Source organism: Ambystoma mexicanum, chromosome 6p (assembly GCF_040938575.1).
Source record: "Ambystoma mexicanum isolate Mex_15411 chromosome 6p, UKY_AmexF1_1, whole genome shotgun sequence".
Lineage (NCBI taxonomy): Eukaryota > Metazoa > Chordata > Amphibia > Caudata > Ambystomatidae > Ambystoma > Ambystoma mexicanum.
In genome coordinates this window covers 708002173-708074261 of record NC_090935.1, presented here as the reverse complement: position 1 = coordinate 708074261, position 72089 = coordinate 708002173, and positions in this window count along the sequence as shown.

The window sequence follows — 72089 nt, the reverse complement described above, 5'->3', positions numbered from 1 at the left end:
ATGCCGTGTGGTACAGCCTTAGTACTTGATGCAGAGTATCTCACTTGTACTGTGCATAGGTCAGATGTCCCGCAGGGACATGAGTGCCCATTCATGCGCCATGTGCATTGCACGCATGCCCCTATGTGTCCTTGACTGGATGATCAATGTAATACAAGTCCTTGGTTACATACATTGCCTGCCATCTCATCAGCCTTCCCATGTCAACTGTGGCTCAGTCCTGTGTTGCACACATGTTTAGGGTCTGACAATCTGTGTGGCTCACAGGCCTCAGCCTGTTCAATGGCCAATGACTCTGTCCAACTGTTGTTGTGTCTTCTTCACACATGGGCGGAATCCAGAGTTTTCATCATGTGTCCTGCTTACTGTCCCAGCATTGAATTACATTAAGCTGTTGATGCCAGTCAACACTGCCTGTCAATACACAGGTGTATGGTCAGCCTTTTGATACCATGCTAGGCATCCCTGCTTTGGTACTGGGGTGGAGGGGTGCTTGGCTTCTCGATATGGTACACATTGGGCCTCATTCCAACCCGGGCGTTAAGGGGTTTACTGCGCCGTAAACGGCGCCGACCCTTAACGCCTGATTACAAGGTCCCTTAGCGCCATGGTGAGTTTAACACCTGCTTTTTGCAGGCGTTAAAATCCATGGCGCTAAGGGACCTTGGAGATAGTTACGCACCGTAATTTACGGTGGCGTAATTATCTCCTTCCCCACTCCCATTATGCCCTATGGGGCAGAAATTGGAATGGGGAAGGGTAAATGGGAAATGGGAATTTACCGCCCCACTCACCTTGGAATGGGGCGGTAAATCCGCCAACCACCATGGTGTAAATGTAGTTTACGCCATGGCGGTAAAGGTACGACCCAGGCGGTAACTTACCGCCTGGGTCGTAATGAGGCCCATGGAATGCACAATGCACGTGCTGTCTGAATTTGACATTGCACTGCCTTCACATTTCCTGGCACACACCATGGAGTCCTTGTACATGTAGGTAGTGAGTGGCGTACACTTTTTCTGCACTGCATAGACCCACTTCCATGGAAACTGCCACCTTTCAACAGGTCTGATCACAGAAGCAATTCAAAGTTGACCCAGCATGCATGGCAGGTTATATGTTGTGTGTCACATGTCTGCCTGATGCATTTGCTGTCGGTGTGTGTGTTGTGTGCTTCAGACATGCATAGTGACCTTTTTTCTCTCTATTTTCAGGTGATGACGCAATGGAGGCGGAGGATGGTGTTGTCATGCCAGACACAGGGTTGTTACCACTACATCAACCCGGCACTAGTGGGGGTCGTGAGGTGGTAGGCCACGAAAACCCCCAAGTGCTACAGTCCATCTTGTCTCTGGCTGCCTATGAGTCCAGCCTTGATGACGACTCTGACGTCCATGTTGAGTTGGATGAGCATCAAGTCCATGTGTCAGGGGTGAGTGATTCTGATGTGGACACTCCTCTGCAACACCTGCACTGAGGGATCAGACAGTCTTGGTTCCTTCGCCCGTGGCGGATCGGGACGCAGGGTCACCCTCCACACCAGTCACTGATGTGCCTGGGACATCACGTCGACGGGGGCATGTAGTCGTGCAGCCCTGGGCGGTGCCAACACAGTGGGGACCCCCGGTCCTTGGGTCCCGCAGGGGTCAAGCCTGGCAATGCGGTCACCGCGCGCAACCGCAGTATACTGAGTGGGAGCAAGACATGACTGCCAATACAGAATGGCTGGGGGCAGCAATGGAGAACATTGCTGAGAGCATGGAGCGTGTGGCCCGATCTGTGCTCCCCCCTGCTAGGCAGGTGCTTCTCCAGCAGCAGGCGGCACGGTCCACGGCCCACTCGCTCAGGCTGGGCATGGCGGCCTCAGACAGGGCACGCCAGGCTGAAATGTCGTCTCTGCGTCAAGCAATTGCTGCTCACGCAGAGGCGCACATGGATGCCCTGAGGGAGGAGTATGCCTCCCTCAGATCCACTCTGGGTGTCCTTATGATGTCCCAGAGGCAGCAGGCAGAGGAGAGGTTTGCACAGCTTGAGCGTACCATCTCGGCTGAGCTACAGGCTTGCCGGGAGGTGCAGCGGTTGTCCAGCCAGGCCTTGCAGGAGCAGCTCCTTGTTACATGTGCTATCTTGCAAGAGGAAGCACGTGTATCACGTGAGGTTCTGCCTGCAGACCTACGTCACATCGCCACACAGAACCAGGCTCACCCATCCGGCAGACTTGCTGCTGACGAGGGGCAAGCTGCGGCTAGGCGTGGCCCGGCTACTGTGCCACGTCCTACTTTCCAGGATGAGCCAGACTCGGACGACCATCTATCTCCCACATAGGTCGGGCTTTGCAGGCGTTGAGCCCATGGAGGTTTTTTTTTGGCTCAGCATCATCGCATGTGGATGTTGAGCAGCACCCTGTACCTCCCCCCTCCTGGGTGCCTCCCCTCCCCCCGGGTCGTATGTGGCCATTTTTGATTTTTCTTTTAGTTTATTTAGTTAAGTTTCTGTTTGATAGTTAGTTTAATTAGGTAATGTAGGTTTTCCATAGTTAGTGTAATTAGTTAATAGTTAATATAGTTTAAAATTGCTTGTCTATTGTGCTTTCATGTGACGGTGCGGTGCTTTGTGGCTTTTGAAGGCATCCACTGTCTGTTCCAGCTGGGCCCCTCAGGCTTGTCTTGTGTATGTGTTTGCTGCTTGGGGTCCTTGACTCACATATGCCACTCCTGCCTCCCTTATCCATGGGCTCGCAAGGATGGTTCGGTGTCACAAACATTTACACAAGGGCTTTGGACTGTCATATCTGTGGCATGTCTGGTGCTGTGTGACTTGTGTTTACACCCCTAGTGGGGATGATTTTGGTGTTATTGTCCACTGTTCAGCTTTTGCTAGATGGGGTGTTTCATGATTAATGTGTACATTAATTGCTATGCATTGTGTAGTATGTTTCTTATCTTTACTGTACACATGCTTGTTGCAATTCATACTGTAGATAGTGCTCCACACTTTGGATGTGAAAGACGGACTGATGGTGTGATTTATGATGTGACTCTCTGACATGGTCAAGTAATGGGATGCCTGAAGAGACACACACAGATGACTTTGAAGCATTAATCATGTGTTTCATGCACTTTCTGCAGGGGGATGAGCCTCCAGAGCACCTTTGCCAGCAGGCATGGCCCATTGGATGTCTGAATTCTGGACACATTTGTTGGTGCCCACATGCACATGTGTGCACAAGCAGAGGCACAGGGATTGCAGACCTACATCCTAGAACTGCTGACGTGTTCCAAGGAACTCCAGGCAAGGTCAGCAGCACAGGGGGGCGACAACACAGCAAAGCTTGCACCAGGCGAGTTGCACATGCAGGCTTAGTCACAGCACTGAGGGTGAGCTTGGACGAATATTGGTGTTGAAGCACACAATGCAGCTCAGATGTGTTGGTGGACTGATGGCTGTTGATTGTAAGGTTGGCTGGGACACCTGCAGGGGCAGTGGCACATACCCTTGGGTACACCAAGGTCCATTGAGGCACTTGTATCAACCATGTAGCCTTCCGAGACATGGAAAGGGGCAGCTCACAGGGACATACAGCAAGGGACATACTCGGGTGCAGTGCATTTCATTTCCATGTACATTTTGATACATGCACTGCCAACTTTGTTTCGTCATGGTGGTACGCAAAACTTGCTCTGAAATGGCTTGCTATATGGGTCTGTCTGCTTACCCAGGGAAAATTGCATGTTGTGTGAATTGTGACACATTGGTGTTCCATTTGCCACGCACCCACCGGCGGGTGATTTACTGCATTGACTGTGTATGACCCGTCACAGGGGTAATGTTATATATGGGTACGAAGCATCTACACCAGATAGTCTGTTTGTAGAGTAGTTTGTTGCTATGGGGCATGTTTGGTGGTGTGTTTTTGTGTCATTGGCACGTACAAGTTGTTGACTGTGGCTCTCTTTGCAGCATTGCAGTGCTCCTGTAAGCAGACCTGAGAGTGCGCAAGCAGGAGGCCAGCACTCAAAACCAGAGCTAAGTGTCTTGTTGTTTTTCTTTCAAACTGCTCTGCATAGGCTTGCTGGGGGGTGCACTAATGCATGGATGTATGTGTGATTCAATTTGGTATGTTTTTTCCCCCCAATCACCGGGAATCCTATGCAATTTTGAACCCTGTACCCTCTACCCGGTGTTTCTGCTTCCCGTACCTATCCAAGCAACGTTCCCTAACCCTCTTTCCCCGCTGGGGTTGCGGATGCCTGTGTAAGCCCCGAACTTGCAGGCGCCAAAACCCTAGAGGGGGTGGTTGGTTCATACCACTCCTAAGCCTGGACTACAGAAGGCCATGACAATGATGTCCAAGTTTGTTTAGATTGTGTATGTGTTCATGCAGGTAGTACATTTTCGTGCATTCCCTACTTTCATGTGTCATTCCTCCTCCCCTCGCCTGCCACTCATTCCAGTTATCCAGTGTGCCAACACCTGTCCCGACTGCATATCCCTGAACCTCCTTCCCCACCAGGGTCTCAGGGGCCTGTGTGAGTTTGACCTTGCAGGCACCCGGGACATGGTGGGGTGGTTGTTTCGTGACACTCCCGCACCTGTACACGGGACCTGTGACAATACACATCCGTTCATGATTCATCATCCTATGGTATGTAACACACATGGTTCACATCCTGTTGTGACATTGTTTTACTGTGCTACCTTGGTTGTTGCATCATTGTGGTAGTACTTGGCCTTTGTGAGGTACTGCTATGTCAAGTCATCTACTGGAGGGTGTTCGGGTTCGTTTTTATGCCTTGGATTTTGTGATTTTGGAAATGAGTGTGGATTCTGAGGGTGCAGGCACCTTTTTACACACAAGGTGGGAGATGGTGACGAAGGGTAAAGGTGATCCTGTGGCCAGGTGGAATTGAGGGTTGAAGGCTCCATGACCCAGGTGCAGTTGTTCAGTGGGTCATGGTCATTTGTGAGGGAGGGGAGGGTTGTTGTTGATAGTTGCCTTGCCCTGCAGTGTGATGGGAAATCTGACATTGTAATGGTGGTATCCTATGTACATTTTGTGTTCTGCTGATCAATGCCTGTTCATGTGTTGTGTTTACCTTTCAGGTGCGAGGGGATAGTTGTGGTTTGACATGCTGGGGTGTACACATGGTGAATGTTCACATGTGATGCGTAGAGAACACTGATGGTCACTTGAGTGCACATGCATATGTTGAGTGCATGTCCTTGCAGACCCACACACTTGCACTCTGATGCACTACATGTACTCCCACACTTGCATATCCCCCTGTACACTGTTTGCCTTCTGGTGGCCACTGTGTCCCTGCAGCACATGTTCTGTGACCAATTATGGATCCTGTACATGCCTAATTTGCTTTTTGATGTGGTCTGTCGCTTAGATGTGATGCTCAGGGTGTACATCACACACAAAGGCTGTTCACTGTGCTGTGCGCTGAGCAGTGTGTTGCAGGAGTAGGACACAGCACACAGAAGCTGCAGTGTTGATTTTGCAATGCACAATGTGCATGTAGACAGGCATTCATTGTTATGTTACGTCTACAACTCTTGTAATGCATTTGGAAATGACTTATTTTGGGTGGGAGGTTGTTGGTCTGTCATTTCATCTGATTCCTGGTCAGGCATCATTGTCTGATGCCACTGTAAATTTTGGACATGGCAATGTGTACCTTATTGTTGCTGTGTTGGTGTATGGGTATTGCTTGCCATGTCATGTTGTGGTTTGGGAGGGTTTGAGTGACATAACAGTGATGGCCATGGCCTGTTTTGCAGGTGTGTGTGATGCACACCTTGCATGTCAGGGTCATCCGCTTCTCAGAGCAACTAGCTGGGGGTAGATCTCTCTCCGCGGCAGGGCCCTCCCTCTGGAACAGCCTTCCTGCCTCACTTGAACTTGAGGGGAACCATCTCCGGTTCGGGAAGTACCTCAAGACCTTCCTCTTTGCTTCTGCCTTCTCTCTGCCTCTCCCTTGCGGAATTCTTCACTGGAACTGCGCTGGATCTGCAACTGGGCCACTCTCACTGACCTCAGTCCCTGGCCCAGCCACTCTCTACTTGCACTGGCTCCCTGGCAACCCCTGCACTGCGGTACTGTCTCTCTATCCCTACAGCCCCCCTTCCCAGCACTTGTCTGCACTTACCTTTGCAGTTGCCACCAGCTGACCTGTGTATTTGTTTTTTGGTCTACTTCCCCTGTACTGCACTCCCCCTCCCCTTCCCCTTGCACTTTTCCCTTTCCCCTACCCCTGCACTTGCACAATCAGAATGACACCTGGCCTAGTTGTACCGTTGTCTGTCTTCCCTTGTTCCCCCCTCCCTGCCTCATCGCACCTTGAAATACTTGTGTATAGGCCATATCATGCCATATGTCATATGTGTGCCTTTTGGTCACACAGGATAGCTTGTGTTTAAGTAGCTAGGGATGCAGACGATGTGGCACTTCCATGGCAACTATCTCAGGGTGGTAGGGTTGTGACAGTTGACTGTCTCTTTGTCATCATCGATTGTCACCTGGTATGTGCCAGGCCTGTGTGCACTCCGCAGTGGTGGGAGTTTAGGTGAAAAATGTGGCCACAAGCTGGGTCCAGGCTTCCTCGCCACGTGCCCTGTCCCCTCCCATGGGCAGCGCCTGTGCCTGTGGTTGGGGATGTGGGGGCACCACCATGTCCACCGGGACGCCCTGCCGTGTTGCAACATTGTGCAGGACACATGCTGCCACAATGATCCTGCACACTACTGGTGGTGCATAGAGTAGTTGCCCGCCAGAGCGGTCAAGGGAGCGGAAACGTGACTTGAGCACTCCGAATGTGCGCTCCACTATGGCCCTGGTTGCAATATGGGCGGCGTTGTATCTTACCTAGGGTGGTGTGGCGGGGTTCCGGATTGGCGTCATCATGTGGTTGCTCAGAGGGTAGGCACTGTCCCCTGGGGAGGTGATAATAGTTGACATTATTAGGGTTTGGGTATTTGTCTGTGTGTGACTTGCATGCATGTGCAAGGGCATTTGTACTCACCTAGGAGCCATGTGTCGCCATGCTGCCCAGCTTCCAGGACCCGGCTCAGGGCGGACATTCTGTATATGAAACTGTCATGGGTGGAGCCAGGGTAGTTTGCATAGACAGAGGTGATGATTCCCTTTGCATCGCATACCGCCTGTACATTGATGGAATGCCAGTGCTTGCGGTTTCGGTAGATGTGCTCAGTGGCCCTAGGTAGATGTAGGGCCACATGGGTGCAATCTATGGCACCAAGCACTTTGGGGAAGTGTGCCACCCTGAAAAAATCCAGGACAACGGCCTGCCTTTCTGCGGGTGTTCTGGGCATGTATATGTGCCTGCGGACTGAGGGGCGCGCTGTCATGATTGCCAGTACCTGGTGTAGGCAGCGTGACTGAGTGGCCTGTGAGACCCCCCCCACTATGGCAGTAGTCCGCTGAAATGACCCAGTGGCCAAAAAAATGCAGGAAACTGAGCACCTTCTCCAAGGGGCTCAATGCTTGGGAGCAAAGGGTGGGGGATGTAAGGTCATCTTCCCACTCCCTGACCAGGTCTAGGATGATGTGGGGTGGAAACCTATACCTGCCATAGACCTGGTCGTCAGGCATCCCAAAAAGGCTTGTCCGTGGTGTGAAAATGCATGCCCTGGCTATTCTCCTCCTCCTGCGGTGTCCCACGATCAGTGCTGCGACAAATGGGGCATTCATCATAGCTGTATATACGTGTTTGTTGTTTGTGCGCACTTTTGTACTGTGCGCTTCGACGCTTCCGCCTGCCTTCTTGTGGAGGACGCGTTGACGCCTGTGTGCGTCTTTTGCCGTGCGCGGGTTTCCCGTATTCGGATCCATGAATACGGGTTGTTCGCGTGCATGTGGGCGTTCCGTGTTGTTCCCTGCAGTACTTCCCCAGTTACTCCTTCTTTTTCACGCGTTGTTCCCCATTCCGCGTGTTATGCCCACTGTTCCGCCCACTTTGGTTGTGTGCGCCGCACTATGTGCGCTTTTGCTGTGCGCGTAGCGCACGCCGTGTATGCCTGCGTACGCCATGGCTGGATTTGGCGCACAGACAGCGGGGAAACACACGCAGCGTCTTCCTTGAATCGCACGCGTGCGTGTGCGCTGCGTTTCTCACGCTTGCGCTCCCTTGCGCCTGCTTGCGCATGGATTTTCGGCGCACATTTGTTCCATGAATCGGCCCCTGAGTGTAGAACTTTAGCACATCAGGTGTACTGTTTTGATGTTATCAAGGAACACTGCATTTCCTTCATCGGTTAGGTCTACTCGGTCATGCCTATAGAAATTGGCCATGTAGAACTGTATGTTGTTGTTTGGTCATGGTCTGTCATGAATGCTGTAACTGCTTTATTAACATTACTTTGGGATTTCTCAATTTTACCATTAAATCTGGTGGTCCATCTCCATTTTTGCCCATGAGTTATATTGGAAAAGATGAAGATGTTGTGAGGAAATAGTTTCATTAGTTTTTCGATGTCTTGTTTCTTCATTAAAATAAGGGACACTCCTCTTATATTTCCCAAGCCATTGCCTCCACAATGAATGAGTGTAACGTCCGGGTGCCCTGTATTTTTATTTTTATTTATTTATTTGTAGAACGCAGCCTTGCCCTGAGGCTCTGGGCGCGTGTTACAAGAAAGTGGTTACAGGCTGGCATAACATGTTACAACAGTGGAGTAGTCACACCACGACAATACACTAAGGCTTAAAGCATAACTTAAAGAACAGCATGGTACAGGATACACATAATTACTCTAAGAGCTTATACAGGGAGTTGCAGCTGGATTAAGAGTGCTAATGTAGTTCAAGTTCAGTGCCTATGACGAAAGTGAAGTGGGCTCATCAAGCTTGTGAAGCCAGAGTTTGGTGTTGGTTTTGAAGGAGAGGAACATAGGTTCTGCTCTAAGTGTGGAAGGGATGGTGTTCCAGAGATCAGCTGCAAGAACTGGGAAGCTTGAACCTCCAGCAGACTGAAGCTTATATCAAGGAATAGTGAGAGTGTTGACATAGGCTGATCTCAGCGGTCTGTTTGTGTGCTGCGAAAAACGGCCAGTCAGATATGCTGGGGCCAGGTTGTTCTGAGCTTTGTAAGTTAAGGCTAAGGTTTTAAGCGATATTCGTTGCTTGTTGGGGAGCGAATGAAGGCTGTGTCTGATGTCGAAGATATGAGATCTTCTAGGGATGTTGAGAGCCACTCTAATGGCGTTGTTTTGTGAGATTTGTAACTTGCCAATGTTTTTTTGACTGGTCCCTAGGTAGAGAGCGTTGCATTAGTCGATTTTTGCCATGATCATTGTTCTTGCTAAAATGATGCAGTTCACAGTGTTCAGGAAGGGTCTACAGGCTGTGATAAGTTTGCAGGTGTAGGCCGAGGCAGACGCTACGGCATTGCCTTGTCTAGTTAGGGATAGGGTTACGTTGAGCTAGATGCCTAGAGTTTTTGCGGTGATCGACGCTTTAATGATGTTACCGTCTATGGTGAATGATTTGTATGCTGGATCAAGTTTTGCTAATTTAGAGTGTGAACCGAGGACGAGTAGCTCCATTTTCTCATCACTATGGCAGAGCCCATGATGTGCCATCCTAGCCTGCATGATTAAGTAGACATCATTAAGTGTCTTAGCATCAAGAGAAAAGTCGCTAGAGATGGGGATGAGTATATGGGTGTTGTCAGCGTAGTTGGTGTATGAGACACCCAGATAGTCTAGTATGTGAAAGAGTGGCTTGGTAAAATTGTATAATGTGGGTGAAACGCAAAATCCTTGATGGACTCAGCAAGGGACGGGGGCAGGATCTGCAGAGGCTAGAGGAAAGAAAACACTCATAGTTCTGTTTGCTAAGAAGGAGCTAATCCAAGATGACGCTGAGTCCGAAAAATGCACAGCAATTTTGAGATGGTGGCAGAGGATATGGTCCACCAAGTTGAAAGCCGCTGAGAGATCGAGCAGAAGGAGGAGTGCCAGCTTGCCCTTATCTTTCAGGTAATCAATTTGGGTTTTTAAATCTACCAAGGCAGTTTTGGTGCCTTGTCTGGGTCGGAAACCAGATTGACTTAGACCCAGTAATTGGTTTGATTCAAGATATGCCTGAATTTGTAAGTATGCAGCGCGGTCCAAGATTTTTGGGAGGTCTGGTACTGTGGTAATAGGCCTATAGCTGGCTGGTTGCTCGGGTCAAGGGAAGGTTTTTTGATTAATGGGATGTCCTTTAGGTTATCTGGGACAATGCCTAATCTGAAGGAGACATTTATGAAAGTAGTGATAAAAGGTGCAAGGTCATATGCAGCTTCCTTGATGATAGGTGCAGGGCAGGTATCGCCTTGACAATTAGAGGGTTTAAGCTTTTTGATAATATTTTCTACTTCCTCAATGGATAGCGGGGAGAATCTGAATGGTTTTATAGGATGAGAAGGGGCTGGAAGGTTAAGCGATGGGTGCAAGGTAGAATCAGTAAAATTATACTTTTTAGCATTTATTTTCGCTTGCAGTAAGGCGATTTTGTCCAAAAGTGCCTTTTGAATATTCGTACAACAGGCAGTGTCTGGAGAGCAAGCCACCAGAGGGGCTACGGGGGATTCTAATTCCTTGAGGATCTTGAAGAGTTCCTTCGTGTTTGATTGGGCCTGTGTGACACGTTTGTTGTAAACATCTTTTTTTGGCATCAAAGATAGCAGCTTTATAAGTGGACGAGGCCAGAGTTAGGTTGCATTTGTTGACCAAGGAGGGTATTTTTCCACAGGGATTCAGCCTTTCTTTTGTCTTTGCATAAGTCTCTAAGATGGGGGGTGAACCAAGAGTTCAGATGAGAACGAGGTTTCTGTTTATGCAATTTTAGAGGTGCAATAGTGTTAAGGGCTTTGAGCATAGACTGGTTGTATATGTCCACTAAGACTGTGGGGTCAGAGTTGGTGGTCCGATGAATATTAAGTAGAGGAAGGAGGATGGAAAGGAGTTTCTCGGTTGAGATGTCCTTCTTATTGCAGGTTTGAATGGCAGGGGCTACATTGGGTTTGCAGGTTTGTGGACTGGAGTTAATTGCAAAGGTTATTTTGTAGTGGTCTGACCAAAGGCAAGGTGTCACAGAGATCACGTTGAGCTTGCAGTTTAGGTCAGCAACCCAATCAAGAGTGCGGCCTTTCATATGAGTGGGCTCATGGATATGTTGAGAGAAGCCAAAGTCAGTTAGAGTGTTTAAGAGGTCGGTGACTTTGGGATCATTCACATCTTGTTGGCCTAAATTGAAGTCACTAAGTAGAAGGATTTGCGAGTTGGGCTTAGTGTTAGAGGCAAGGATGGATGATATATCCTCGATAAATGAGGTGATGGGGCCACGAGGCCTATATAGGAGATATGCAGTGATGGTTTGGTTGTGGGAGATAGGTAATTTGAAGGATAGGAGTTCAGAAGATGGAATCTGGATGTTGGGCATCACCCTAAATTCGAGTGAGCTTTTGAAGATGACTGCTATTCCTCAACCCTTAGATTGATCGGTGTCTCTGTCTTGTCTAATGATAGAATAGTTATCTGGAACTGCAAGGGAAAGTGACGGTCCAGAAGCACTATGCAACCAGGTTTTGGTGATGGCCAGGAAGTCTAGGTTATCAGTGGTAATCATGTCTACAATATCAAGGGCTTGGGCTGAGAGGGAGCGGGCATTAATCAGGGCGCCAATGAGCTTCTTATTATTCGCTTTACTATGACGTGTGGTCAATGGTGGTGGTAGGTTAGGAATCATGACCAGTCCTGTGGTTAGGCTGTGCGAAGGAATGTGGTTGTTGGCAGGTCGTGGGAGTTTAGAGTTGGAGTACTGGCCATGGTGGCATGTTCCAGGGTGGAGTCTGGATGGCAGTTTCTGATTTCTGACATGTGGGGTGCATGGTTGACTCCGGTGAGTTCATGTGAGTGCAGTCTGGTTTCAAGGCAATTGGACGAGAGCATGCCAAGGGCAAGTGATGTTGCTGGCATGAGGTGGGGTATGTGTAAGAGTCGAGTGGAGTCTCAAACCTAGTCTCAGATTGCGAGCGTGGGTAGCAAATGGGTGGGTCAATGGTATGGTTGTGCTCTCTGTGCTAGGAGACTGATTGGAAGATGCACAACAACATCTTTAGCCAAGTCTCAAATTTCTGTTGTGAGTGGTGCAAGGGTGATTTGGTGTGGGTTTAGAGGCAAAGTGTCGGATCCATAGGGCTGGGTCGTTCAGATAAGGGTTAGGTGCATCCATGCTGGATACAATTAGTGCATAGTGTAGAAGAGAGGGAAATGTGACAGGTGTGGGCACGGGGTGCAGCTGAGCGCTGGTGGGGCTTAGCAGCAAAATCAGGAACAGGAAGGAAGATAGGATGCAAGATCTGAGGTACAGTGATTGCCAAGAAGTGAGCTGCAACCAGACTTCTGTACTGTACTGTACTTCTCACACGTAACAATTTTGCAAGAATTTGAAACTACTGCATTCCTCGCATTCCAACCCATTTAATTGTGAACTTTGTCAAACCTAGGTCCATGGTAATATTTAGTTTCTCACAAAAAGCCAGCAACCAAAACAGCCAACTATCTCCAATAAGCCACACAGTTGTCATTGCTGCCATGATGATATCTGCAGTGTTTATCTGTTTCCAGGAAAATTATTCCTACTTTGAATTTCAAGTAGTATTTATGAGTGGAGTATGTATGATGTGTGTGTGTGTTGTAGTTTCTAATTGGTTGATGGCGCTGTTGTTATTATTCGCTGCAGTGCTATTCACTGGAAGACATCCACAGCACCCCTCTGTAGCCATGGCTGTATTAGGACAAATGACACGTCGTGTGTTTGTGGACATGTAGTAGCCGCGGCTCAGATAGGCATGCACACAATCCCTCTGTAGCCATGGCTATATTAGGACAATTGACATGTCGTATGTTGTAGCCAGAGCTATTTTTGTGGTCATGTCTATAAACATACATTTTGAGTGATATAATCATATGTTCCTGTGGATGATACAGTACAGATTTTTCTTTGTCTAAATTATTTTATGTACTTAGTTTTTCACTTATTTCATTTGAAGGTTTGAAGGCCAATTTATTTTGATTTTGGGTTTGCAGAAAAATGTTTGTGTAACCGCGGGTACAAACCAAAATCTTTAGCCACGTCGAATAGCTGCAGCTGTGAAAGAGCGTAGGTGGGAGAAAATAGATTTCTGTCAGTTTCATCGTTTGCTATTGGTTGTTGTTACTTTTGCATTTGTGTAGGGTGTAGTGATAGCTTGTGCTGAAAATGTGTCAGCCATGTTAGTAGTTTTATTGGTATATAGTCCTCTTTTTTGGTATTCATTTTGAAAAGTATAAAAGCCACCATTTTCTGCAGTTTGTCCTTTTGATTTTTGAACTCTCACTGTGCATATGGCAGGAGTGTGGCTGATGTGGAAGTAAGTGTTGATCACCATTTACATATTTGAAGGTGTATTTGCAGTGTTGTGTGTGTTAGTTGTAGAGTGCACTGCTATCAGATGGTGTTCTTTAATGTTTTTTCATTTGCTGTGTTTGAGTGGCAAGTATTTTTTAATGTGGAGATGTAGCTTTTGTATTGGTTATTAAGGTTGAAGAATGTTTGATTTTACTTCTTGTACTTTTAATGTATTTTGAGGTATGCAGTACTTGTGGGTGTTTGGAGTGTTTTGTGAGGTAGTTCTATTGATGGTGTTGTGCAAGTTTATTTTTGTAATGCTTATTTTTGAATTTTCTTATAGCTGCATTGTTATGATCCTCCCAGAGGATTTGCAATAGATGCTGTACATTTGGCTCCTGTGAAAGTTGAACTTATATTCAAAAGACTGTGGTACTGTGGATGGAAAGCTTTCTTAGTGACCTATCTAGTATTTGTATTTGTAATGAGTGGAATATCTTTCCTTAACCGTGGCATCTTCCTTAACTACCCATTTGCAGTATCTTTTACACATGACTTTCATCATGTTTAGATTAAGTTTTGGTAAAACAGGTGTCAGTATAGTGGATACCACCGCCAATGTAGAGGGTGCATTTCCAGGTGTTGGTGATGTTCCGGTGGATGGAGGTGCTGCCACTGCTGCTGATCTTCGTCTATAGAATTATTGGGACCCATGTATTTTTTCTTTTATGATGTTCATGTGCTTTATGATACTCATCATCGACATCATTCCACTGGATCCGCATTAGATGGTTAATCATTATTGATGTCCCTAGACTTTGAGACAGGATATAGGAAAGTCCACGGTGTAGAGTTTTGTTGTAGAAGGCGCACAGTACCTCCTCTGCCTTTTTTCTCAAGCAGTGTTCCTTTACTTTAAAGAAGCGCCAAATGTCTGCATTTTCTTTCATACCAGTTTGCTTCTTCCTACGAGGTGATAGATTGTCGACCGAAATTATGACGTTGTTACTACTTGAGACTTGAATGGCTTTGTCATCTGATTGAAAATATTTGTGTTCGTTGCATAGACATTTTAAAATACTTAGAAAAACTTGTTCTCCAAGTTTACTTAACATTTCCATCCCTTTTCCTGCATGCAACTAGTATAGAATTCTTTGTTTGTTTTCACCCAGTTTACATTTAACAGTTTGTTTTTTGAAGGGGTATTTTCTTATAGTTCTTTATATTGTTGTATGTTTTATATTGTTGTATGTTTTTTTTTTGTTTAATTCACCTATGTTTTTTTTTCCTATGACCCAATGAGTAGTATGTTGAAAGCAAACAGTGTCCTATAGTTGAATCTTTCATGTAGTGTATTTCATGCACTGCATATAAAATATGAGGGTCATAAAAACATGTGCATAAAATTGTGTTTATAAAAGTATGTGTGTCATTGAACTGATTCTGTTTTCTTTTTTTTCAGATAAGAGCATACATTGTTTTTAAACATAAATAGTATTAACTGGAATATTTTTTTAACATGTATTCAGTGTAATATTCGTAAAGGTTTTGTAAGAGTGACAATACTTTTTAATCACTAATAATGCACATAGATGTATATACTTCAAAAGGGTAAATAAATATTGAAACATACTTTGTTGAAAACAAAACAGGTTTATTAAACAAAACGGGTTTTTTAAGGGGGGATGTGGTTCTGGGTTATCTTTTTCTTTGAGTTGGAACATATGATACATCTTCTTCTTTAGCCCAATTATCTGGATTTCTACTCTCCATTATTTGGTTTACATTTTGAATGTCCCTTTTCATTGAGTCTATTTGTTGTTGAATGTTAAGTAAGAGTTATTTTAGTTTTGTCAATGAATCCATGATTATTTTTGTGGGTACTGTTTGTGTTGATTCTTGCTTGATTCCTCTTGATACTTGAATGACTTCTTCATCTGTTTGAAAATGTTTGCAATATTTTTAAACAATTGACGATATAATACACTTTAAAAATATTTGTGTTGGTTGCATATACATTTAAAAGTAGTTAGATCAACTACATCTGTTTGGTGACTGATGTTTGTTCAATAACATATTGTTCATTCTCTAATGTTACATACAAATAAAGAATGTACTCCCAGTATCCTGAATATGATGCATTTTATTCTGCTTCCTTTTCTTGAGTATATGCTTTTTTTATTTCCCCCTCTATTGGATCGTTTTCCTCAAGCCATTCCATGTCATTTTCCATTGTACTGTGATAGAGAAACATACTCTTTGTCATCTCAGGTATTAGAATTAGCAATGACGGAAGATTACATGAGGAGAGAAGGTGGAATTTCTTATTTTTACCCTCTGTTTATTTGTGTGTCTGTGTGGTGGGTGGTTGCCGATAGGATATCTAGTACCTCAGATGCTGATGAATGTTGAACCTATCAGAGTATGTATTTTTTTTGTGGTGTTTATATATGCCAATAAAGTTGTAGATTATATTGTATTATTATATTAAGAGTTTTTCTACATAGTACATTTTCATTGTTTAAGGATAAGGTGTACCCTCAGGAGATAGTGCTGTTTTGGGGGTATATGTATTATTTTATTTGATATTTGAAAATGGAGCCAATTTCAGAAGGAGAGGAATCTGTTTCTTCAGAAGACTGTGGACATATTTTTGAGAATAGGGTTCATAGTGATGTTAAGGACATATGTGATGAGTTGTTAAATCATTGGCTCACAAGGTTTTTTGGTTTTACAATATTGTTTTAGATGGAGTATTTGAAACGAGAGGTATATGCTGTTATTGTGGAGACATTTTTCTGTTAGGGATCACAGGTTTTTTCACTTTGGGAAAAGGAAATTAATTAATCATCTAAAACAGAGCATAGAGAAGTTATTCGAAATGATTTGCATCCTCTTAGAGGTGAAGAATATTTTTCTGATTGAAAATATATTTCTTTGTGATATGTTGCTAAAAGAACCCAAAGGCTCTTTTAAGAGCCAACTAGATACCTTTTTAAAGTATTTTGGAAAAAGAAAATACCCATTGACATCTTTTTTTAAATAATAGCTGTGGCTATGACAGCAGCCAATGAAACATTGTATCCTGTCAGGCGTTTTATAGGTGCAGGTACCAACCGGATGTGTTATAGCCGTGTCTATGAGCATGCCAATGGGACATTGTGCATTTTTGACTTGTGTAGCCACATCTATGACTCGCACTGTAGCTGTGGGTATAGCAATTCTAATTACTGTGCATTGATCAGTTTGTTGCATTGATTTTACAGCACGCAATTGCAGATGTGTTTATGATTCTATGTCCTTATGTGTACCTTTGTGTTGTTGCAATTTATACACTCACTTTGGAAATATGTCTTGTTGAATGTCTCATAATGTTACAGTTAGCCATGACTACTGACTGTTTACTTTACTTGTGGCTACGAATTCGCCAATCATACGCTGTACTTTGCGGTGGGCTTTGTTAGCCGTGGGCATGAACCCATTTGTTGTACCCGTGGCTATATCTGTTTGTATTCTGGTGCAGAGATCATATTATATTATGGATGTTGTTGCACAGATTTGTACATGTGTTTCTGTTTTGATGTTCTTACCTGAAGGGCAGGGTGACTTTATTCTCAATTCTTTGTAATATACGTTTTTCAGTACATCTGATAAAATGTACATGTAGCCGCACCTATAGGCAGGTTTTCGTTGTGTAGCCGGGGTTATAGCTGCAGCTATGTAATTGGGAAAAATTAGAAAAAGATAAAAGATGTTTTTAATGTAATGTGTATATAGTGTTTAAAGTATTCTTTGGAGAATTGTGTTGGGGATTAGTTATTGATATAGCTAGTAATAAAAATGTGTTTGCCATTGTTTGCTCTCTACAGTCCTCTTTTTATGGTATTGAATTGTGAAAGTTATGCAAGTGCCATTTTTCTAAAGTTTTGCCAGTGTGATCCCAGAGCGAAGAGTGTGCACATGTTCTGTGTTTCTTTATATTGAAGTTCTATTCATTATTTGCAGTAGCTAAAGGTGAGTTTTGATATTCAGTTTTTATATATATTTATGTACAGTTTGAATTATTGTATTTGTAAGCTAAGTGAAGTATGTTCAGGTGTTTTATTTGGCCAAGTTTATAAGCATTGATTGGAAAGTAGGGTTTTATATATTTTACTTCAGTGTTTTTGGGAGAGTGATGAAGTAGTATAACATGTTATGCTATGCTTATCTTTGACAGAAAATTCATTTGCAAATAAAGGTTGTATTTCTGTGACATTCGAAGATATGAAATGAATGAGGGTTCACAAAGAAATCGTTGTGTGAACCAAGCAGTATAACTGTACCCTTCACAAATATTGCGAAGGGTATGCTTGTGCGTGTGCTTTCTAGTTGGATATTAAGCTGTATTTGTGTGCCTCTATATTGGTGATTTTATACTGTGTTACAATTGTGTAAGTGTATATGGTTTGATACTACATTAAGAATTGTTATGTTATGTACGAAATGGGTAGTGTTCTGTGAAAGATGAGCTCAGTTTTTATTTAGATTTATTATTGCAAACTGTATGGTCCCAAGGTCAGATATATTACAACATGGCAGACCTAATGGTCAGTTAATGAGATTCTACTTTTTGTAAATTATCTATGGTATAAGAGCTGTTTAGTTGTATTATACATTAGTATAGCAGTTACAGTTGAGTTGTAGATGGAGTACCTTTCTGCAATGGCCTCTATGCATCTCTCAAACTTGAGCCGGACCACTCAAAAGTTTGGAAGCAACTCAAAACATTCCTTTTCTCTTGTGCCTTCTCTTTGTCCTTCCCTGTTGATGTAACTAACTTATATTTATGCTGTAGCAACTGATTGTTTAGCTATTATTACCCTCTCACTGGGTAATTTAAAAGTTTGCACAGCAACTAACCAACCATGTAAGTCATCTGTGTGTTTCTTCTCTGCTACAGCATGTTTCTGCTATGTTGTCTGTGCCCCTTTCAAACTTGAGCCAGACCACTTGAAATTTTGGATGCAGATGAAAACATTAATTTTCTCTTGTGCTTTGTCTTTGTCCTTCTAATTTCGGCTGTGGACTTGGCCATGCCAAAGACTGGGGTCAGTGGCCAGCACCAAAGGTCATAGCTATGCACATGGTTAAAGCCATGTCTAGTAGCCTGTCACTGTTTTAAAATATACAGATGGGCAACATTGGAAGCTGTAGTCAGTCGCCATGGCTAATGGCCATTGCTAGTGCCCATTGATATGTCAGAAAATAAAGTCAGCACAGCCAAAGGTTGTGGCCACTGGCTACTATTGAGTTGAAAACCATGCTTAGTGGCTGGTTAGTGTATATAATATACAGTGGGGACAGTCGAAGGCCATAGCTAGTGGCTGGTTGGTGTTGTGTAATACACAGTAGGCACAGTCGAAGGCCATCGCTTATTGCATTTTATTATTTTTAACTTTACAGTGGACATGGCCATTTATATGTTAGATTATATAGTGGGTACAGTCAATGATTGTGGCCACTAGCCAGTAATGTGCTAGATTCCATGGCTAGTGCCCGTTCTGTGTATATAATATACAGTGGACACTGTTGAAAGCTGCATCCACTGGTGATGGCCAAAATCTATGATTTGTAGCTTGTTAGTGTTTTAAAATATTCAGTGCATATGGGTGAAAGTTGTGACCACTGTCCATAACTGAAGGCCATGACTAGTATCCACCCATGTGTTAAAATATAGTTGGCCATGCACACTGACCATGGTTGAAGGCCATGCTTACTGTCCGTTACTGTTGTAATAACATGAGTGATGTCATCAGTGATGTCATCTGTGATGTCATCATCGTGGTCATAGTCTGTGCAAGAGGGGGAGCAAAGTTAATGTGGCTTTAGCTGAATTTCCAGGGTTTTATTGCATTAAGTTCTCACCTTAATGTCCCTACAACTAAAGTGTTTTCCATTGAATATATATATATTCAGTGAAAAAGAGTTGTTAAAGGGACGTTATGGTTAAGTTGCGCTACTAAAAACCTATGAAATTCAGTGAAAAAACTTTGTTAAAGGGACGTTATGGTTCCAAGTAAAACCGAAAAACCCTTGAAATTCACCAGTTATGGTAAGCTAAGCAACCATAACTCGGGCCGCCACCGTGCACTGCTAAGACTAACACCCAAGACATCAAAGATGACATCACAAAAGTTTTTTCACTGAATTTCATAGGTTTTTAGTGGGGCAACTTAACCATAACGTCCCTTTAACAAAGATTTTTTCACTGAATTTCATAGGTTTTTAGTAGCGCAACTTAACCATAACGTCCCTTTAACAAAGTTCTTTCACTGAATTTCATAGTTTTTTAGTAGCACAACTTAACAATAATGACTTTGACTTTATGTACATGTCATATGGAACTGACTAGATCTCTTCTTATGAACTTGATGTCCGCAAACTTATTTAATGTTCGCGGACATGTTCGGAGAACAGTACCACCACCTAAAAACTCTGGGGAGGTATGTGTAATAGTTATATCATAACATAGGAACATTTAACAAATTCACAAAGCAGCACACATACAAAGTATATGTAGTAATACTTAAAAAATGTTACCCATATATGTAACACACTAACCATTCATGTAAATACAATATGTTTTAAAAAGGAATATACCAAAAGAAGATAAAGTGCTTCCACCATAATTACCTCACAGACGCTCCACAACCAACAGCAAGACCAGACGTATAGACTACTGATTACATATCTCACCAGACATAGTAAGTGCACTTCTTTTTACTCATATATTTATAAACTTTCTATATTAGAAAAAAAAACTTATTACTTTTTTGTTTTCTCCCAGAAATGTGTAGTACTCTCGACTGGCGAGAGGAAATGTTAGAAAATAGTCCACCTAATGGTACACACGTTACTATATAAACCAATTAATAAATATTATTTTGTATACATTTAACATATACATTTTTTTTATTACAGACCATACAAAAATTCCAAGCATCTCACAACAACAATCAGAGGATATCACTCTACAGCAGATTCATCAAAAAATGGACGACCTTATGCAAAATTTTATGGATTTGAAAAACTTTGTGGAAAATTATGTGAAACCCCCAACAGCACACCATTGTCCAACCTGCACTTGTCCCCCCTCACCCTATCCCACGCAGTTAACCCCAAACCCTGTCTATGGACCAAAGCGTTTCAATGAGATTTCCTTCCCTTCTTCACCTGATCCCAGTTATCTAGAAATCCCTAATTCTACTGTTTTTGTTTCCGTTTCTGCCCCACCTTCCCAGTCATAATTGTATATATATATGAAATAAAGTTACTTTTCTTATATTGTGTTGTAATTACTTTCAGTTCCTTGTAATAAAACCAATTTAGGTGTCCACGGACACCGCGGTTGTTCGGAAATGTTCGTAAAGAAACGAAAATGTAACTGTCCTGAGGACACTACATCTGTCCGTAATGTTCTTATGCAAGTTCAAAATGTTCTATGAACACTCGTAGTGTCCTGAAATGTTTGTAAAAAAAGAAACAAAAATTAAAGTGTTCTAAAGAACACTATATCTGTCCGTAATGTTCGCTATCAACTTAAAACTGTCCTAAGGACACAATTGGTGTCCTGAAATGTTCGTAAATAAACGAAAATGATGTGTCCTGAACAACAGTACAACTGTTCGTAGTGTTCGCTACCCAATTGAAAGTGTTCTAAGAACACAATTGGTGTCCTGAAATGTTCGTACATAAACTAAATTACACGTGTCCTGAAGAACACTATATCTGTCCTTACTGTTCGCTACCAAGTTTAAACACGCGGTGTCCTGAAATGTTCGTTTCACGTGTGACGCACTTTTAATTACTTCAGAACCCGAACAGTGTTCGTAGGACATCAATGCGCATGCGCTAACCAATGTCCGTGCACTTGGTGTCCTGAGGACAGGCGCTTCCTTCGCAGACTAGTTCGCAAACAGATTATATGACCGCGCCCACGCTCATCGTGTGTCCTGAAATGCGGACACTGTTAGTGTCCCCGAACAAGTTAAAAGTACATTTTCAGTTAATCCATAATATTTTTCAATAAAATCTCACCATGCCACAAGTCCCACATAGCAACCTTGAGTTTCTATATACCTTTTGAAACTTTCCGATCCTTTTTTTGTGTTCGATCTGTCCGCGCACAGTGCGCATGTCCGCGGACCGCGCACAAGCACCCCTATAAAAGACCACGCCCAAGAGCTTATTCCCATTGTGTTTCTGGCTATTCTTCAGAACACAGTGATTTTTGCTGCCACCTGCAGACTACACCATCATCGACATGGCATCCTTGGCTGCTGAACTGCCACTTAGTGCTGCACCTGCTTCAGCACCACCACCACCCCTCCACCACCACCACCTCCCCAAGGGCCTGAAGAGGGGAACAGGACTGAGGATGCGGTGGAGGAAGAAGAGGATGATGAGAATGAGGTAGAGGAAATCCCTACTACCCGCACTAGGCGTGAGTCTTGGGTGTGGCGGTTATTTACCATTCATGGGAATGGTCCTAAGGCTCGTGCGAACCATGTTACCTGCAATGAGGGCAAAATGATACTCAGTCGCAGGAAGCACAGTAACTACAGCTTTGGGACCACTACTATGAAGCGACACCTGAGGTCATTTCACTCTGGGGCTATTCGCAGGGTTGTACCTTGCGAAGAACGTAGCAGGTTGATTTCCTCTACTTCATCCTCTGTTTCTGATCCTGTCACCACAAGGACCTCCTCTGTGGGACAGTGTCTTTCTCAAGCTGCCTCACAGGCCATACAGAATGCTGATGACCCTTACCTTTCGAGGGTCACAGTTGTATGTATGTACTGTGACACAGTACTCTGCAGGGGGGAGCGACTTCGGAGTGCTTTTGAGACTATGGTCTCAGAGCACGAGAAGACCTGCTCACTACCCAAATAAAACCCACTCTACATCTTCCTCTCTCAGCCCGCCCTTTCTTATCCCTGTGGTTGGTGTGCCCCCCTTTACCCTCCTTTACCCTCCTCTCCTAGTGTGCCGTGTCTGAAAAACCAAAAAAAATACAAATTTACAAAAATCAAAAAAAAATAAGGCTCTTTTTAGAGCCGCCTTTCCCAGTTAAAAAATAGAAGTGAAAATAAATGAAGCAGTGCTCTTTGTATTTTTTAGAAGTCCTCGGACAGTTCGCGAACATTAAAAAAATTGGGTTACTACTCCATCACAAACATTGTAATTTTCTCTGGAAAGAAGTGGTGGCTCTGAAAAGAGCCTTTGGGTGTGTTTGTAAGTCGAAAATTGTAAATACTTAACATCTACTTCAAAATCGTTGTTGTAATTCCAAAAAAGGTCGCAATGCATTTTGTACATTTCTCAGAAAAATCTGATTGCCAGCATAAGTAAGATGGACTCCATCTCTGCGAAAAATGTATGTACTACAAAACATAATATTTTCATTGTGAAAAGAAGACATGCCAAAACCAAATGAAGAAGAACGAAGCCACATTTGTCTCTGCGCAATCCGTGAAAATATCACTTGAGAATTAGGAAACATGTCCATAACCTTCCTCAGTCCTTCTTTCATAGCAAATTGCAAAAACATTCCAGTCACATGTCCTAAACTGTTCCCTCCACAATGAATTACAATTATGTCTGGATGTTGCTCTGTCTCCAAAGTAGCACAGAGAGGTAGCAAGTCCAACCACTTCATTCCACGTACTCCATGCCAGTGTACTCCCACATGTGGGAATCCAAGATCTACAGCTACTCCACAGCTTTCTGCATGCACCTTCAACCAATGTATCCACGAATCTCCTAAAATCCAAACAATCTGTTTTCTGAAACACACAGCCATAGCTATTTTTTGTTCTCTCAGCAAAAAGAGCATCTGAGAAAATCTCTCCTGGCACAACACACCCACCAAACTTTCCTGACCAATCCCTTTCAGTGCTTATTCTCATTTGCATGACTTCTGAACCCAAAAATCCCCGGATGTAACTCCCGATGTCCGAGAACTACCGCCATGTCCGCGGACATATCGTAACATGAACAGCCCTTGTACCATTTCCACTACACTCTCTCTGCCATTCCCTCATTGGATGTACCTCAAAAATCACATGACCATGCACCAATCACATTCAAGACCTCTACATCTAACTGCATCATCATAGATCAGCACTACAAATGTACTCTGAATCTCTCTGAGTACAAGTGTCATATCATTGGCAAGCAGCATCTACCACAAATACTGTACATTCTTCAAGATTTCTACTTGCAGCTCCATGCATATCCATATGCATGAACACAAACTTCAGGTATGCATATTTTCTGTATAGTAGATGACATAGCTCTCAACCATTTTTGTTTTACAGGCGGGTGAAATCACCCGATTTTGTTTTTGGCGGGTGAGACGCCCATTGGAATGAACAGGCATGCAGGAGGCTTGGCGGGTGAGTCTGCCGTTTACACGGCGTGTGACACCCGCCAAAAGCGTGTGAGTTGAGAGCTATGGTAGATGAACACATTTTCAAACAGACTTTTACCTTGTAAAATCTGTAAAATGAATTTACTGTACTTTTTCAATTTCTAAAATCAACTATCACTTATACACCTTTATACTTTTTACTTTCTTTATACACACACACTCAAATCATGTTAAACTAACATTTTTTAAATGAAATATATAGACTACATATATTCTATCAAAATTGCATGCAAACACAATCTATGTTTAAACCTTTATAAAAATACTTATACAATTTCATATTTTTTGTTTTTATTTATTTATTTACTTAATTACTTTAAATTAGACATGACATTGAGGCGCTATTACCTAGAACAGTTTACTTACAGAAATAGTGGTATTCACTAATATATTATAAATTTCACAAGACATAGTAAAGATATTTTATTTTTGCTACAGTTAGTCATTCAATACAATTTGTTCATTAAGAACATATCATATGTACTGAACTGATGCAATGCATCTTATGTAAATAAATTAGTTTAATGGTTTTACAGAAGGCACTGAGGATTTCAATTAAAAAAAATCAATATCTAAATTAAAAACAGTGCTATATACAAACAAAGTTACTAATTTGAAGCTTTTACAGTTGCAGTGAAGACCAGTTTCCTTAAAAAGAAGCAGCCGAATTCGAAGAAGAAAGAAAAACTTAGAAGTTACCTGTTAATTTAAAAAAAAAGTCAGTAAAATATCACCATAATATTTATATTATTAATCAAATATACTATAACATTAATATGAGCTATTTTGTTTTCTTAAAATAGAGATTTTGTACCATTTTGTCCAAAAATGTCCATGTCTTAAACAGCGATCTACAACCAGAATGGCCCACAAACTTCTATTTTTGGACACACAAATTAGCCAACTGAACCACTACAATTTTCATATTATAGAACAAACAACTGTTTTAATTGTATACATTAGATTTACTATTTGTACTTTTCCACACCACTAGCTTACTTTTTTTTTCATCTGAACCCCAGTTTAGTAACACATAAATTCAAGAATACCTATCCCTACTAGTTTTAGTTCCCAATGCACAATCACACACCATTACATACATCTTTATCATCTTACACAAACACTCATGCACACAGCACACATACATTCCAGAACACCCCAACCCATATCTTCTTTATTTTTTTCAACAGACCCTAAAGAATGCCTACAAAAAGACAACTCCGTAGAAAGCAACGTAAAATTAGAGCAAATGAAAATAAAGGTGTCCAACATAAGCATCCATCTCTAGCAGAATTTGTAAAAAAAAGTTAAAACAGCTAATACAATCATTTAGTGAAACACAAGAAGTTTCAAGTACAACAACTTCGCTTCCTCTATCAAAATGTAAAACAAACCAAAAAACAATTAACAGAAAATCAGCTATCAGTACAGATAAAACTACTTCTTCAAATTTTAATATAGTGCAAAGTAAGCATACCAAGAAAAGTATTTTAGCCAAAAGATACCGTCACAAAGTCCTTCAAAATCTTATAAAAACAGGAGAGAAATCAGGTTCAAAGCTTAAAACCTATCGTAGGAAATTAATCTTAGAAGCATTGATGGACAGTGCAATTGTTCTCAAAAGAAATGTATTTATTTTACTGTTAAACAAAATGAAACCACTAACAAAACTAATAACTAGATTACAAAAAAGACTTCTCAATAAGTGAAATGTCAACAGAAAGAACTTCTTAAGTATCTGCGGAGGTGAATGGAAACACACTACGAGCACAGAACCATATTTTAATGAAGAAGCATACAAACAAAAGCAAACAAATACAACTGCCATAAATAGCAGTGGTTGAGGTTATGAAAAAGTGAATAATACCATAATGGAACAAGAAGTACTCCTTACAAAAATATGCCCTGAAAACTTAGAATTACCCCTCCATTCAACTGAATCAGAACGTCTAGTGTACAAATGGCCATGCACGTCAATGTGTAACATTCCCAAACAATTTTTCAAATCTTTACACCAATTCCTCAATAAATATGTAAAAAGCAAAGACAAAATCAAAATTAAATTACTGAAAAATATAGATACCTGTCCAGTGCGCAAGTACACAGGACAACAAGGACATTCATTGGCCTGCATTACAGGACCTACTTGTAAAACCACTTTCCATGATATCAAAAGGATATCAACACATCATTCAACTATAAGAAATCTAGTCTATAAACTATACTATGCTAAAATTCCTGCTTTAGCACTAGCAAAGTTAAATAACATCCTTCTACATGGTACAGCAAAAGTACTACTTGAAGAAATTCACTATATCCAGAAAAAATATTTTGGAAGTGAAAGCCATTTACAGAATGAAATAGCTTTAAACCCACTAAACCAAATTTAATTAATCATATCAAATTGTCATTGAAGACTCCTCAACATAAAGAAGTATATTACATGTCCCTGCTACAACTCTTCAAACCATGGAGAAAAGAAGAACAATTACTAGATAACTATGACTCCTATGAGGATTCTTTCAAAGCAAATGAAAGCACTATAACTGATGTAAACTTTCCACATTACAAAACAATGTTGCACAATGAATAGCAACATGAAGAAGAACTCCAAGCCCAACTAGATAAGGATACTCCTGACAGTAGTCAACCTTCTGTAACAGGAAGCCAAGAACGACTGGGAGAACCACTAATAACAAATGAGGCAGAATTAGCTATGATAGAAGTAGCAAACACCATGTGTCAGTATGAAGATAAGGAAGACTTAACTATACTACAATCAAAACTAAACAATGAGCAAAGTAGCATTTTTCAAGAAGTAACAAAACAAATTGCACATGGTGTAAAACATGAAAATAAAGAATGTTCCTGCCATAATTATAAACCTATACTACTGTACGTCAGTGGTGAAGCTGGTTCTGGCAAAACATTCCTAATCAAAATCATTATTAAGTTCCTTCAACAATTGACAAACAACAAACTGTCAGCTGTTGTCACTGCCCCCACAGGTTTAGCTGCCTACAACATAGGTGGTGTTACATTACACTGATTACTACTATTACCAGTAGAACACCAGAACAAATTAGACTATTACAAACTTTCTGCAGAAGCTGCAATGGAATTACGCAGAGTATTGAAACAAATGAAAATGCTACTAATAGATGAAGTGAGCATGGTCTCCAACCTGATGTTAGCTTTGATTCACCTCAGATTACAAGAAGTACTCAAAACAGACTATGAAGAGCTCTTTGCAGGAAAACACATTATTGTTTTTGGAGATCTGCTTCAATTAACACCAGTAAAAGGTGAACCTATTTTTAAAACATTAGGGCACAAACTCTGCCGTAAAACTGTTGGCAGCATTGGAAATGTCAACCTTTGGCAACATTTCCAATACAGAGAATTAACAGAAAACATGCGCCAATCTGCAGATCTAACTTATGCCAACATTTTAAAAAGTTTGAGAGTTGGTATACTTTCTAAAGAAGCAGAAGCAACATTGAAAACCCGGCACATTAATGCACTTTATGGCGATAATGCATGTGCTACAGATGTTATGGAACAATTAGCCCACACAAATGTCAATTGTATGGCCTTAATGCAAACTCTTGCAAGCTGTTTCAAATTCAATGAAATCATGCTAAGTAAAGAAATGCAACCAATAATGGAAATAAGCGCCACAGACAAACTAGATGTACATGGTATGACACTACCCATGTGTGACCAAGCCACAACAAGACTAAATAATTTAGAAAAATCAATCTCAAACACAGCAGGCTTAGAAAAGATGTTAAAATTATCCTTAAATTGCAGAGTAATGCTTAAACGTAACCTTGACGTGGACCAAGGACTAGTTAATGGAGCACTGGGTACAGTTGTTGGCTTTCAAACATACCCATGTGACAACAAAATTCAGTTTGTCAATATACTCTTTGACAAACTTTCAGATGTAAAACGGATAGAACGCTCAACAGCTAGATTCCTTCTCTTCAAAGATATGTATGTACGCAGAGAACAATTTTCTCTAACTCTTACATACGCAGTCACGATTCATAAATCACAAGGTCTTACCCTAGACAAAGCAATGATAGATATTGGTAACACAGTCTTTAAAGAAGGCATGAGCTATGTAGCACTATCACGCTTACGTACACTTGACGGTCTATTTCTAATTAACTTTGATGCAAGTAAAGTAAACGCTGATATTCCTTGCATTTTAGAATATAATAGACTTTGCTCACTATACACTCCCCATCTAAACACATATTCTGTTCCACAAAAACTAAAACGTTGTAAAAGAAAACTAAATCAAACAGAAATGCAACAGGACGTCACTGCAAATCCTCCAAAGAGAGTAAAAGAAACTAATACTTCATCAAGTACCACAAACAAAAAAGAATCAATTAGAGAAAGTAAACCAGGTACTTCTTTAAAGAAGGAAGACAAACTCCAAAAAAAGCAGTTAGATACAGAACTACCTGGACCATTTAAATTCTCAAATATAGTTGGTGTAAGTTGCTATGCAAATGTAGCAATGAATATTCTATTTCAATTACCACCAATTGTTGACAACATTTACTCACACAGTACAGACCCATTGTGTTTGCAAATGTTAGTACTTCACAGAAATGCAGCAAACAATCCTGACAACACATATAGGCCCTCATTACGACCCTGGCGGAAATCAACTGACATGACCGCCATAGCGTAAATAGCGTTTCCGCCACTGCACGATGGAGGAAAGTGCGGCTAATTCTGACCCATCGGGCACGAGCATTACGCCATGGCGGAATTGCAAAGTCTGCGATGGCGGAAATGACCCCAAAACGCCCCTTACCGCCGTCGTACGTCGCCCTAGGTGCAATTCCGCCACCCATCTTAGCGGTCACCGTAATGAGCGGTCAGCGCAAAATACGGTCACCGTAAATATACGGAAACGGAAGTAAAAACATGGGGCCGGAACGGGAAACAGGACGCCGTACACCTATAAAATCAGAATCCCAACACAACCATTAAAAACCGACCCTGAGACACATCCCAACCCGTTAGCCACCCCAGTTAAAAAAATAAATATGGGAAAAGTTGCTAAAAAAGCGTGCGACCGCAAGCGGCAGTTCCACTTCTCCCACGAGGAACTCACCGTGCTCACAGAGACCCTCCAGGAGAACGCTGCCGTCGTCTTCTCGACGCAAATGACCAGGACGGCACTTGCGAACAAGAAGGCCATATGGGCGCTGGTGGCACAGCGGGTAAGTGCGGTGGGGACCGCACCCCGCAACTCACAGCAATGCAGAAAGCGATGGGACGACCTACGGATACGCGTCCGGAGCATACTCTCTGCCAACCGGAACATTGCCACAGCTACCGGGGGAGGATCGGAATCACCCATCAAGTTGACCCCCTGGGAAGAAATCTGTGCTTCCACCATTGGAATGGAGAGCATAGAGGGAGTCGGAGGGATGGAGAAAGGAGTGCAGACATCAGAAGAATCAGGTAGGTGGCCCAAATGAAACTATGCCAAATCCACAATTACCAACCATGTGAAGTACCATGTGTCCCCATAGTGCACTAGAAACACATGTCCAGGAGAACGACCACATACATTGCCATGACATCGCCCCTTAAAAGTCAGATTAAATAAATAAATATTTAAAAATCCCAAAAACACACTCTACATGTGCAGCATGCACACCCTAACTGCAGACTGCAAAATAACTGCATCCCCAATGCACACAAAAATAACTGCATCCCCAATGCACACAAAAATGAGACCACCTCCAAGGCCCTGACCCAAATCACCCCCAGGTACCACCCCAATGCATGTGATACAATTGCCATTACAATTACCACAGACCCATGAATAACGCTCGCCCTCCTTTACTCCACCACAGGGTTGATTCCAACGACGAGCTTCAAGACACCCCTACCAGCACACCTGCAAAGAGGGCCAAGACCAACGGCCAAAGACCCTCCACCTCAGCTGCACGGATCAAGACACGGCAGCAGCACAAATCGAGTGGCAGCACACTGGAGGGGACATCAACAGGCACCCCAGCAGCCAGCATGTCCACAACAGCAGCACCACAGGTCCCCCCAATGGATGCCACAGAAGGCACTGCTTCTGGTGGCAGCAGCACCACAGGTGACACTGCATACATGCCAGCATGCTCCGACACAGAAAACGGTGCTGCCGAAGTAGGACACATCCATGACCTGTCTCAATCCCCCTGTTTGTATCATCCCGTACACCATGAGGAAACCACGCAGGGGCACCCACAAGACGACGACTGGCCAACCCCCACAAGGCCTGTTGCAAGGCAACATGAGGCGTCCAGCCCCTCTGTGACACCACCGCAAATGGGCATGGCCCAGCAGAGGCAACAGTCCCTCGAGCAGATGATAGTGCAACAGCAGCAAATGGCCACGCTCCTCAAGGAGCATGCTGATGAATGTGGGGGTTCTAAGGCAGCCATTGAAACATCTACTGAGACACTTAGGGCAGAAATGGAGCGTAGTACAGAGACACTAAGGGCACAAATGGAGAGAAGTACCGAGAGCCTGAGGGGACAAATGGAGAGAAGCACCGAGAGCCTGAGGGGGGAACTGCATGCGACGTCCAAAGACGTATGTGGTGAACTTGCCGCTGTGCGCCGTGTGCTCACTGAGCTCTCACAAACCCTTAGGGACATGCATGGACGTGAGCAGGCAGAGACATCATCCGATGCAAGTTCCGTCCAGGGCAGCCCCCAACGTAGATCTGGGAGGAACCGGCGCTCCACAGGCAGGGGTGCCCCTGATACCCGGAGAGGGGGCTTGCAATAGCGTCTGCCCACTGACAATGAGCGTCATTGGACACTGGTGTTCGGGGGGGTAGGAGGGTGGAGGGGGTGTGTTGTGCTTCTTTGGGTGGCGGGTCGATTTGGTGTGTAATGTCATTTCACATCTGCAATACAATTCTTCATATTCATCCAATGAGATGTGTGGACAATGATCTCTGTGTACGAGGCCTATCTTGGCGTACAGTCCACATTGTGCATGTTCCAGACACACACAGTGCCACAAGTCCCGTGTCCATGTAACAGCCACCAGGCGTGAGTGCTAGAAGCATGCATCTATGAGATTCTGACGTAATTCACGGGCCTCCTGTGCCTCGCTGACCCCTTGAGGTGCTGCCACATCCCCACCCTCATCATGACCATCTTCAGGTGCTAGCAGTTCTGCGTCGGGGGGCATGGCCACATTCCTACGTACGCACATGTTGTGTAGCATGACACATGCCATGACCATCTTTGCCACCTTCCCATGGCGGTACAGGAGTGCCCCGCCAGACCTGCTGAGGCAGCGGAAACGAGCCTTCAGTAGGCCGAATGCCTGTTCTATGACCACACGGGTATGTGAGTGGGCATGGTTGTAGTCCTCCTCATGCTGGTCCTGTGGGTTCCGGATTGGTGTAAGGAGCCATCTCTTCAGTGGATACCCGCCATCACCTGTATGTGGACAACAAAGGATGTTTGTGGAATGTCATTGCTACGTACGCATCCCCCCCCTTCCTGCCAGGTCATTCACGCATCACCTACCCCACATACTCATGCATTAAATGAGACTCACCGAGTAGCCAGGATCGGCGCCCTGCGTGTCGCTCCATGTAGCGTGGTATTCTAGAGTTCCGCAAGACCATGGAATCATGTGTTGATCCTGGAAATCGGGCAGAACAATGTGTAAAGATCCTGTTGGAGTCACACACCATTTGTACATTGATAGAATGATATTGTTTCCGATTGCGGTACTGGGCCTCCATGGCATGTGGGACAACCAATTCCACATGGGTGCAGTCGATGGCACCAATGCAACCCGGTATGCCGCCAAGTGCATGGAATCCCACTTTTGTGTTTGTAAGCTCCTGCTCCGAGCGTGGTAAAGTGATGTAGTCGTCTGAGTGCTTCAGGAGGGCATCAAGCACTTGGAATAGTGTCCGTGAGAATAGGGGCTGTGAAATGCCATGCAACTGTCCGACTGTGTGCTGGTAGGTGCCTGTGGCCAGGAAGTGGAGTACAGCCACCACCTTCAGTAGGGGTGGGATGGCGGTTGGGCTATCTATCATGCTGACAAGGTCAGCGTGTGTCATGTCGACAATGGCGGTTATGGTGTCCCGGTCCAAACGGTAGAGGGTGTGGATCTGCTCAGCTGTGAGGTTGAACGGATTAGCTCGGAGGCGTGGGATTGCGGGCTGCCTGCGTGGTGGTAGTGGCTGTGCTGGTGGGGCTTGCTGGCCATGCCTTGCCCTCCTCCTCCTCCTCCTGCGTCTCCTCTGTGCGGCCGGTTGTTGTAGTAGTTGGCGTTCGTCTTCTTCTTGAAGTTGGAGTACTTGCAGTGCAATCAGGTCCCCCAGGCCCAACATCGCTAGTCCTGCCGGTAGCATTCTGGAGTGGGTGTGGTTGTGGGAGGGGTTTGGGTATGCAATTTATGTGTTTTCAGGCTGTATAGCCTTCACCTGTGGTGATTCATTCCACCTGTGTCAGCTGCAATGCCTTTCGTGCGAGCACGTCCCGCACACGACGCTGCAATTCGACGCATGGCATCTTGCATTTGCATTCATGTTCTTAATCCCGAAGGCTGTGGAATATTGGTTTATATGTTAATTCTGCTATGGTCCCATTGTTGCACATACGATATTTGCATTCGCGAGCAGACTTGTGAAGGGTCAGTGGAATGTAGTGCTCGATCAACGGTGGACCCTCATGCAGCACTGTACCGACGTTCACCGACGGCGGGGAGTCCCATCAGTGATTGAGGCCAGTTACCATTTTCACACACAGCCGCACTGCATAGATGTATTTGTGAATACAAGCGTTCACAGATGCCTTTTCAACGTGATGTTGCAAATTAGGAATTCGAAGGACAGCGCTTTCGGTTTTCAACTAGCGGCGTGGAGACGCCCACAGGTCTGACTGGAAATGTAACGTTCTATTGTTGAATGTCCTTGGGACAGGGCCCATGACGGGAATGCAATGATTGATATGATTTGAATGGGATGCGCTATAGCGTAGTGGACGATAAGGCAGGAAGTTCCCAAATACATGTGACTTCACTACACAAGGAATCCAGGCAGGAGCACAGTGGATTTTGAAGGCTGCATTACGCACAGACTCAATGGAAATTTCGAATGTTATGTGAGTGAATATTCAGGCGTTTTCATTACGGGATGAGGGAATGATGAATGGATGCATGGAAAGATGATTTAAATGGGAGTCTGCCATGTACATGGCTATTTGGAATCTATCCCCTTCCCCTGCGCTATGTGATGCAAGGCTGCCATAGTGGGACCATCGTCTGTCTCCCCTTGTTGAACCCTCCCTGTCTCGACGCGCCTTCAATCACTTGTGTCTATGCACGTTGATGATCCCATCTGATGGATCCTGTTCTGACAGGCGCATGCACACAGACACTCGTTTGAAATAGTGTATTCACCTCGATTTGTGTCGTAATGATTCGCAAGTGATTTATGGGTGCAATTGATCCTTATGAGTGGGCTAGCATGCATATGGTTGTAGGTTTGGTGTGTTGAATGAAGTGAGTAATACATATGAAGTTCGGATGCCCATACTATCTTTTTTTTCATTTGGGTGACAGGTATCTCCTCCCCTTCTGCCGCTGCCATCTGTACGCCACTCCTGCAGATGGCTTCTACAGTCGACACCTGCAGCTTCGAGTTAATCAGTGGAGCACCATTACAATCTTATGGGACGATCGCCAATGGCCCACATGCCCTTACGCAGTACTAGTGGCTAGGTGCAGCATGCCTAGCTTCCAGCTGGACTAGTGCCTACTTCATGGGACGGGCCTGCGGTCCTAGGCACTTCCATGTTGCCTTTTTGGACGTGGATGTAGCCCCTGTGTGCCATGAAGGTACAGGGCGTCACACATGGGGAAGCTGGTCATTTATTGCGGATGCAGCCCACAGTAATGCTGATCATTTGTGAGTTTATGCTCAAATGGCTGTATGGGCTTGGTGATTTTGATGTGCATTAAATTTATATTCAGATATTAACCGTGTAGCGTTATTCTTTGCTAGTAATGTGGCATATTCCGATTTGTGGCGCGATGTATTGTGAGGTGTTCTGCATTGGGTTCCGGCTTCTGGGTACAGTTGTGTGGTACGTGCTTATGCTGATGGTTGGTTTGACTACTGGCATGTGTACAGGGCTGGTGCAGTCTCCCTCAGGTTACTGCTTTGAATGTTGATTTACACTGGTGGCAAGCGATGGGGGACTGTTGTTGTTTTGTGTCATGGAATTTTCAGTTCATTTTGGTGTACTTGCACCTTCAGATGCCTATGCTGCATCAGTACGGCAATGGTGTGTTGCCAATTGTGGATGGCCACTCACAGGGCACTTGGGGCCCCTGCATGCATTTGTTCGTTGGCATGCATGGGTGACTTGTACATTTCACTGGTTGCATGGTGTGACTGCATTGCGCCTACGAGGAGTTGTGCAATGTGGCCAGGGAGTGGAGAACAGGCACTCAGTAGGGCCATTACGGTTGGTTCGCGATGCCGTAGTTCTCGCCATGGCGGAATGGTACTTTCCGCCATGCTTGATGGCGTTAGGTGAATGTCCGCTGGGGTCAGCATTCGCGTACCGTTGCGCCATGGCGGATATTGCGGTTTTGCACGGCGCGCGTGCGCGTACTTGGTGCAGTTAGCGTTGGCGTTCACTACGGTGTCGCTATTCGCATCGTACTTTACGGTGACAGGTCATGATCGCAACGGGCGGTATTCGATGGCGGTTTTACATTTCCGCCATCGTTTTTCGTATTCCGCCAGGGTCGTAATGAGGGCCATAGTGTTTTTGGAATAAGACGACAATTGGACTACTGTGCTGGAATGGTGAAATTCATTATAAACTCACAGGAAGATCCACAAGAATTTCTAATGTACTTACTACAAGTACTGGAAAACAAAAACATACCTATAAATGAAATCTTTCAGATGTCTTTCATGTGGAAACATACATGCACTCTCTGCAACAATGTGACACAAGAAGAAATCCCCAATGAACGCTTCATATATATATCAATACCAAATTGTGAATCCATTCCATTTCAGCAACTTGTACAAAATGCAAACCATGGTAGATTATGCTCTACCTGCAATTCAGATAATCGCTCCACGTTAGTAATACAAACACATAGTAAATACGTAATACTAATGCTTCTACGTTACAATGCAGATGGTACCAAAAACAACTGCAAGCTGACTGCATTCACACATGGTCAAATATCACTTGGTAAGAAAACCTTCACAACAATAGGTATAATCTACCACACAGGAGCCACAACCAATTCAGGCCACTACACTGCATATATAAAAAATAAATGTGGATGGTTTGAATGTAATGATAGTACCATTACTCTAAAGCAGAGATTACCAGCAAATCTTACAAACGCATATTTGATGTTCTTAAAACCAAAATTTGATAAATAAACTGTATTTAAACCTTTAAGTAAATTTGTGTTACAAAAATATAAACTGTTAGAATACTCCAAAAGCTATCTAACTGTTCAAAGATTCTACAACAACTAATCAGATAAATGAATACCACTAAATTAGACCAAAAAATACACAGTTAGAATACGCCAATTGGTATCTAACTGTCCCAAAATTATACATTTGTGTTAAAATAATATAAACTGTTAGAATACTCCAAAAGCTATCTAACAGCTCAAAGATTCTACAACAACTAATCAGATAAATGAATACCACTAAATTAGGCCAAAAAATACACAGTTAGAATACGCCAATTGGTATCTAACTGTCCCAAAATATAACAATATCCAAATAGATAAATCAAAACCACTAAAATATATTTAAAAAATAGACAGTTAGAATACGCCAATTGGTATCTAACTGCTCCAAAATTTTATAATATCAAAACAAATGAAGAATCTGTTACTGCTCCAAAAAAAATACAACAAAGCAAAGTATAAAGCATTAGCCAGAAACAACAAGTGAACACTGAAAACAAAGAAACAAATAAACTGTAGCATAACAGAAAAAGGTTTTTTTTTAATCCAACATGGATTTTTTTTTCTCCCACAGACCCAATGATTTTAGCAACAAATACAGAAACTGAGCAAATTGCACAGTACTCTGAATTGTACTCTACTAAATATGAGGGTAGAAAAAAAAATAAAAGTATATTGCTTATACAATGTAATAAGTCATTACAAAATACAAATACTAACATGCTATTTTCTTTTATCACAGAAATGAAGAAGAAAAACATGGACTCCCATTACTAGAACAAACAGTAGGTATACAATAATAAGGACAACCATAGCAGCATATCACATCCATAGTATCTAATACCTTTGTTCCTTATACATTTGTTTTTCACCCAAAGTTATAAGCAAATATGAATGTGATATGCTGCGGTGGTTGTTGCCAGGGCAAACAATCTTGGGTGCATGGCCAAATGGCCATGCACCCAAGACTCTATGCCCTGGCAACAACCACCGCAGCATATCACATCCATAGAGTCAAACATTTCAACTATGATCTATGGGAAACTTTTAATGTCTGCGAACAATGTGAGTGTTCTTAGAACACTTTGAACTTGCCAGCGAACAATACGGACACCGTTTTCAGGACACCCCCTACGAACATTTCAGAACAACGTGATAGTTCTTACAACACTTTCAACTTTACAATGAACAATATGGACAGCGTCCTAAGGACACCCCCTACGAACATTCCAGGACACCGGGAGTGTTCTTAGAAGCGTCTTCAGAACACTACCATCTTGTTCATTTGCGAACATTTCAGGACACCACGAGTGTTCTTAGGACACATTCAACTTGACAAAGAACAATATGGACAGCGTCCTCAGGACACCCCCTACGAACACTCCCCGGACACCGGGAGTGTTCTTAGAAGCGTCTTCAGAACACCACCATGTTGTTTATTTGCGAACATTTCAGGACACCGCGAGTGTTCTTAGGACACATTCAACTTGACAAAGAACAATACGGACAGCGTCCTCAGGACACCCCCTACGAACACTCCCTGGACACCGGGAGTGTTCTTAGAAGTGTCTTCAGAACACCACCATCTTGTTTATTTGCGAACATTTCAGGACACCGCGAGTGTTATTAGGACACATTCAACTTGACAAAGAACAATACGGACAGCGTCCCCAGGACACCCCCTACGAACACTCCCCGGACACCGCGAGTGTTCTTAGAAGCGTCTTCAGAACACCCCCATTTTGTTTATTTGCGAACATTTCAGGACACCGCGAGTGTTCTTAGGACACATTCAACTTGACAGAGAACAATGCGGACAGCGTCCTCAGGACACCCCCTACGAACACTCCCCGGACACCGCAAGTGTTCTTAGAAGCCTCTTCAGAACACCACCATCTTGTTTATTTGCGAACATTTCAGTACACCGCGAGTGTTCTTAGGACACATTCAACTTGACAGAGAACAATATGGACAGCGTCCTAAGGACACCCCCTACGAACATTCCAGGACACCGGGAGTGTTCTTAGAAGCGTCTTCAGAACACCACCATCTTGTTTATTTGCAAACATTTCAGGACACCACGAGTGTTCTTAGGACACATTCAACTTGACAAAGAACAATACGGACAGCGTCCTCAGGACACCCCCTACGAACACTCCCCGGACACCGGGAGTGTTCTTAGAAGCGTCTTCAGAACACCACCATCTTGTTTATTTACGAACATTTCAGGACACCGCGAGTGTTCTTAGGACACATTCAACTTGACAGAGAACAATATGGACAGCGTCCTCAGGACACCACCCAACGAACACTCCCCGGACACCGCGAGTGTTCTTAGAAGCGTCTTCAGAACACCCCCATTTTGTTTATTTGCGAACATTTCAGGACACCGCGAGTGTTCTTAGAACACATTCAACTTGACAGATAACAATACGGACACCGTCCTCAGAACAACCCCTACAAACATTTCAGGACACCGGGAGTGTTCTCAAAAACGTCTTCAGAACACCCCCATTTTGTTTATTTGCGAACATTTCAGGACACCGCGCGTGTTCTTAGAACACATTCAACTTGACAGAGAACAATACGGACAGCGTCCTCAGGACACCACCTACGAACACTCCCCAGACACCGCGAGTGTTCTTAGAACAGTTTCACTTTGCTTGCAAACAAAACGGACACATATTGACTCCTTAGAACACCCCCTAGTCAGTTTATTTAGAGCATTTCAGAACACCTGTGATGGCCGCAAACAAATCAAACACAAGAAGAACGTCTAACACATAAAAAACACAACTTTCATCCTATCTCATACACTCCCACCCTCCCCAAACACTCCTATACACCAACACACTCTACAAAATACACATTTTGAACAAAGTTTCAGCGCGCTGTCCGGGGACGTCCGCGAATCCAAGATGGCGGGCGCTACCGAAAAATCTGACGCGCTTCACGCTCCACGCCGTCCAATCAGCGAACACTTTGCATGTCTGCGAACATCACGCAAGACGATTGGCCAATCAGGACACTTTCCGCGGAGCGAACAGGGAAGTGTATCCGCAAACCGAACACAGATATCACTAATTTTTTTTTACCTACTTTTTGGTCATTTTAAAAAAAACTACTGGATGGATTTTCACCAAATTTGCAAAAGCACGCTTTCGGGACGAAGCCGCTGCTCCTGGTCCAAATTTGGTGGAAATCCGTCCAGCGGTTTGGGCTTTATGCGCGAGCAAAACATTTTTCCCATTCACTCTATGGAGAGTGAGTATAATGTATACAAATATGAGCATATAGAGGGAAGGTAGAGTAATAAAAATAAAACTATGAGAAAGTGCTGATAACCATAATGATTATCTTCATGCACAGAAAGGATTGCTCTCTTTCAAGCCTGTATCTTCCGCTATGTATATGTTTCATATGATGTGACAGGTCCCTAAGTCTACAAATATAGTACCTTTTCAATTTTTACTTCCTGACTGTTACTGAAGAAAACTATGTGGCTTTGATATGTCAGTAAAGGATAAAAAGGGAGAGCCAGCCATGTGATGTCATCAGTGATGTCATCAATGACATTTGTGATGTCATCTTTGATGTCCTGGGTGTTAGTGTTAGCAGTGCACGGTGGCGCGAGTTATGGTTGCTTATGTTACCATAACTGGCGAATTTCAGGAGTTTTTCGGTTTTACTTTGAGCCATAACGTCCATTTAACAAAGTTTTTCACTGAATTTCATAGGTTTTTAGTAGCGCAACTTAACCATAACGTCCCTTTAACAAAGTTTTTTTAATATCACGCAAACAATATACAAACATGGTGTGCAAAAACCAACTTCTACAGATGGCTTTACACAGAATGTTGCAAAGTAAGAATTTATGCTTGTTCACAGTGAAGGTCAGCTGCATCCACAACTTCTACGATGGCTTTACACAGAATGTCGCTAAGTAAGAATTTATGCTCGTTCACAGTGAAGGTCAGCTGCTTCCATTCTCGGGCCCCGGAGAGGCTCACGAAGCGGACTATAAGGTTGTATTGTGTTTTGACCTTGACAGACAGAGATTGTGATGAAAGACTTCTCTTGAAGGAGTGTTGCTAAAACGTAAGAGAAGATAAAGATGAAATTTCTGAAACAAAACCACTTTTATATATTATATCACTATACGAAAGATCGTTGGCACACGCGGAGTCGTATTTTGGGACTGCACCACTCGTAGACAATGGAAATTGCAATTGTACTGTAAGTAACCCTTTAGACTACTTTATACCAAATATAATTACAATAGCGTAGCATTAAAGACCACTCAAGTTGAACTTGTTAGTTGAAAGTGGCATAATGTTTTCTACCGCGCACTATCACCGCCAAATTGATCCCCTGTCGTTTAGAGGGCTCTGAAAAAGGCAGACGACACAGGGTGGGTTAATAGAAATAATTTAACCGGTCTATAGGCGGTCAAGCGCTCTACTCGCTGTGCCACTTCACTGTAGCCTGTCAAGTGGCACAGCGAGTACAGCGCTCGCTTTGACATCCGTGCACAGCTTGCTAACGCAAGTTTGAATCCCGGCAAGGCCAAACTCAGCCTTTCATCCTTCCGTGGTCGATAAATGAGCACCACACACCGTGGTTAATAATAAGCACCGCTTACATACCTCACGGTTCTTAGCGCTATATGAATGGGAAAATATTATTATTTTATTATTAACATACTCTGTTGCACTATCTTCGATAGCAAATAGTTTCACGCCCTAATAAATAAAATGATGATTTTTAATGAAGATCGGCTGGTGAGACTAATTTATGTTTTTTAAAACAGGTACGTGGCCCCATTTTGTCTATGTCACGATTTACAGACTCCAGCGGATGGGGTCTTCAACTGCCAGGTGCAAGTCCAAATATGCAACTTCATGACCCTCACCATTTTATGGGACAATCGCCAAGGACCAATATGCCCTTACGCAGTACTAGCGGCTACAAACAACATACCAACCAATAGGGTGGTCTAATGGCTCGTTGTTGGAGCAACCTTCCGATTATCAGAGCAACCATTTACTGCTTTTATCATAAACCAACAACCTATCTACCGCAAAGGAACAACGCGTGGCTCCAAATAAACTTTTGCTGATCGACAGCAGAGACAATAGCAAATCGCTGAATATTCACTAAACATTTCATGTGAAATAAATGTACTTTACCAAATGTACAATCCTGCTGTTTACTTTTAAACCACAGTTTCATATGCCGAATTGTGGCGCACTGAGTTGTAAGCTGATCTAACACTCTCTGTACCGCAAATGAACATCGCTTGTCTCAACATGAACTTTTGCGGATCGACAACAAAGACAAATGCAAATTGCTGAATATTCTCTAAACATTTGATGTCAAATAAATGTACTTTACAACATTTACAATCTTGCTCTTTGCTTTTAAATCACAGTTTTATATTCCGAATTGTGGCGCGCTGTGTTGTGACATAATGTGCGTTGTCTTCCGGGTTCTGTGTAAAGTCGCGTAGTACTGGAGACGTCTGGGCGCGTTTCATTACGCACCCTGTAACGTCACGGAGAAAGGCGGGGAATATGAATGCTTTGATAATATCAGGCTTAGGGGCGGGAGATATGATTTAGTGTCGCAAAAGCAAGTCAGCCAGGTCAATAGCGCCAGTCATAGGATTATCACATAATGTCGGAGCACACCAGCCGGATTTATCGTTTCTTTAGTGGACAAAAAGTCGGTTGACGACTCTAGGAAATTGTACTATTAGCGAACAAAAGGAGTGCTCTTAAAATACTTTCACCCTGACAACGAACAATACAAACAACGTTCTCAGAACACCCCCATTTTGTGTAATTGCAACCATTTCGGGACACTGCGAGTGTTCTTAGAACACATTCAACTAGACAGATTACAATACAGACAGCGTCCTGAGGACACCACCAGTTTGTGTATTTATGAACAATTAAGTACACCGCGAGTGTTCATAGCTAATTTTTACCTTCCTTGCGAACAAAAATGACACATACTCCGTCCTCTAAACACCCCACCATTTAGTTTATTTACAAAATGTCAGAACAGCCGTGTTCTCCGCGGACAAATCGAACGCAACAAAAAGGTCTAGCACATAAAAAAACAAAACATTGAACCTATCTCGTACTCCCCAACCCTCCCCAAACACTCTTACACACCAACACACGGCACTAAATACAATTTTTTATCCACGTTTCACTGCGCTGTACGCGGTCGACTGCGAATACAAGATGGCGGGCGCCATAGAAAATCTGACGCGCTCCATGCCCCTCGCCGTCCAATCAGCGAACACATTGCATGTCCGCGGACATGACGCAAGGCCATGGGCCAATCGGGGTGCTGTCCGCGGAGCAAACAGGGAAGTCCGTCCGCGAAGCGAACGCAGATATCACTAATTTTTTTGCCTTACATTTTGGTCATTTTTAAAAAAACTACTGGAAGGATTTACACCAAATTTACAAAAGCACACTTTTGGGACCAGGCCGCCGCTCCTGCCGCAAATTTGGTGTAAATCTGTCCAGCGGTTCGGGCAAAAGCCGTGCGCAAAGTTTTTTCCCATTCAGTCTATGGGAAAAAAAGTAAGTTTTGGGACCCCCCTGGACGAATCCTCACCAAACTTTGCAAAAGAATTCAGAGTGACCCAACTACTTTTTTTCCAAAGTGTGGTGAGGATCCGTCCAGGGAGAGCGAAGTTATAAGCCGCCCAAAAAGTGCTCTTCCTATGGAAACAGCAACTTAACCATAACTACATGGCCACTACCGTGGCCATGTAATATATATATAACAGCTGTATAATGACCTAGCGTAAGATTACTTTTAATAAACTGATTGTCCACTACACAGGTGTTGTTAATCCTGTTCTCAAATAATCATAAAATGGAACTTGCTCTGTAGAAGCAACATCAATACGTCAAGAAAGCTTAGATAATTTATTTCTAGAAGTTGTATAAAATATTGATTTGTTTTGTTGTTCATCATTTCCATCCCTCTACTTTTACAGGACTCGTGAAATCTAAGTAACTGTTTACTCAAACTTTGCAGGGTTTTAGAGATTAAAACCATATCTTCTGCAAATAATAACAGTGGATGCTGCACCTGGAAAAGGGGTAATCAGTAAGTGAGGCTATTATAAACTCAATCAAAACATTACTATATAGACAAAAGAGAATTGGCCCAGGCACACACCCTTAATGTACTACCTTTCCGATCTTAAAATATTCAGCAGAATAAACAGTTCTATGTGATAATTTCGCTTTTGTAGGTCGCCCAAAAGAAAGACTGATTTGTTTTGGCCTTTTGTGGGCAGCCTACAAAAAGCAGAAACTCACATTGCCTTGCACCCCACCCACACCCCAAGCCCCCACTTGCACCATCCCGCCATACTCACCCTCGCCCATCCTGCCCGGAAGGGATTTGTTCAAAATATGGGTGGTTTCACCCCACCATCTCCCCTCCCTCAGCTCTTCCACTCCCCTACACTCACTGAAACTAGACTAACAAAAAAACGCAATGCACTCACAAACACACATGCACCACACACACACACTTACCCGTTCACCGTTACAGCTGCTTCCAGGTCCCTTGGTGCTTGTCAGCCCCTGCTCATCGCCTCACCTTCAAATACGGTTTTCAAATAAATAATATAGCACATAGATTGACCCTTCTTAACATCACATATTTATGCTATAGCAAGTACAGTCTCCTTCCCCCGGAAGCTCACTGTTTCCAGAGCCCTGGTTCTCTCTAGGCTGGACAACTGTAACAGCCTCTATCTAAATCTGCCTGCTTCTACTCTCCACCCTCTGCAACTTATCCAGAACATGACTTAGAGACTTGTCCTGGCCTCAAGCCCAGGAATCGTATCTCTCTAGGACTGAAATATCTGCACTGGCTCCCAGTGGCTGTGAAGATTAAGTTCAAAACCCTCTGCATCGTTCACAAGGCCTTCTGAGACCTGGGGCCTCAATACCTTCAACTCTCTCTTCCTAACATCTTCCTTCACAAGCTCTTCGCTCATCCGCCTCCAACTCCCTCAGGGTCAGTTGCTTCTCCAAGCAACGAGTTGATGGTAGATCTCTTTCTTCGGCTGGCGCCTCCCTCTGGAACAGCCTCTCTGCCTCCCTAAAACTTAAGGAGAACAATCTCCGGTTCTGGAAGCACCTCAAAACCTTTCTATTTGCTTCTGCTTTTTCTCTTCCTTTTCTCTGCTGACCTCCTGCCTGTAACCGGAACTGCACTGGCTACCTGGACATCCTCTGACCTTGGGCCCAGGTCCTTCTCCCGCCAGCGTCACACACCTGCACTGGCCACCTGACAACCCCTGCACTTGGTGACTGTTTCTGTATCCCTACACTCCCCCTACCAGCCCTTGACTCCTGATGCCCGCACTTACCCATGCACTTGCCACATGCTGGCCATTTACTTACTTATTGTTACCATCTTTTCCCATGTACTGCACGGTCTCTGCCACCTTCCCACACACTTGCACGATCTGAATGACACCTGGCCTAGTAGGATCGCTGTTCGTCCTCCCTTTGTTTCCCTCCCTTGCCTCGTTGCACCTTAAAACACTTGTGTATAGGCGTGTTATAAATGCGATATCATATCATATCAACTCTTTGATCAATCAGTCTAACCCGGATCGCAAACCTTCCTTGTGATGACTGAATATGTTGCAGTTCTCCATCTATCGGATCATTCGGGTTAACAGTCATTCTTTATCAATCATGACCACACATTCAAAAGAAAAATTGGTTGATACGTGTCTTGATTCGGTCTTCACCCTTTTTATACAGTCGTACTATTTCTGCCTGAGGTACTGCAGATGAAACAATTATTGCATTATTGCATTAAATAAAAATAGGAAAAAAGGCCTCCATAAAGGTGTTTCCATCTTAAATATATCAACCGCTGTAGAAATTTCACCCAAATTATATTCTATCGGTGGAATTCCTAGCCAATATTGGCCACATCTTTGTAATGGTAACTTAATCGCCGGCTAAAGTTTACAAATGTTAATATTTCGATTATCTTCATGTCGGTCTCTAGACTCACTATTGGCACCCCTTGCCATTACGGCAGGAAATAGTAAGTGACCTATAAAATCATGTTCCGTCTTTAGGAATAGTGCAATACATAGGTTTCTTATCTCTGCAATCATATGGATGCTGCCCACAAAATGATTTTGTGGGCAAAATGATTGCCTTCACCCCCTTCAGTCTATTCTGAGTTATGTTGCCACAGAGGTCAAATGAAAAGCCTGAATAACATCAAAATGGGGACAGGTACCTTTGATGTGCTTGGGGGACTGAACCTGTACGAAGGGTTTTAAAGTGATGTGCCAAACAGCAGTTGTAGGACTTTACCCTCGCATTTCCCTTTGTATAAATACATTAGAGAAACAAAACTTCACCTTTATTTTAGTCCTTGGTGCAGTTGTGGCTCTCTTAAAGTAATTTACAGAGAGAAGGGAAGCCAATCATTAGCCCAGGATGTCTGAACGTACACGCCATCTTCTACTCTGTGGGTACTTATGGCCATAGTGGCCTCATAGGAGGGCTTTACTAGGTGGTAACAGCCCTTAAGGCCACCTAACAGGGTCTTTCTACACTCAAGCCTTCAACTTGGTCTCTGCCTACGAACGCCACCACTGGGTCAGTATGGTTAAACAAAGAAGAACCCTTCTCCAAGGCAGTGCTCTGCAAAGTGCATGGATGGCTGCCCTAGATGTGCCCCAATGATTCCAGTGGGCAGTGGGGGGCAGAGAAGGGGGGGGCGTGAGGCTCTTCAAAAAGGGAGTATGGTAACTACTTTCAATAGAAAATTTAAGCACTTCTATAGTTCTATCTTGAGGGAGAGCTCTGTATAAAATGTTGAATGCCACAGGTCTATGGTTAAGGTGAACTAGATAATGACAGGGCATGGAGGCCATTCTTGTCAACTTGTATGCATTGCATGATACTTTCACGTTTTCTGAAGACTAGGTGATTGCCATCTGTGCGGCGTTGCCTGGGCATTTAGTTCCAGAGGTTGGTTGATAGGAAAGAGAAGGAGGTACTCAGGTCAAACTCTTATTAATTTACTTTCCACATTTAACTACAACATTAGCAATAAATAGATGCACGTTTTATGTTGTGTCTTGGTCTTAATTAAAACCTTTCACAAATACAAACTCAGATTTGCATGCAAGATAAGTTCAATACAACATACCAATGCTAAAATTAAACATAAAGAGTCTGAGAAATGAATGCATTTGAGAGAATAATGCCCGAAGTTAGGCAGACGACCAACAATGTGCATCTGATACATTTTCTAATTGAGTGGGTGCAATACGCAGCTAGCAAAGGCAAATAGAAAACGCTAACATTGCCTTTCATGACGGACTTTCAGTAGTGGCCATTTTTTAAAATTCAAGGCACTGCACTGAACGTGTACAACATGTACCCCACAGATCAGATGGCTGTACAATGTCCTGAATATTCATGGAGGGTGGCGATAGCACGTTCTTAACTCAAACTCATAGGCAGGTTGCACTGATGAACATGAACACTGTGGAAGCCTAAGGCTCAGGACGCGCTGATAATCTAAAGACTTTTTTATTTTTTATTAAACTGTGATGAGGTCCATCATTATCAGTCACTGTTTAGGCTGTAGGAGAAATGCATAAAAAATGGAGCAAGTACACAGTTTATAACTGTGAAACATATTTCTGCCTTTCAGCTATACAGCTTCAGCGATTTTACTCACTTAAAAGTGACTGATTAGAATAATTTTTATTGAACTTACATTATTACTTTTACCGACTTTCTATTTCATTTCACTTTCTTTTAAATTGCCTCATCTATAAGCCACGTGGGAGTGATGTCCATGCGACTTGAGTGGAATTCTCAAGAAGACATGATGGTGCTGCGTAGATAGGCGCTAAAACATCAAGTCAAGTTATTCGGCAAGGATGAGGATTGTAATTATAAGGTCAAAACATATTTTGGTTGATAGCTGACTGAAGCAGGTAGCTTGTATCCATGCATTTTCCAACTGAGTCGCTCGAAATGTAACTGTAAATTCCATCTTTGACCATTGAAATGCCAAGAGTGGAGAAGTTCATTTTCAGGTATTGTGATTCAGAGCAATTCCCTTCAGAAGGGATGAGTGACATGCTAATTGCCAGATTAAACATGTCTGCATTGTAAACTGGCACGTGCACATTGCCCTACTTCCTTCACTCGTTTCTTATATCTAAATCTCTTCTCTCGAAACTGCAAATGCCAATTGCTGAATTTGTAGCTTGTCAGTCGTAATGTGAGATTTTTTTCGCAAGATACGACAAATTGAATTCAACTCACCTTTTCTTCGGAATAATTGCGAGGATCACAGGTGACGAAACTACACTTTCTCATAATCCTTCTCCACATTTCCTTTTTTATCAAGACTGCATACTAAGGATCCAATTACTTACCCTTCATTTTCATTACCCCAAGGTCCAGGCTTCCGCATCACAGGCCTTACATGAGGATTTTGCCTCCAGCCATACCGTTTCCTACTACACTTCCAACTTAGGGCGGAAGACAGACCGTATACCATAGTCCCTCTCCTATCCTCATTAAAATGTTCAGATTTTTTTTTTTTTGCACATTCCACCCCTTCTTGATCCATATTCCACCCAGCCCCCAGCCCCAACGCCTGAACATTCCAAGCAGTGAAGCATGGGAGGGAACAAAGAATGTGTTAATGAGCTCAAAACATCAGAACAATCTGTTGGCTAGCCATTCAACCTAAGCTACTCCACCTAAATTGTCAGAAAAGCCTTAATTGCTGCCAATTGCACTCTTAATAAAGACATTGACAAGTCTTGGATGAGAAAGGGGTCAAACAAAATGGGAAGAAGAGCTCCTCTGCTGGCACCAACTATACATGTGTAGATGCTATGCCATTTTCTTTAATAGACCTGAAGGAGAAGGATGAACAGACTATGGGCGTCTTGAAATCAGAGCACGTGTCTTGGCCACCCTAGGACTAACACCGTTGGACAAGTAGAGAGAGTCTCACACACAACAGCTGGGAGGAGACAAAATGTACAGCTTAAATCCTGAGGCTACATTATGGGCATTATGTTGGCAGAGAAAACAATCATCTGAAGGCATATCATTGTCTGAGGGATGACTGGGACCTTCATCACACTGTGCGTCCGCGTCTTGTGCCAAAGCCTATAAAAGGTCTCACCCATCACCATTCCATGCTAGTCGTTCATCCAAACGTACTTGGACAAAGTCTTGTGCCGCTTCGGACCCTTTTCATTGCAGACGTCTGGGGAAGGAAGAAAAGTGACTGAGAAGCTCAGACGCAGCATCTTTCTGGTGATGTCAGGTGGTGAAGTGCGGCTTGAACAGCTGATGCCACGATCTAGTGACACTGTGTACTGCATTGCAATGAGAGAGCGAGAGCGTGGTAAGCCTAGGTGCCAGGTGATGGAGGCGCTTTGAGTTCCAATACTGAGAGGCCAGGAGGCATTGATTTCGAGGAAGATGAGAGCAGGAGCTGGACTACTGTGGACAGTTATGCACTGTCCTCGTGTGCTGCCCATTTTGAGATGTTTTTAGCCTCCCTGAGAACAATCTAGCAGGCTGTGGGTGGGTTCCTGTGTCACTTTTGTGTTTCTATCTACCAGCCCTTCAAGAGTCTGCTGAACCGCCAAACTGCTAATGATCTTGGTTTTACTTGGTTGTACTGCATCAATTGACCCCCAATTATCTGAGTGGGGGCTTGAATTTGTATAACCTGCATCTCAATACTCATTTGGATATTGTATCATTTGTTTATTGATATTGCTCTTTGAACCTCATTTGCCGTGGGAATTAGATGCTGCTTTTCTGTCTGTTGGACTCAGCAAGATGCCTAGATTCACTAAAGCTATCAATTCTGCCAGATCTACTAAGCCAAATGAGGGCTCAATAAGCTGTCAGAGCTCTACTAGGATATAAAGATCGTAAACAACCAAAGAACAGCCATAGTCTATGCTGGTTCCAAAACAATTGTTGAATCAACACCCAAGACTTTACTGTGCTGTGTTTTATCCAAGTAGTGGGCACTATGTCTGGTAGAGGGGAGTCCTCAGGTGCTTATATATGTGATTAAGGTCTGCTATTACAGATCATAAAGGCCCCACTGGATCTGAATGCAGCTGACAGTGAGCCATCCACAACAGAGTCCTCTCTATCGATTGACCCAGAGATTCTTCAAACATCTTCTTTAAGACGGGATATTAATGTTACCAATGACTTTAATAACCCTTCAAACGAATCCACATTGTCTAGGCCATTGAAAGAATCTTGGACCTGTCCAGATGTGGTCCTGTAACAGGTACATCTTATGGTCCCCCTAGATTAAAGGGGCCACTCGAGGTTTGGCTTGCTTTGTGCCTAATTCTTGAAACATCTTCAGTTTCTTCAGCTTCTGCTGCTGCCTCTGTTCTTGTAAGCATACCATCTAGGTTGAATCTCACTGACTCTAAGGATAATATTGTAGTCATGAGAGGGTATTCATTAGCTTCTTAGTGGTCAAGCCTGTTCATCCCTATATTTGGGTACTATGCCAGATCATTTGGGTGCCAAATTTGACATGCTTTTGGATTCATTTTTTTTGATGATGGGGCTCGTATTAATGGATAAAGGTGGCTTTCTGGGTCTGTTAATTTTTCGAGTCATTTGCGCATGAATGGTCCAAATAAGTTGGGTAAGTTCACTCTTCAGCTTGTGCTAATTGCAATGAGAACATCTTTGGGGCTGATCCCGTAAATGTAGGGAAGAAGTATCAGCATTTTACTTTGGATCTTCAAAAGTGTCAGTGTGGTCAGAGATCAAGTAATTTTACTTTAATAACCCAAACCGCCTTAGCAATAAAGTTGAATCCAGTCATGTCCTGATTCTGTTGCTGCATTTTGATCAACATAAAGAATGCCTGCTCTCTGCTGCTAGTTCTGGGCCTGCATGTTCTTGGAAGGAGTCCCTTCTTGATCTGAACTGTGCTGACTCTTGTGGCTCTAGGCACCTTCTACTTTTGAGATTAGAAGAATCTATTTATTAGTCAACTTCATGGTGGCATATTTACGGGAAACCCGTATCCAGGGCCAACTTCCCTTGGAAAAGAGCTTTGACTTATTTAATGATCTAACTCAGTAGGGGGTGGGGGTGCTGTTTATGCTTCTGATAAATCATGTCTCTGGAGAGACCATACTCCATCAGGATGATGACAATGTGGATCCAAAAACATTGTTGAGTAAAGTTTGTGTGATTTCTCTGCCTTAGGCAAATAATCATCTGCTGAGGTCCACCCAGAATGTTTGTACATAGACTGTACCCATTTTGTTTGATGGTCCGTCCAGTATCCTGGAGCTAAACAAATCAAAAGAGTGTCAGGATGATCCAATTAGTCTTATATCTACCTACAATGTGCCTGATATGCAGGAGTTTGGTTCTGAGTTCAAACACTCATAAGGTACGGTTTTCTGTTTATCATGAACCAATTACATAACATACCATGTTATGTTATAGTAACAAGTTTTGTAAAGCGCTTGTTCTCCCATAGGCAACTTGGCGCTGGAGACACCTGGCACAGTTAGTCCATGCCCAGTTTAGAAAAGTAATGTCTTCAGTAGATGTCTAAATTCCAAATGAATAGAGGTGCATCTAAGAGCGAGGGGAGTGCATTCCACAGTCTACCTTGTGCCACAGAGAAAGAACGGCCACCCAGTCTAGACAGGCAGAACCTAGGGACCAGAACTAGGCATGCACTAACAGAGCGCAAAACTCGGTCTGGAAGGTAGGGGGGAATTTATCACAAAAATAGTCCACTCTTGGGAGATAGTAGGCCCTATGGACTAAGCAGAGGGCATTAAACTCCACACGTCTGGCCACCGAGAGCCAGTGAAGAGAAAGCAAAACAGGAGTGATATTGGCACCGTAGGGTGTGTTGGTCATATAAACATTGCTTTCACAGTCACTTTTCAACGATCTTGGTATTGGCAATGCCAACAAAGTTCTTCTCTTGAAGCGTATTCGAACATGCACTGTGGGGGATGCAGTTTAAGGGCCACTTTTACTAATACCAGCTTCCAAAATTGGCTCTGCAATAAGTGGGAGGACTTTTCTGATGCTTGCATTAAAATGTATCAGGACTGTGGAGCTAAATACTGTCATCTTAACAATCATTGGTGCCTCACTAAGGTAGCCTAGAGTTTAAATGGTGGAATCTTAATTTGCCATATTATTGGTGCAAGACCTTGGATAATCAATGTGTAATTAATATTATGGATTTGAACCCTGGGTTAATGCTTTCGGCTCAGGACAAAGATGCTGTTTATAAGTCTATCAGTTATTCTCTTTAATTGTCTTTCTGATTCTTCTACGAAGTGTCTTTTATTAGCTTCCTGGAATATTGGTTGACTGAGTAGACAGCTAAGTGACCCAGAATTTGTCTCGTATTTGTTGGGATTTTACAATGTTTCCTTTCAGGAGACTTGGCTACTTTCTCAAATTTCCTTGGAGGGTTTTCATAGGTTTGTTCCCCCTGCAAAGAAAAGTCAGATTGTAAGGAATATGGGGCATAGCTATTTTTGTGGCAAACTGGCTTTTTGAAAATTGTACCCTAGTTATGTTTTACTAAAACACGTATGGTTGTTTTCTTAAAGTTAGACAAAGGTGGTTCCTTGTTAATTTGTAGTTTTTATAATGCCTATCACTGTCATGGTTTGGGTCCTGAGGTTATGGGTTGCCTAGACATGGCTGCAAGGCATTTGGATTACTGGAAAACTGATGATTGTAATAAGCCTCCTTGCTTTTAGCAGGGGCCGGGGATGTAACCTGAGTCTGAGTGATTGGTCAGGGGTGGGCTCATTAATGGAGGACAAAGATCATGTTTTTACCATTGTATACCAAGTGCTTAAAGATCCAGTTTCGAGGAAGTCTGGCAAATTATTGGTACACTGTTTAACTGAGTTGGGTCTACTGCCCATGAATGAAAGATTTTCCTCACACCGGTTTCTGCAATTGAATATTTTTGAACATACACCTGTGATTAGCTATTTCTGCTTGATTTCTTTGTTGATCTTTACCCTGAAAGTGACCATGATCCATTCATCTTTATTTTTCAAGACCATGGAAGTAGCAATACGGAACAGTAGAACGTGCAATTTCTGTTTTCAGTAGCTGAAACAGGATGGTTTAGATACAAAAATGAGTCTCAAAAAGAGGTATTCACACTGAATTTGCAATTATAGAAACCTGTCTTTACACTCTGTTTATGCATCTCATATTGTTGAGTGCCTTGATAGTCTTATGTCAACAACAAAAACATTTTTGACATCGAAGCACTGGGGTCGAAATTTGGTGGTTCTTTGTTCAGACACAAAATAATGCAGGAATCTGAAAGGGCTGTCTCCTAATAACTTGGAAGGATTCACCTAGCAATAGAATTGTTACTTCTTAGGCAAGGCAAAATGATCAAAGATTGATATTAGAGGAAAAAAGGCTTCGAATCATTCAGCTTGTTTAGCTTGAACATGTAGTCAAAAGTAAAAACACAATTGTCGTTTGGAAAATTATCTCACATGATATTGGGATGCAGCAATTGCGTGACTCGGACAACCTATCTGCGCCTGACTGGGTAAACCACATTTCAATGCTGCATAATTATTTACCTTAAGTTAATATGTCTCTCATGCAACTAGTGTCCTTGAATGAATTTGTACTGAATGACAGTGAACATAGATCTGCAAGCTCAATCACACTCATCATGGGGTAAAGCCCCATCTTAAGACTTAGGCCGATTCATGGAATTAATGTGCGCTGAAAATTTCGGCGCAAGCCTCCGAAAACGTGCGATTCGCAGTGAAAGTCTGAAAATCGCAGTGCAAGAATATCGGAGGGAAACCAGCGCACATCGATTCATGAAAGTCTGTGCGCGAGTAAAATCTGGGATGTGCGCTGAAAAAGTGCGTGGCGCACGCCGGCGCACAGGTCATCTAACGGCGTGCGCTAAGGCCACAGCGAAAGCGCACATAGCGCGGCGCACATAACAAATGTAGGCGGAACACAGGGCGTGACATGCGGAATGGGGAACAACTCGTGAAAATGTGGGCGTCACGGGGGAAGTACAGGAGGCAAGTGCGCGGAACGCCCACATGCTCGCCTACAACACGTATTCATGGAATCGAATAGGGCAAAACAGCGCACGAGCAAAGACACGCACAGGCCTAAACACGTCCGCCACACGAAGGCAGGCGGTCGCGTCACTGCGCATGAAAAAAATGTGCGCCAAAATGTGTGCCCACAAAAAGCAGGTATATACAGCTATGTAGAATGTCCCATACTGTGGGCCTCTAGGACAAATGACGTGCAAAGGGGTACGCGACAAACACGGACACCCGCTGTGTGAAAAATAGCGTGTGCGTGTATTTCGGGGGTGCGCGGGAAGTTCTACACGCGATTGGCCCTGGGGGAGTGGGGTACGTGTATTTCAGGGGTTCGCGTGAAGTTTCACACGCGATAGTCCTTGGGCGAGTGGGGTACGTGTATTTAAGGGGTTTGTGTGAAGTATCACATGCGATAGGCCTTGGGCAAGCGGGGTACGTGTAAATCTGTGGTTCGCGGGAAGTTTCACACGCGATTGTGCCTGGGTGAGCGGGGTACGTGTATTTCAGGGGTGCGTGGGAAGTTTAACACGCGATTGGCCTGGGTACGTGTATTCAAGGGGTACGCGGGAAGTTTAACACGCGATTGGCCTGGGTACGTGTATTTCAGGGGTTCGCGTGATGTTTCACACGCGATAGGCCTTGGTCGAGCGGGGTACGTGTAAATCTGGGGTTCGCGGGAAGTTTCACATGCGAATGGCCTGGGTACGTGTATTTCAGGGGTGCGCGTGAAGTTTCACATGCGATTGGGCCTGGGTGAGCGGGGTACCACTCACCGTCTGCCTTGCGTGTAGAAGAACGCGTAACCAACACCCACCCGCTGTGAAGTAATAGCGTGTGAACCCCAATGCCTGGAAAACACATGCACTGCACCCCACGAAAAGCACGTACAGGCCCGTGCGCCATACGTCACAGACGCGCTTACGCGCTGAGGGACTTTCCTCGAATTACACGCTGACATGCAAGAATTTCACGTGCCAAATCACTCCGTATCAAGCTGGCCACGCGAAAACACACAGAAGACCACGCTCCTGCCCAAAAGGCCGAATTACTGCCCCCCAGAGCCCCGACCAGCCTCCCACGAGCCATCTGCTGCTGCCTGCCTGCCTGCTGCAATCGTGCCCTGCCATTTTGTGTCTGCACATCTGCCATCTGCAGGGGTCCACTTGCTATGTTCACCCTTGCTGGAACAGAAGACTCCCGACTGGTATACCATCGCTCCACAGCCCAGCCCAGGACCCAGTAGCCCACCCACGCCTGCCTCGGGGGTCGCCATGTCGGGGCAAACACCATCTGAGACCACTGGCGACCCCAGCCAGAGGGGCAGAGGGCCACCAGCTTCAGTCAGAAGGAAGTTGGTGTCCTGGTGGAGCTTGTCCTGGAGCATTATGATGCCCTCTTCGGATCAGCATGTACCAATAAGGAAGGACGGGATAGGATCTGGGACGACTTTGTGGTTGCCATCAACGCGGAGGGGGTGGCAAACCGCAACATCAAGCAAGTCAAGAAGCGCTGGGAGGACTTTAGGTCCAGGACCCTCATAAAGGCCCGGTGCCTCGTGGAAGGGGGCTGGGGCCGCATGAGTCCCATCCAGCTGAGGGTCCTGGAACGCGTATGCCCAGCACTCCACGCCCAGATCCTTGAGAGGCAGACCCGTCTGGAGTTCAGCGGTAAGTGGCCAAGCATTGCTGTGTGAGACAGGGCATGTTGCAGTGTGCTGGTTGTCTGATACTTGCCTGTATGTGTGACATAGGCATATACGTATGTATGTGTGCAGGGACATCATGGTCATGCATGTGAGACCAGTAATGTGTGAACCACATGGTTGGTGCATGTGCTTAAATGCAACATGGGGAGCTCTATGCAGAATGGACACATGAGAGCATGCCAGTCTCTGTTCCTGGACATGGGTGGGGGTGAGGGATGGGTGCTGATGCCATGTACATGTATGGTGTCCATGTCTGTGTGTCTGACCTGCGTGTCTGTGACTTGTGAATGCCATGGATGCATGACACATGTCTGTGACAATGTTCAAATTCACTGATGCAGCCTAGTCATCCTTGTATCCACTGTGTCTGGGATGTACAAGGCCAGATGGATGAAACTACAGTGAAGTGTGTGCATGTGATAGGCATGACCCATGATGCATGTGAGTTTCAAACCAACATTGTATGTTTCAAGAGTCCCTTGGACATGTATGCTAATGTCCATAGCATGCGCCATGCCTGTTACTGCATGTGTTTTGCCTGCACTGACCCATGTGTTGGGGAGGGACATGATGGAAGTGATGTTTGACGGTGCCACTCATCTGCTATTGCTTCCTGTCTAGGGGACCATTGTACAGTACCCTGATGCTTGTGTTCTATGTCTCCCTCTACACAGCGGCAAGTGAAGAAGAGGGCGGAGATGGCGCTGTGGAGCAAAGCAGCGGGGATGCCCCCACGGCTGCAGCGGAAGGGGTGGGTGAGCCCCCACAGGGGCTTGCAACGGCGGAAGACGCTGTGGAGCCATCCAGGTTGGTGGTTTCCACTGAGGAGGAGGAGGCCGCTACTGAGCTGCACATGGGGCCTGGTGCGGGTGGTACCACTGGTGCAAGTGGTGCAGTCCAGGGCAGGGGCAGGGGGCAGCACAGATCGCTGTGGAGGGGCCTGTGCATGTCACTGTCCCTGACACTGTGACTGCACCACCATGGACCAGCAGGGATGCCCCATCCCAGGCTCGTCCGCAGGTAGGGGGGATGTCCATGTCATCTGACACTCCTCTACCTGCGGACGAGGGGACCCCTGGCCGTATGGAGAAGGTCCTGATTGGTGTCGCATTGCGCACGGGTGTCATTCGTGATGACGTGCGTGCTTTCCGGGGGGAGCATGCACGTCATCGCGAAGAGCAGCGTGCTAACGTGGCCCAGTTGGGAGCAACCATGGTCGGGGGTTTCGTACATGTGTCGGCCACTCTGGTGACCCTCTCCTCCTCTGCGGGGGCTATGCGCCAGTCGTTCTCCATGCCGTCTTCCGGCCCAGATGTCACCAGGGCCCCCTGTGGATCTGTCCCGACCAACGCAGCCAGCTCGGTGGGGCTCCCATCCCTGCCACAGTCGGGAGTCGGAGGTCCAGCAGGGGTAGACACACCAGCAACTGGACCCCAGCAGATGGAGGATGTGCCGCCCGCATCATCGGGCAGGGCACGAGCATGACAGCGTCGGTGGATTCCATCAGCCTGGATGCCGTCGTGCTGGCAGAAGCAGTTGCGTCGGAGGCAGCGGCAGGCTCAACGTGGGAGGCATCATGGCTTGGGGCCATCTACATCAGAGGGGCAGGCATCGGCCGGAGGGCAGAAGAACCCTGGAATGGGAGTGTCTTCCGTGTGGCAGCGGTTGGGCCAGCAGATAGGTGCGGAGCGGCGGCGGGCTGAGGAGGAACGGTTCACAATGGTCAGGGCGGAGAACTCCATGCGCAGGGTGCTGAGGCGGGCTGAGTGCCTCGAGGGCATTCGCAGGGAGTTGGAGCTGGACACCGCATTATCCCTGCGAGACCTCGGGGCCAGTGAACATGCCCGCCTCCAAGCCATTGAACAGGTGTTCGATGATGCCCTGGCCCATGACATCAACCAGTGAGCCGTTGGACTTGCCCGCCGCCATTGTATATAGTTCATTAGTTTTAAGTTTCCTTTCTTTTTTTCTTTCCTTTGGGGCACATGGACTATGCCCCACATTTTTGTATATAGTTGTTTATTCTGTAGGCTTTTTTGTAGGTTTCCTTGGGACAGTTGGGCTCATGGACCCAGGATTTCATCCTTATAAATAGTTGGAGTCTGCATTTGTCGGCTTTTTCTTTTTTGATTTTTCCATGGAGCAATGGATTTTACTTTTTCATTTCTGTTTGGATTTGCTTTGTTGGAAGGAGACTTTGGAGACATTTTTGATTTCATATATTTTGGATTCTGATTTCCTTTTTTTATCATTATGTGACATTCTGTATTGTTTTCCTTATGTCCATTGTTTGGTATTTGATTTTCTTTCACCACTTTTTTTGTTCAATACATTTGTTCCCGTACTTCAATGTGTGGTATTCTCTCATTGGTTTTGTGTGTTCACATTCACTGGCACCCATTGTGTGTGTGTGACGGACATGTGCTGATGTACATACATGCCATTTGGGTTGTTTCATGTAATGGGCATTTCAATGTGGGGTGTATGTTATGCTTGGTTGGTTATTTGGGCAGGGGTGGCGTGCCGTGGGATTTTGGTGGACATGAGGGCCATGATTGTGGGTCATGTTGACATGTTGGGGGGGGCATGAGTGGAACATGAGTGGGGGCCTGCTGGCAGGTGTCCCTGACTGCTGGGGGCAGGGGGTGCAGGGGGACATGAGTGGGACATGAGTGGGGGCCTGCTGGCAGGTACCCCTGACTGCTGGGGGCTGGGGGTGCAGGGGGACATGAGTTGGTTATGATATTGCAACGTGACATGTAGCTTGGCTGGGGGGCATGCCCATGGTGGATGGGCTGCCTGCGGGACATGACCAGGGGTGCAGGGTAGTCCCCTGTGGTGTGGGCTGCCTGCAGGAGACGTGGAGGGGGTAGAGGGGTCACCTGGGAGGAACTACACTGCCAATTCACGTGTAATACTTCCCGCGCACCCCTGAAATACACGTACCCAGCCCATTCGCGTGTGAAACTTCCCACGCACCCCTGAAATACACGTACCCAGCCCATTCACGTGTGAAACTTCCTGCGCACCCCTGAAATACACGTACCCAGCCCATTCACGTGTGAAACTTCCCACGCACCCCTGAAATACAGGTACCCAGCCCATTCGCGTGTGAAACTTCCCGCGCACCCCTGAAATACACGTACCCCACTCGTACAAGGCCTATCGCGTGTGACCTTCACGCGAACCCCTGTAATACATGTACCCAGGGCATTCGCGTGTGAAACTTCCCACGCACCCCTGAAATACACGTACACAGCCCATTCGCGTGTGAAACTTCACGCTCACCCCTCAAATACACGTACCCAAGCCAATCGCATGTAAAACTTTCCGCCCACCCCTGAAATACATATACCCAGCCCATTCGCGTTTGAAACTTCATGCGCACCCCTGAAATACCCGTACACTGCTCCCCCAGGCCCGATCGCATGTAAAACTTCCTGCGCACCCCTAAAATACACGTACCCAGGCCATTCGCGTGTATAACTTTCCGCGCACCCCTGAAATACACGTACCCAGCCCATTTGCATGTGAAACTTCCAGCGCACCCCTGAAATACACGTACCCAGCCCATTCGCGTGTCAAAATTCCCGTGCACCCCTGAAATACATGTACCCCACTCGCACAAGGCCTATCGCGTGTGAAACTTCATGCGAACCCCTGAAATACACGTACCCAGGGCATTCGCGTGTGAAACTTCCTGCGCACCCCTGAAATACACGTACCCAGCCCATTCGCATGTGAAACTTCCCGCGCACCCCTGAAATACACGTACCCAGCCCATTCGCGTGTGAAACTTCACGGGCACCCCTCAAATACACGTACCCAGGCCAATCGCGTGTAAAACTTCCCGCGCACCCCTGAAATATACGTACCCAGGCCAATCGCGTGTAAAAATTCACGCGAACAACAGTTATACACGTACCCCACTAGCACAGGCCCGTTCGCGTATGGAAGTTACCACGAAACCCGTAATACACGTTCCCCGCTTGGCATTTTCTGTTTGGCAGTCCGGTAAACTGGTCCAGGGTTGGCGCAGCCCTTTGCGCTGGATTGGGGATTTTGATGGCTTTTCCTTGCACGAGGGTGTTCTTGGGGGCGTAACTGGCACTGCTGCAGGGTCGCTGCGCCACTCTGCGCCACGGCTGCTTTTGGAGGCTAGAATCCATGAATACGCTATGCGCGGAAATCGATTTTAGCGCACGCGGCTGGCGCAGACATTCACACGGGAACACTGTGCGCCAATCGCATGCGCCACTTTTGTGCGAATTTCTATGAATTACCCCCTTAGTTGCATTGACATATTTAAATATTCTCCTATAGTGTGGGCACCGGTCTTTACACAAGAGGTTAACTCAGTTGTCAAAGATTATTTATCACCATTAAATGAGGGGAAAAGTATTGCTGTTCCTTTCTTTAAGAAGGGTTATGAGTAGGATGCTGTATTAACTCAACAGCCAAATGGTTTGCCAGATTGATCTTCAAAACAATGTTGATTAAGCTAAATCTAATAAGATCTCAGCTGGTGAGCAGTATGTTTTTTGTAAATAAGTTGGCCATGTGCAACAAGTCATTAATCTTAGGCTGATGCTCGACAAATATGTTTATGGTTATAGGTGTTCCATCTACATTGGCTTTATAAACACCTGTGCTGTTTAATATTCAAATCAACTTGTGATTTTGTGAACTTTGTGATGTAACATCTGATATGCTGAAATTAGAAAGAAGGAACATCTGTGCATTGGCTTACACATATGGTGTACTAGTAACAGCTCATACACCAATGGCATTACAGTTACTGGTGTCTTTTTGAAATGTGTGGCTGTATAGGATCTTTGTCTTAACACCAAAAAATCTAATTTAATGGGCTTTCGCCATAATAGCGGTAGACTCCATCCAATCATATATTTGGGTAGTGAATTGGAATGGGGTGAAACATTTTCCTATTTGGGAATTACTATTACGAAAAATCTTGAGTGGGGTGCCCAGGTATCGAATTATGCCACGCAAATGGCTCAAGTTAAAAGAGACATGTTGAAGCATGTAAAAAAAAGGACAAGAGGGAGTACATTATATTTTGCCTAGTTATTTTTTTTGTCAATAGTTACACACAATATATGAAACAAAAAAAAAGAAAGAAAATGTTTACAAAGCAACCAATAAGAACACATTCAATATCTTACAATAACTTCCTCTTAACCATGTATAGCAAAATGTATACATAAATACCTCCTATTTCAAATTGAAAGAATCAATAATAATAATTTAAAAAATACACATTAGAAAATATCAAGACATAAAAATGGTTCTTCATCAACAATCATCAATTATACGCATCAATAATGAATGAACACATACAAGGATCAAAAGAATACAGATAGATACATCATAACAATTACTTCCTAGCCCAGGATTATAGATTTGCGAATATTTTCACATCAGCTTCAAAATTCAATAGATATTTTTCTGCACATTTTCACATCTCTGTGATAGCAATAGGGAGGCCTTGATTATAACCAGATACACTTCTCAACCTATATATTTCACTGGTAATGTCAGCAAGAGCATCAACATACTTATTCAGATAGTCTCAATGAGTTTACCATCTTTACAGATTCTACACGTCCTCTTTTCCAAAGCCAACCCAAGCCAAGCTCCTGTAAGTTCCAAATCTTTCAATCTATTTAGCCGAAGGTTAAAAAATATTCTTCGTGTTACCGGAGATGGAAAAAGCCTGAGAATGGCTTGAGGCTCTTTGAATACAAAGTGCATTTTAGAGAAGGTACTAAGTGATTTCATATCAGATATAGTACCTAGTTATCTAGAAACATCTGTTTCAGTTGCTAGTTATTGTGCGATAGTCTGGGGATATGCTTCAATCGCCCCAATTCACCACAAGGAAAATTATTTTCTGTGATGTTTATTTGGGGTGTCAAAAGGTGCACCTAGTTATCTATTACATATTAATGCAGGTCTGGGTTATGTTACAGACCTGATACATTTTAAACACCTGAAATGTTGGGCCAGAGTCTAGAACAGTAATAGCCAACATCTGGTTTATTCACAATATTCTGATTGTCTCTGATTTTGGCCGATGGATTCTGTGGATACAATGTCTGAAGCAGGATATTGCTGAATTGGAGCTTATTGAGTTATTTTAAAAAATATCTTGGGTGCTTCAGTAGACATGATCGCTCTTCATTATGAATTTATCAGGGTAAAATCACTATACCAGTATAATCTTGAATATGTTATGCGCATACTAATACTATACTTTGACCATGAGATGCAATATCATATTGACAATTATCTTAGCTGGTTTACCAACCCCTGTAATAGTGGTATTTTGTTTGATCGAAGGCCAATGTGTCTTCCGTTGGCTACAGTACTTTGTGACTAGAAGTTTAACAAACATTTTAGTTTTCTATCAGCTTGTGTTTCTGATGCTTCTACGTTGGATGACCTGACACTTTATTTTAGTTTTCTGTCCTATCCTCAAGGTAGCTTGCTCCGATACTTATGGTTTGTAATTTTAAGACTGTCATCAGTGTCAATACGTATTTACTTTCCTGATAGCAGCACCTCCTATGCAATATAACTTTTTATGCAAAAGCATTGTTTTTAAGAAGTATTTTGATTTTATCTTAATTTCTTGCATGTATTGTTATTTCATGATGGTGTTTTTAAACTTCAAACAAATATTTTAAGAAAGCAAAAATTAAAAAGAGAAACGTTACTAAAGTGGATATACTACAATAATATTCTTCTAAGAAGAATACTTACCTATATCTCCACTCCACTGCACCGCTCTGGAGTTCCCACAGCCATCAGCATGTTTGGATGCCTCAGAAGAGAAAGGTAGAACATTAATTTAGAAAAATGAGTGCTTGTTACATTGAAGTAAAGAGGGACTTAAGAGACTGAACATACCCGCAAGAAAACAGTGAGGAGATACGACTTGATAACGCTAAGTCTGGATTTTGGCAAGCAAGTGATAATTAGGACAAAGCAAGAACTGTACCCATAGTAATGTCACAATGGTTCCAGACAAGACTCCCGACCACAAACCAAGGGTCAGAACATCACCAGGTCATTTGAGTGGAGCTCAGCTAGGGCAGGTCACAGAGGAGCTCCAAGCCTGTCACCATTGTCTGAAAGGAATGCAACCCCAACTAGTCAGGTACACATTGTCCAGTTGTTGTAAAGGAGTTGTGGTTAAGGGAGCATATTCTAGGAACTTGACCAAACCATGTTGTATTCCAAAGTATCCTGGGAGGTGTCACACACTAGTTACACCCTAACCGAACCACCATCACAAGCCAAAATGCTCACATCTAAATTCCCTATTCCCTTGTCCAACAGCACACCAGCTGCCTCCAAGAACAGACGCTGGTAAAATCTCTAAGGGAAAACTGGCTCGAGCATCAAGCGAAGGCCTGTGATGTCCCTGGAATCTGCAGGAACAGGTTACCATTACATCACTAACATCTTACAGATTTCCACTTTTCTTAGCCCTACTATCTGAGCTTCTAGGCCACTAGGTGAAGGTGTCAGAGGACTGGCAGCTCTAAAGATGGGAAGACCACGAGAGAAGAGAGAGTTGGAAGTGATCGACTACCTGTAGGTGGCAAAGAAGGGTAAGCCATTTAAGATGGTCTAATTATCATTACATCCACCTTCTTCTCCTGAATATTTTGAAGTACCTTGGAGTCAGGAGAAAGGGAGAAAAGGCATAACATGAAAGGTCCTAAACACATGGCATTTCACGATCCTGCTCCTTGGTAAAGATGCTGAAAGACAAAGTGTGAAGTCAGGATGGTAATCTCTTTGGCAAACAGACCAACCCACATATGCTGTACCTGAGAAACAACTGTTGAAAGAAGGGAGGACACGGGGAGTAGTGGACTGATGTAAGAAATGATTGGCTGAGATGGCAAACCAAATGTTCTCTGACTGGGAAGATAGATTTCCCAAAAAGAAAAAAAAGGTTGGCTTGAGTGGCTTCTGTTTAGGAGTCAATTTTCTGGGCCAGATCTTTTAAACTCTGGGACTGGGTTCCCTCCTGGCAATTGATATATGCTCTGGCAACCTGGTTGTCTGTGCTCATCATCACAGCCTGATTCAAGGTCAAGGCCAGCAGGGCTCCGTGAATAGCTATTAATGACTTCCAGTTCCAAGAGTGACAAGTGTATAGGAGATCAACTCTCCTGAACAGTGCGACAATGTAGGGTTACTCTCATCAGTCGTCACACCAACAGGGACAAGAGGATCAAGGGAGGAACTCCAGTAGATATTCTGTTGATAGTCCCCATTAAAGAGAAGAGTTCAGGGAGTGAGATAGAGATACCATGGAGATATACTTCTGATATACTGGTGCCCAGTGCTTGAGAAGGTAGGGAACAAGTGGTGTAATGAAGGCAGGGTATCAACAGTAAGACAGACACAAGTGTTCACAGTTCAAGGCTGTTTATTGAACTTCAATTGGGTTTAGAAAATGCCTATCTAATCCTAAATCTAAAGATGGGAGAAAGCTACGACCACCAAATAATAACAACGCAGTCTGTCAAAATAAAACGGCCTATACTAATAAACCTATTGCCAATCCTTAACTCTAAATACAAACACGGTGGGAAACACTGTAATGCAAAAGAAAAGTGTTCAAGAACTGATATGTCAGGATATGCAAGCCATTGGCTCCCCTTCCCTGTGTTTTCAGCACAGGACAAGGTGGCACACTCAAGCTTAGCACAGTCTCTGGCTTCTCTAGCACAAGGGTGCAATTCAAAACTAAAACATCATGGCCTTCTGTGCCAACGTCTCTTTGCCATTCAAAGTCTCGTCTTTCAGAGGGGCTGATGCAACAAACAAACAATAAAGTCCCTTTTCCTTTCTTTCCTTTTTGTATTTCACGTATACACCATTTTCTTAGGTAATTTACAATTCACTTCAGATCCCCCTCCACCAGGTTCAGATCCACTTTAGCACAACATTCTTAGGATTTTCACTTTTCAAATCTATTGGGTGATTCACTGTTCACCCCGGATCCCCCTCCACTGGGCTCAGATCCACTTTGACACAAAGCTTGCAATTGATCTACCTCTGCCGGGCTTAGACCAACTTTATCTACATTGTTATAAACTTTCTTTACTGTAACAACATCGAAGACCTTCGATTGTGCGCAGGATTTTGCTTGACCCATCGCAGGACCACTTCAATTCACAATCCTTTGCCACTCAGTTTTTTCAAATCTCGGCTGGATACCTTACAGAGACCTTCGATTGAGCACACACATGCTGCCGGACCACTCTGTCAAAGGTATTGTATCTTGGTTTCAAAGTTCAATCACTGATATACAGTTCAACTTTACTCACGTTGGTTATCACACATGTTTCATACAATGATCGTCCCAGCATTCACCATACACTGTTGCTGCTTGCAACCTTGCCTTCAACACAGACCAGTCTTTTATCAGTCTCCTCAACTCACTGGCTGTGTTCATTTCACTGATGCTGCTTGTTGTTGGTGCCAAGGACAGCACCACAACAGTTGGCGATTCTCCCCGCCTTCATTATCGACTCGGGAGGCCCTGGGTACCTCCAGCACAAACTGCAGGATTCCTCAGCCTGGTTTCTTTGTCTTACGCTTTCTATTCTCAAAGCTTTGTCAAAGTAATGGTTCCTTGTCGAAAAGGTAAAGGGAATTTCCCTCAGTGTGATCCCTTTTTGTTTCACCGTCTTTCTCCTCTTGTTAACCTGCCATCTTGGAACCGCTGTTTCCTAGTGTGCTTTACCTCACACAAAGTGTGCTCTTGTGCTCTGCCTTTTATCCGTGTGGGGAAGTGTAATGGAAGTCAGTTGTGTGTGATGGTCAGTAATTGCCTGACCTTGCCTGACCATTGTATTGGGACACGTCATACGGGTCTGGTGTTAGTCCATTTTCCCGCATAGCGGGCTGTCTGTGAGAAAGTATTTGTGTTGCGAAGATCCCTCATCCAGGTAATCCTCCTGCATTGGTCAACCCCCAGGAACTGGATCCAAAAGTGATGGCCCTGTAGTGGTCATCTGGAACCAGGGACCATGGAAACACCGGCACCATAATTAACAGTGCTGGTGTTTCCATTTCCGTCTGCAGGCGGGTGGCGATACTCTCGCAAGGTCAGACCTAGCAGAAGTAACACCACCCGCCTGCAGAATGAGGCCAAATGTTTATTTCCATACAGCTGTGCATAAATGGGCAAGGAAACTGACATAGTACCTCTGTTACAAAATGTGACTGGTGAGTTCTGAAACCTAAGGTTTTTGTGATGTTTTAGACAATGAGACTTGTATCAAAAAGTCACTAAGATATTTAGTCAGTTACATTAAGAATGGACTTCCGAGTGTCATATTCTCCAGCCTCGGAGGGCGTGGTTTTACAGAAACATTCAAGACCTGCACTCTTCTGCTTGACCTCCTGATGTGGTGCAGACCACGATTTTAGCAGATATTTCCATCCTACTTAATACATCTTGATTCTCATTAAGGTTCCCATCCAGTGTAGCCCTCCTTCAATGATGACTTTTAGCTGGAAAATTGGGACAGAAAAGGAACTCATTGCTCTCCCTAGAAAAGCCCCCAAAAATCTGAAGGGAAATCCTAGACACTTGGCTCATCAGGCACCACAGAAAAGAAGACTGACAGCACCAGGACCCTCGACACCCAGAGGATGTTTTCTATGTGGGGACTTGACTGACAGGAAGGGAGATCCAGCCTGCCAGTGCAAACCCATACAGCCATAGTGAGTGCTTGTCTGGTAGAAGAGGCCATAGTTAATATGAACCTTTTTAGCGAAGGAACTTCTACTAGGCCAGGAAGTTGTTGAATGTTTTCTAAATCCTCTGAGTGGTAATGGTACTGGGGCCCCAGAAGAGTCCCCAGTACCCTCCACTACTCAGATCATTTTAGATTATATATTCATAAATGTGACCAAAAGTCCACATCAGCATGACATGATTGCTAATTTCACATTTGTGGCAGTCAAGGATCCGATTCCAGTAGGGTGCCTATTAGGCAATGGCCTCCCCTACACTGACATAAGTCATAGCAGCCACTAGAGCAAGATTGTTTCATTTCAATTTGCCATTGTAAGGCAGGACCATATTTAATTTACCCTGACAGTATTATTCGGCCCTGCCTACAGCTTCCTTTCCCAAATAGATTTGCCTTTAGCACCAATTTTACATGTTTCCCTACTCATTTAAAATGTTCACCCCTGCATTGTGTTCTAAAAATATTCTTTATCTTTTATCCCAAATCCCTAATTAACATTCTCTTTAATTATTTAACCCCTCAGATCTACAGCTTAAATTGTGCAGGTTTGCATGGAGCACAACGAGCAACATCTTACCCATCCTGTGTGTGGACACAGGTATTTGAGGGGAAGCAACCATGTTGTGTCTGTATCTTTGCATGCATCAGCATATCATCAGGGTAGTGAAAGATAATGCAAAATGTGTGTACAATATTTAGAAACCCGTTTTCCACTTAATGGAAGATGGAATGATGTAGCCTGGGTGGCAGACACTGGTAGGCCCTGCTCCTGTATATTGACTTAATTTGTAACTAAAGAAGCTATCTAATGAAGCAGCCTACATGGAAACGTACCTGAAATCATGCTTTACACCACTGTAGCTGGCTTATGGAAAGGCCTAGAAATTTACTCAAATGATATTTAGGGAGTGAAGGAAAGAAAGCTCAAGAAAGTTATGGTTCAGGGAGCAGCGAGCTAAGGATCCACAACCACCCAAATATGGTTCCACCACCAAGCCTGCCTACAAGGCTAATATGGGCAATGGATTGCATGATGGAGAAAAACTGGATTGACCGGCTCCCGGGTGGCCTGTGGAAATAAGGTAGTGCAGGAAGCAGTAGCGCTAATGGCGATAGACTAATTCCTAAAGGACATTAATATGATATGAAATGATAGTTTATTTATATAGCGCCTATACACAATGTGTTTCAAAGCACTTCAAGGTAAGGAAGGGAACAAGGGCCATGAACAGTAAGGATGTGAAATTAACTATTGTACTCGGTCTGACGACATTTCAGATAGTGGAAGTGCAAAGTAATAAATAAGAAAGGGACGGGGAGAGTGAGAAGGAGATGGAAACAGACAGGCAACTATCGTACTAGTCGCTCACTAAATAGGCCTGACGACATTTCTGGTAGAGTTGGAGAAAACAAAAGGTGAGGGAGAGGGGTGCAGAAAGGGAGGGGAGGAACAAGACAAGCTACTATCGTACTAGGCCTGATGACATTTCAGATAGTGATGGGGGGGACGACAAGTCAGCGAAGGGGGGAGGAGACAGACAAGGTTGCTATCATACTAGGTCCAGGGACAATTCTGATAGGGTAAGTGCATACAAGAATGTAAGGGGAGAAGGGGAGGAGATAGGAAAAGGGAGAAAGGGAGAGGAGGAGAGAACAGAGAGTAAGCAGTCAAAAAGAGTGAAGTAGAAAGAGGTGAGAGCGAATACAATTGCAGAAGTCAGTAGTACCAAATAATGCTGCAAGCCAGGATAAAAGATGAAGATGGGAACAGCATGATTCCAGGCCAACATGAGTATAAGATGCAAAGGAAGTCCAGCATGAGAGTTGAGAAAGGGTGACGCACCGTGAAACGATGAAGTCCATAAAAGTCAAGCCCAGCATTTTCCACAATATGGTGATGGTCAAACCAGAATGTATCAGGACAGACTCCTGCAAAAGTAGGCTGGAGGGGGAGCGGGGTAGAAGAATCGAGCAAAACAGGGAACACCTGTGTGCGAGAAAGGTGGGGGGCACAAGGAAACACCACGGGGGGACCAGACGGTGGCAGGGATGGCCTGTGGGGACAGAGGGAGTAAACACATGTTGGTGCATTCTTACTGCTGCCTGGGCAGGGGATTGGGCACTGGGTCCTCCTGGTCCAAACAGGTCCAAACAGGAATTGCCCTTTTCTTTGTCTGTCCTTCACTTCTGACGCCCAACACCCTTGATCTAAGAATTAAGAGCAGGAAGGAAGAGGCAGGGCTAAGAAGGTGGGAGGGTTTTAGGCCTGTAAGTGACTCCAATCAAGCAATCCCACTAAGTCAGTGCCTTGTCTGGGATGCCCAAGGGAAGCCCTTATTTATATATTTTTATGGCAAGTTATAATCTGGATGATGAACCCTTATATCACACCCCTCTCTCAGAATCCCCCCCCACCCCGCTGAGCCAAGAAGTAGGTTTGTTTTGCAAATTTAAAAGGTTTATTTGAAAAATTAAACTATATATATATATATATATATATCACACTTCTATAAATAAATTGATAATGGATAGCAAAGTTGTGAATATGAGCAGTAATCAGCAATAGGTAACCCTACAGTAGCACAGTTCTTGGTTACATATGAATAGGAAAGAAAAATAAGGTGGTAGAGAATGCCCTTATGGCTTCAAGGACAATGCAATGATGAATGAAATGCAGTACAGAAAATAACTAGATATGGCTTCAACAAAAGACAATGTAATCACTTTTCCTTGACAATTCACTCCCCCCCTATGCAATGTAAGAAATGGAAGGAGGAGCACACAGTTCTCAGGAATGCAATCAAATACAATACGAAATTCAGTTCCCCCCCAGCAAGCTTAGAGGAAAACAGGTAGAAGTTTGAAACACAGGCCCAAAATGCTTTGAATGTGGTGGCAATGAAGTGAAATGATGCTAACATTGATTTTAATTCCCTGTAGGAGGTTCAGGGTGAGTGATATCTAGTTTATATTAGTTCAGGCTCACTTTAGCAATGCTCTATGAGTAACTAGCAGGTTAAAACGAATTTTAGCAAAGGAAAGCAAGGAGCTGCTGATTTTTACACGTGGCTGAAATTGTGCAAAATGTCAAATCGCGGCAAATTTAATCGCGTGCGTCGAGCGTAATTACGGAGGCCCTATAAGGAGTAGCAAGTCGGTTCTAGGTTCGTTGGAAAGCCTAGAATCTTAGCTTTAAGGTAAATTTCGTTCCTAGCAAAAACGGTTCCGGAGATACGGCCGATTTAGTCAAGGTAGTTTTTCGGATTTGAAATTTTAAAGCTCAGAATGACAGGTGACAGTTTTCAGTTTTAAAGATGACAGAATGACACGATTCTAGGAGGCAGTTCTAATAGGCTAAAATAGTTTGGATTCGATTATTTTAAACTAAGAGATTGGTTTTGCACAGTGAGTACTCACATTATATTTTTGAAATAAGCCGTCAAGGTCTGGTCAGGTTGGACGGAACTTCCGGCGGGTGGTTCTGAAGTCCCGGCTATCTGGGTCAGCTCTGCTCTCTGGGTCTGTCAAGCACCGGCTCTGCTCACAACACTGTACAGTTCTGGTCTCTCTGGATCTCTGGTCTCTCTGGATCTCTGGTCTCTGGAGGTTGATGGATTTGAAGTCTGGATCTCTGGATGTGAAGTCTGAAGTCTCCCGCAAAGCGTCCCGCAAGAAAGTGGAAAGTGAATGTCCCTACCTGTCCTGCACTGTCTGCTTTTATGTGTTCAGAAAGTGGGTGTGTGCGTGGCATAACTGAGCCTTCCCTCTCTACTTGTCATTGGCCCAATTCTCCCCTCTCCCATGATTGGGGGAAGGAAATGGATTGTCATCATGATGAGGTCTGTTTATGGGTCAGAGGATCCTGCCCTGGTCACTATACCCACAAATCTATATTTGATTCAAATACATATTTCCCAGATACACAAGTGGTTGACATTACATGTACATATTACAGATGAATTAATACAGGTCTCTGTTCAAGCCCCATGTTCCTGCGAGCTGGGATTCAGAAATGACAACATTTTGCGCTTTTTGGTCGGTTTACCAATATCGGACATTTACCAAAAATTACACAAATGTGCACAAGGAGTATGGACATTAATTGATGAAGTGTCAGATTTTTAACATGCAGACATTTGGAGTAAGACCCTATTTTCCGCTAGCAACCCCCTAGAATACACCACAGGGTCCTAACACCTCTTAAAATGTGCACGGAAAAATCCCAAGAATAATGATATTATTTATATAATTTTGACCAGTCCGCACTATGAGTTATCTATCTTTTTAAAATTATGCCCTGGTCAAAAAGGGGTGTGGCTTCCCACATCACATGGTGGAATAACTGGTTTATTCACTTCCCCCAAGCTCAGTTTGCTAGCAGAGGCACTGCCCCTCCCAGTTTCTCCCAAGAGGAAGCCACTTTACGGCACCCCCAATATAACATTTGCCTGAGCCCAGGACAGGGCTTTGTTCAACCTCCTGCAGTCTGCAGGTACCCCTCCCTTAATTCAATCAGAGAGGTGTCATCTCCTTTTGGCAGGGGCAGCAGGATGCAGCTAGGCCTGGGAAGAGCGGCTGAGCAGGTTTCTCCTGTCGGGGGTAGTTGTCAGGCAGAATTCAGCTAAATGTCACTTTAGTTCCCAGTTTTCTACATTCAAATCCAACTTACATGCAGCTATTTTTTATATATACATTAAATAATTACTTCCATCAAGTCATTTCAGAATATAGTTTTACATTGTATCCACCTCTTAGCAAGTCTTTCCTTGGCCTGGTTTGGTTCATTTGTTCAGTTTTACACCAAAGTCTGGTGGCTTTAAAACGCCGGCTTTCTGATAGTGGTGAGCACCGGTATTGCATCCATTTTTGACATTAAGAAAATGAAATCCCCACAGTTCTGGGTTGCTTTTGGCAATCAGCATTGCCATTCCCAATGGTTTCAGGCTACTGTGTGTGTAGCCCAATGGTGATTTAGGCAGTGCCCTCCTGTGTTCACAACATAGGCAAAAATGGGTGGCAGCCTATTCTTCATGTTTTCCCTGTGCACTCTCTGGGGAGTTCTGGCCATCATGATGTTTTCAATGCCAGTAACGCACAGTTTTATGGTAGGGCTTGGATGCATGGGTAAACACATTCCACAGGCCAGGTGACCTAGATCCACTTGCACCTGCTCCCCATCTGCAAAGGAAAAGAGGCTGGAGGGCTCCTTAAGAAGGGAAAAAGAGTGGCAAGCAGGAAGGCATCAGGTGGGCGGGGCTTGCTAAGTGGGGAAAATGATTGGCAACCTGGAAGGTACCAGGTGGGTGGGGCTTAGGCCATGTGACCTAGATCCACTTGCACCTGCTCCCCATCTGCAAAGGAAAAGAGGCTGGAGGGCTCGATAGGTAGGGAAAAGAGCAGCAACTTGGAAGGTGCCAGGTGGGCACGGCCTAGGCCAGGTGACCTAGATCCACTTGCACCGCTCCCCATCTGCAAAGTAAAAGAGGCTGGAGGGCTCCTTAAGTAGGGAAAAAGAGTGACAACCTGGAAGGCATCAGGTGGGTGGGGCTTGCTAAGTAGGGAAAAAGAGCGGAAACCACGAAGGCACCAGGTGGGTGGGGCTGGCTAAGTGAGGAAAAAGTGCAGCAACGTAGAAGGGGCCAGGTGGTCGGGGCTTAGGCCAGGTGACCTAGATCCACTGGCACCTGCTCCCCATCTGCAAAGGAAAAGAGGCTGGAGAGCTCCTTAAGTAGGGAAAAAGAGCGGCAACCACGAAGGCACCAGGTGGGTGGGGCTTGCTAAGTGAGGAAAATGTGCAGCAACGCAGAAGGGGCCAGGTGGCCAGGGTTTAGGCCAGGTGACCTAGATCCACTTGCACCTGCTCCCCATCTGCAAAGGAAAAGAGGCTGGAGGGCTCCTTAAGTAGGTAAAAAGAGCAGCAACCAGGAAGGCAACAGTTGGGTGGGGCTTAGGCCAGGTGACCTAGATCCACTTGCACAAGCTTTCCATCTGCAAAGGAAAAGTGGCTGGAGGGCTCCTTAAGTAGGGAAAAAGAGTGGCAAACAGGAAGGCACCAGGTGGGCGGGCTTGCTAAGTGGGGAAAAAGAGCAGCAAATAGGAAGGCACCAGGTGGGCGGGGCTTAGGCCAAGTGACCTAGATCCACTTGCACCTGCTCCCCATCTGCAAAGGAAAAGAGGCTGGAGGGCTTCTTAAGTAGGAAAAAAGAGTGACAACCTGGAAGACACCAGGTGTGCAGGGTTTAGGCCAGATGAACTAGATCCACTTGCACCTGCTCCCCCTATCTGCAATGCAAAAGAGGCTGGTGGGCTCCTTAAGTAGGGAAAAAGAGCAGCAACCACAAAGGCACAAGGTGGGTGGGGCTTAGGCCAAGTGACCTAGATCCACTTGCACATGCTCCCCATCTGTAAAGGAAAAGAGGCTGGAGGGGTCCTTAAGTAGGTAAAAAGAGCTGCAACCAGGAAGGCACCAGGTGGGCGGGGCTTGCTAAATGGGGAAAAAGAGCAGCAACCTGGAAGACGCCAGGTAGGCAGGGCTTAGGCAGGTGGGATAGATCCAATTGCACCTGCTCCCCATCTGCAAAGGAAAAAAATCTGGAGAGCTCCTTAAGTAGGGGAAAAGTGTGGCAACCAGGAAGGCACCAGGTGGGCGGACTTGCTAAGTGGGGAAAAAGAGCAGCAATAGAAAGGCACCAGGTGGGCGGGGATTAGGCCAGGTGACCTAATATCCACTTGCACCTGCTCCGCATCTGCAAAGGAAAAGGGGCTAAAGGGCTCCTTAAGTAGGAAAAATGAGCGACGGGCTCAGGCCAGGTGAACTAGATCCCCTTGCACCTGCTCCCCTTCTGCAAAGGAAAAGAGGCTGGAAGGCTCCGTAAGTAGGGAAAAAGAGTGGCAACCAGGAAGGCACCAGGTAGGAGGGCTCAGGCCAGATGAACTAGATCCACTTGCACCTGCTCCCCATCTGCAATGGA